Genomic DNA, 72,089 nt, shown 5'->3' on the forward strand with positions numbered 1-72,089 from the left:
ACCCCCCATATAGAACTTTGCCGAGTTCTGAATCCCCCTCCCCAATAACACCAACTTCAAACATCTGCAAGAAAGAATCAGATTCACCATCACCCCCACAAATAACACCAACTTCAACCATATGCAAGAATGAACAAGAATCACCTGCATCTGACTCCTTTGTGAAAAAGGAATCGAGTTCTCCAACCTCACCACGAGTAAGGAAATATGGAAAAATGAAATCTCCAAGGAAAGGCAAGTGTAAATCTTGCCTTGCTAAGGAGGCTGACAATGTGAAACTGAAGTTCCTCCGTCGCAATGTGTCCACGAAATCTGAGAACCTTCGCTGTGCTGCACTTGATTGTAGAACAGTTGTATTCAAGATTCGCCAGCTCCTAGATCAGCTAAGTATTATTCTTAATGGAATACAGACTGTTGCTGGAGACATCTTTGTGCATGCATGCTGCCCATGCCAAAGAACCCAGCGAAGTGATAACTATTGACTGAGGCATGGGATATAGACACAACCCTTTAGATGCCTAAGATAAATAAAAAGGGCTGTACTACTTAAAAACTATTGGTTTTCTATCAAGTTATTATATGAAGGGTGTAATATTAAGGTAGAAGTGGACAGTTTTGTGTATTGACATTGGCAATGCAAGTTGGGTTTAGATAATATAATCAGTATTTGAAGCGGTGGGGGTTGGACTATGAACACCACTTCATGAGAATGTACTTAAACTGAATAGAATTGTGCTGCTATGAGTCCACTTTCGGATAGCTTAATATAAAAAATTTTCTTCATCATTAATTTTGTCTTTCTCAATTAGAATGACAATTTACTTGACTTAATAATTTAATAACAATGTCATACAAAATACTTAACTAATAGTTGAATGCAATAACCTCTTACTAAGATTATTCAGATCAAATAATTTATTGACTTCTACTGTAAAAGTTAAACTTTAAACTTTTGGATAAATACACTTAACACCACAGTTGAGATATATGGGTATAAACAAATCTACACAAGTAAATGGGCCAAATCTACCTATATATGCACAGTATAACTAAAGCCCATGGAAGGACAACCCACTCATTACTCTATAAGAAGGAGGGGTGGGTGGAGACATAATATATTCTCACAATTACTCTGAAAGAAACTACAGTTCCAAAACAATGCCTTCCACTAGTATTCTCAATACAATTTTATTTCACTCAGATGACAGTTCGTTAAGCTTGTTGCATTCAATATAGAGCCACAACAAACATAAAAGAACCAGATTCATTTCATTTTGGGGCAACTAACCAATTACAGAATAGAGTCATTCACCAGTTAGAGACTACATACCTTCCTCCTCTCAGGTAAGAAGATTATGTGTTCAATTTAACCTTCCAATATTTACTACAACAGTACTCATGAATTTAGCCTTATTTACTTTTTTTTTTCTGTGATATATAGCACATTTGAGAGATAAAATTTTGTTTCTAACACTTAGAAACAAATGATGAAAAAATAATACAATTTTCATTTTTGTATAAGTCAAGAACCCATGCAGAAAACCCTCAATTTTTTTCATTTTATTTTATTTATTAGAGGAGTCTATAGAAAGCAGGTAAATCTTTCAATGTATTTTTATGGGACACTTAATAAGTCTTTAATATTTTATTTAATTTCAAAAGAGAGTTGTTAATATTTTGTTTTCAGATTTACCCATAGTAGAGTATTTAAAATGTATTCTTCAAATTCACATTCTTAAAGTGAAGGTGTGAAATCTATTCAAAAAAAAAAAGTGAAGGTGTGAAATACATATAGTTCTCTTTAAATAAAAATGGGGATATGGATAGTCAGATGTAGTATTGTAGCCGGATTCAATTAATTTTCTCATGGGTTACATTAAAAGAAGGCTACATATGAAGTTTTCTCAACTTTATGAGAAAACTTGGACACTTTCTATCATTCTTTTCCATATAATCATAATATAGATTTCTCATAGTTGTCAGACAGTAAAATATATCAAAGTGCAAAAGACCAATGAATAGTTAAACAATCCACAGTTGCAAAGGACTTGTGGAAGTTAACCAATCCACAGTTGCACATATTAAAAAACAGTTTTATGTGCGATAAGTGAACTAGATGAATATGCACTACTAAATTTTATTTAGTCATTCTGAACTAGGTGAATATCATAGTGCACCATTGGCTACAACAAGGTAAGTAAAATGAGATTCACAGGGTGACTTTTATTTATTTATTTTTTTTTTATGCGTGTATTGTAGTTAAGATAAACCATTACCTACAATATATTCTATTCATGTCTTCAACTCTTCGAAGCACCCTCAGAAAGTTTTAATATCTTAGTGAATTATAATATAGATATATTTAAAACAGAATCTGGAAAACGTTCAATCTTGCATGTAAAAATAGAATGGATTTCATAGTTTTGCAAAGAAGATAAACTATGTTAAATTTTCATTTCCACTACAGGTCCTTACAACAGAATTTCATGGAGGACACTGCACCACCCCAAATAGATGATGAATCATTTAGTTGTTGGTTAAGCCTAATCAATCAACTCGAAATCAGCAAAGAACCCAGGGACCTGACAAAAGAAGATCTACTCAACAAATCGCTACCAACTAACAGCCTATGGGAAGCTTTTTACTATAGCTACTCAAGGTGGATTGGATTCAGTGTTAGAAAACATGACGTTAGAAAGGACACTGAAAACAATGAATGGCAGCGTGTTTGGGTTTGCTCAAGACAGGGAACACGAAAAAATAAGTGGATAAACTTGGAAAATCGAAAAAGAATAGCTAAACCAATAACAAGAGTGGGTTGCCCAGCACGTATACGAGTCAATTTGGACAGGTCAAACAATACATCGGTTGTGAGAGACTTTGAGCCACACCACAATCACAACTTAGTGTTGCCCATAGAAAACCAATTCCTAAGATCCAACAGGAAGGTAACCACAGAAATTGGTGAGCAAGTTATGTCTATGAGAAGATCCGGGATACGAACTTGTCACATACTAAATCATTTGGCACAAGAAAGAGGTGGTCAGGATTATGTCCCTTTCCAAAGTAGAGACCTTTATAATTGGATTGGTGATAAGGCAAAATCGACTGAAACAGAAACCGAGTCTGAGGGAGCATTAGGATATTTGGAATGTCTTGCAAGAAAGGATGACCAATTCTATGGAATCTACAGCATAGACGACCAGACAAGGCTAGCAAATCTTTTTTGGTGTGATGGAATTTCAAGGCGAGATTACCAAACTTTCGGAGATGTTTTGGCTTTTGACACGACTTACAAGACAAATGCTTACAAGAAGCCATTATTGATCCTTGTTGGTGTGAACCACCACTTTCGAACAACGGTCTTTGGACTTGCTTTACTATGTGACGAGAGTGCCTCAACATTTATATGGGTTCTACAGTGCTTCCTTGATGCGATGTATAACAAACCACCTTCAGTAGTTATCACGGATGGTGACAAGGCAATGCGAGAAGCCATTAATGTTGTAATGCCAAATGCGGTACACCGGTTGTGTGCTTGGCACATATCAACCAATGCCTCAAAAGCAGTCCCAAATCCCTCTTTCAAAACAGCCATGAATCACCTCTTGTATCATTACTATTTTCAGGAAGAAGAGTGGGAACAGGAGTGGAAATCAGTTATGGAGAAATTCGGTCTGCAAACAAATGGTTGGTGTCAGGCTCAGTATGAAACAAAGAGAAATTGGGCAGAAACTTTTCTTCGCGGTCATTTTATGGCTGGATCAAGGACAACTCAAAGATCAGAGTCAACTAATTCATATTTGAACCAATTCTTGTCAAGTAAACTCAAGCTAAGAGACTTTATTGGTCAAATTGATAATGCATTACAAAAGATACGCACAATGAGCTTGAAGATGACTTCAAAAGCAACCACTCATCACCCCATATTCCACGGGACGTGTTGAGTGTGTACCATGAACAATTTGCAACGTACTACACAAGGAATATGTACGATAAGGTGGCGGAGCAAATAAAAGACAGTCTATTTTACAAAGCAAAGGAAATTGATAGAACCACTGACTCTCGAGAATTTTATTTGGAAAGATTTCCTACTGGTTTGGTACGTCACTCGGTGACCTTGAATGAAATAAACAACCACATGAAGTGCACTTGTTTGCTTTTCGAGACAGATGGGATAGCGTGTAGGCACTTGTTCGCTGTCATGAAAAATGAAAATATTCAACTAATTCCTCCGTCACTAATAAAGGACCGTTGGAGAAAGGATGCAAAGACAAGAATAAATCTAAATGTCACTCCCCATTTAAGGGTGCCCACAGATGTATTGCAAACCACAAGATGGGGAACTTTGACGTCCGCATTCAATTGTATGGCCCAATATGCAACAAAACACGAGGACACTTACGAGGATGCGAAAAAAGAAATAATAGCATTGACATCCAAATTCAAAAATTTGTGTCAACAACGTCAAATTATTATTAATGATGATGAAATTGTTGGGTTTAATGCCCTAAATAAAACTCATTTCAATATAATCAAATTTACTTATTAATATAGATCAGAAACAACATTTAATGTTGCATGGTTCACATGATTTATTTCTTGATTATATGTACATAATGTATAAATTCATCTGAAACCCTTTTCACATACTTGATCCTGTTTATTGTGCCGTCAACACATTGGAAAGTAAACATGACTATGTGAATAAAGTTTCCTAGATTTATCGTACACGGGGTTTTATCGATATGATAATCTACAACAGAGTTTACTTGTATTTGGAGAAATACTATGTTCTTTCCAGAACATTGGTTAAAGTAAAGCTCAGGTTGGATGCATGGAGTATGCATCGGAAGGGACCGATATTGAACTTTGACTTAGATTTATTAAACTTACCGTAATATCTATTCAAGTCAATATCGCCTAGTTGATCCTAGATCAAATGATCTTAATCCTGATATGTTTAGGCTCAATCTCGAGAGGCTATTCGTGTTCTTTGATTTGTTAGTTAAGCCTACTTTTAGGTCAGGGTGATACGTACATTTTGGGAACACGGTAGTGCAATTGAGTGGGAGCGCTAGCATAAACATGGAATCTATAGCTTCTATCTGGCGAATAGTAAGCAAAGGATGATCTCCTTCGAGCTTGACCAAACGAACATAAATGGTGGAGTACTCATTTCACATTAGCTGAAATATCATTTATACGGGGTCAAGTGTTTTAAGGAATAAATACATTGTAGGGTGTAACGGTAATTTAATCCCTTTACAGTGTAGATCATTCATATAGAGGATCATTGATCACATTAGGATTATAACAATGGATAACTAATGATGTGTCTATATGGTGGAACATATAGAGCATTCTATATACTGAGAGTGCAATTCTGAGTTCTATGCGTGGATTCAACGAAGAATTAATAAGTTAGTGAATTTTAGTGCTAAATTCTTGATCTACTTATTGGAAGCTCGGTTATATAGACCCATGGTCCCCCCACTAGTTGAGATAATATTGCTTGTAAGACTCATGTAATTGGTTTTGATTAATCAATTATAATTCTCAAATAGGACTATGTCTATTTGTGAATTTTTCACTAAGTAAGGGCGAAATTGTAAAGAAAGAGTTTATAGGGGCATATTTGTTAATTATGATACTTTGTATGGTTCAATTAATAAATATGATAAATGACAATATTATTTAATAATTATTTATAGTTATTAAATAGTTAGAATTGGCATTTAAATGATTGAATTAGGAAATTGGCATTTTTGAGAAAATCAGATACAAAAGTGGTAAAATTGCAAAATTGCAAAAATCAAGGCCCAGTCCACCTAGCATAGGGCCGGCCACTTGTGTTATCTTTTTTAAATGATTTTTTCATTATTTTAATGCCATATAATTCAAATCAAGCCCTAGAGGAATGCTATAAATAGATAGTGAAGGCTTCAGGAAAATTACACTTTCTGAATCAGAAAAACCTGAGCCTCCATTCTCTTCTCTAGCCGCCACTCTCTCTCTCTTTTCTTCCTCAATATTTCGAACCTCTCTTAGTGATTAGAGTAGTGCCCACACACATCAAGTGATACCTCAATCATAGTGAGGAAGATCGTGAAGAAAGATCATCAGCAAAGGAGATTCAGCATCAAAGATTCAGAGAAAGAGATCCAGGTTCAGATATTGATAATGCTCTGCTACAGAAAGGAATCAAGGGCTAGATATCTGAACGGAAGGAGTCATATTATTCCGCTGCACCCAATGTAAGGTTTCTTAAACTTTATATGTGTTTATTTTATCGTTTTAGAAAGTTCATATTTAAGATGTTAATAAACATACTTGTGAGTAGATCTAAGATCCTGGTAAAATAATTTCCAACAACTGGCCTCAGAGCCATGGTAATTGATTTACTTACATGTAATTTGGACTTTAAAACGATTGTTTGTATGTTCTTTGGATGGTATCATGTTGTATTGAGTGTTATTTGATGATTGATTGATGATTGTGAAATTTTCGTGAAAAATAATTGTTATTTCGGTTCTGGAATTATTTTTATTGGATAGTATGGAAAAAATTAAGCAAGTTAGCCTTTTACAGAACTCAATTTGGATTTTATTTGAATTAGTTATGATTTTTTGAAGATTTAACAAAATCGGAAATTTGTCTTGATAGTTTCCTGCGATCGCAGAACTGTCCGTACAGTTTCGGATTTTTTCCTTTTTCTTCAATTTTTCATACTTTTCATGGAATTAACTTCCAATTTTTTGTATGGTTTTGTATATATACTATTACTATTCCTAATTCAATTCTAATTATCATTTTGAATTAATTTAATTTTTTTTTTTTTTAAATTAATTCAAGATATTAGTGTAATTTGAATTCGAATAGAATTAGTATTTATCTTTTTGCTTAAAAATCTATCTTATTTTTAAATTTGATTATATTTTTTTTAAATTTAAGGTCAGATTTTTTAGATATTTATAATATCTTTTAAGATATTTATAATATCTTTTAAGATATTTAAGATATTTTAAAAATATCTTTTAAAATATTTATAAAATCTTTTAAGATATTTTAAAATATCTTATCTTTTAAGATATTTAAAAATATCTTATCTTTTAAGATTTTTTTTTAAATCTTTTTAAGATATTTTGACCTTATTTAAATTTAAAATAGATATTTATAATCATGTAATTTTAAATAGATATAAGATAAAAAAGTAGGTTTAATTTTAATTTTTTTTTTATTTTCGAAATTTAATTTTAAATTCCGAAATTAATTTTTTTTTAAAATTATTTTTCGAATATTAAATTTTTTTTAATTTAATTATTTATTTATTCGAAATTATTTATTTAAAATTAAATAAATCCTACTTCCAACTATCCAGCTAACCCTGTTGCAGGAGTATGTGTTTTAGCTTGTTTGTAAGTTTTCAAAACCTATTATTACTTGATTGCAAATAGCCATGGTTACTTTTTGCCAGATCTAATGATCTGATGGCTCCCTTGGTCAAGATAATAATTTGTAACAGGTATATTTACAATCTTCTTTCATCTGTGTATGACCTAGCAACATGATAGGACCCATCCAAAGTGTGCCTGTGTGAGCCTATGTGTTTAATTTGATTATAGATACATATAGGTTGTTGTTGCTAAAATAAATTATCATAGTTCTTGATAGAATTTATTTAGGCCCATTTAGTTTTGGGCTTATTCAATTAATAACAGTTGTTCTTATTAAGGTTAAATTCCTCTCTTTTGGGCCTTGTGTGAGAGTTGGGAGCCATAGAAGTGGGTACGACATACTGAACCCAGCACCCCCTCACACAAACCACCCCAATTGTGAAGGCCCATTTGCCTGATTTGAATGACTGTACTAGGTTAATTAAACTAGTTTAACCTAATAAAATTGATTAGCAACATAATTAATTTCATTTATTTTGAAATTAATTTAAGAAAAATATAGTTTAAAGAATTTTTTTTATTCTAAGCTAAACTATATGTATTTTCTTGTATTTAATTAAATATAGAATTATAACCATCTAGATTCTTTCTGGAACTTAATTTAAATTTTTCATTAAATATTCCTATTTAAGTTGATATTTAGTTATCTTCAACTAACCAACTTAAATCTGAATATCTTTTGAATTCAAAATTTCAAAATTAAGTTGAGGAATTTTAGGCATTGGTTATTAAGATTCTTTAGATATTTTTTTAAGTTAATATCTTTTCAAATATTAACTTAAAATGGAATATTTTCAAATTAAGTGGTTACAACTTAATTTTTGATATTTAATTAAATTTAAATTTGAAAATATTTAAGTTCTAGATTTTTCTAGTACAACTTAAATTAGATATTTTTTCAAATTTTGTGGAAAAGATACTTAGTCAAATAAGATATTTTCTAGATAGTTATTTCTAGACTACTTATTATTTCTAATATTAAATAGGAAAATATTATAAATTGTGAAATTAATTATTTATTAATTAATTTTGGTACAATTTATTTTAAATATATTTTTTCCTAGTATTAAACTAGAGATTAATAATTAAGCCTTCTCTACACTTAATTATTTATTTCTTGAATTTAATACATTTAATTAATTTGAAAATTAAATATCTAAGTTGATTTTTATCATCATACTTAAATATTTCTTTTTCATGACATTTAATTAAATAGAAAATTATTTTTAGTTGAAATTTTTTTTTCAACTAAATTTAAATAATTTTCAAAATATATTTTTTCTTTATTTTATTAATCAATTTTCGAAATTGTATTTCTTAAATGCTAGAATTTCGAATTTTATCTTGAAAAATAGATTAAGTTGTAAATTAATTATTTTAATTAATTCTTGGATCAACTTAAATCAATGATTTTTTCATTTATTGATTAATTTAAAATAAATTGAATTAAAGTATATTATTAGAAATAGAATTAATTAGTCAAAGGAAAATCTAGATAGGTGATATTTTTGCTTGAAGTATTTTTCTAGTGTATTTAATTAAATAGAAAATTAATATTTAAGTTGATTTTCATCATCATACTTAAATATTTGTAATTTTTCTTATATATTTAATTAAATAGGAAAATTATATTTTTTGTTGTAAATTAATTTTATTAATTAATTTTGGGCCAACATTAAATTAGAATAATTTTTCCAGGATTTATTTTTTATTTTAATATGCATTTTTCGAAAATTGTATTCTTATATACTTTAATTTTTCGAAATGCAAAATATATTTATAGAAAATTAAATTTGAGTTGTAAATTAATTTAAATTAATTTTGTAACAACTTAAATATTTTTTCTAAATATTTATTGGAAATTATTACTAAGATGGAAATAATTCATGTTATTTTCATATCCATCTAAGTAAAATTTATAAATATTAAATTAAAATTTATATTTAGAATTTTTCATTCTAAATTGGAAATTTTAATTAAATGAATATATATTTAAAATAAATAGAATAAATAAAGAGAATAAAAGAAAATACAACTCTTTTCAAATATTGAGCTTTATTATAGAGACATTCGATCTCCATTGTGGGTTTTACACCGCGTTTGTTTTAGTGAGTAATCCTCCCTAATGGAGGAACGTTCATTAGCAATTTCGCACCGTTTAACCTCGCATGATAAGTAGTTTGTAAGTGTTTTGTATGGTATGGATCACCCTAATGGTGGCGACCATACTTGACTTGCAAATTATGAAACAATGGTGGAAGCTCATAAGATAGAATTGCCTTGACTCTCGCCTAAACGGGACAACGCTGAATTCCAATCTTGATCGAATAAAAGGTTGCTAGAATGTTTAACATTTTAGACGAGCTGACAACTCTATTCAATGAATGGTAGCTTTGACTCTCGCCTAAACGGGACACTGATATCAGTTTGTTGAAAACCTTGGAAATTATTTAGGATTGTAAGTTTTAGTATTTTCACTTGTCATTCCTACTTGCTATATGCTTATAATTTCTGAATTGTGTATGAATTTATATTGAACCATGTTATTTTCTGTTATTAAGTTGTAGTTTAATTTCGAATCTTCATTGTTGGTCTAACTTGGCTTGTTTATCTAATGAGATAAATCCCTAGTGGATTTTCACCATTAGACATACATAATAGTGTTAGATCTCGAAAGATAAATATTGTATATGCGACATCTAGCTGTTCATCCATTGATGACACCTTAGACTAGTATTTTTATGATATGAAACAAGAAGATTATATAAATAAGATTACTTTGACTTTCGCTAATCGAAGCATCGTTGGATTCTTATTTTAAACGAAATTATCCTAATTCCTCTTAGCTTATTCATTTCGAATTAGCTTTCAAAACATATCATTGGATGAATGGTCTATAAATCATTTCATGTCATTTTATATGACGCATATGATTATAATCCCGAAATTCTATTCCCAATTGATATAAATCCTCAATCTTAGAAATCTCCTACTTGTATGGGCAAATCTGACTTAGAGTTTGTATTAGTAGTGCTGGTCCAAGATAGAATTACTCATAATATTTGGTATAAATTTAAGTCTTTGACTTTAATTTTAGATTCCAAATAGAAATTTTCTTATATTTCTAATTCCAGAATACAATACAGTTACACTTTTTCAAGTGTTTAATATCCATCTTTTATTAATGGATTAAAACTGTATGGAATGTGAGTTAAGTATTCTGTGACCAGGATCCACTTGAAGTATTCTAAGAACTCTTTGATGTAACTAAACCTATGTCATCATAGACACTACCACATTTTCTTAATCTATGGCATTTGTATCTTGTTCATAGTGGTTTTGACAAGATCAATCTCTGCAAAGAGTTAATATGCCTATATCCACTGAAAGTAGTTCATCTCATTCGAAGATGGATGTACATTCAGGGATGGATATGAGTTTTTCGTTGCATTCTTAAAACGATAACTCTAGATTATACCTTATGCAAAGAAATTTGAAATGTTTAAAAATTTCATTAATTTCTAGCAATGGTTAAAACCATTAAGGTAAGTGGTTAAAGATCTTGCGAACTGATAGGGGTGGAGAAATAGTTAGTAGATATGCAGTTCAAAGATCATTAAATTGATTTTTGAATTATATCCAAACTTACCTCCCCAGAAATTTCGAGTTGCATGTTGATGATTAGTTACTAGTCGTTGCCTAAATCCTTCTATGGTAATACAATTTCAGAATGATGTAATGGTTGTATACTTAATGTAAATCATTACTAGATTCATGGATGACCTAATCAAAATCTTAAGAAAAGCTAGAACTGTTAACCATGTTTTCTTAGCTATTCTAAGTGATTAGGGGTGGACCATCCCATTGTCAATAGATAAGAAAGTGTTTGTTCAAACAAATACTACTTTTCTAAGAAAATGACTAAGTCTGAAAAACAAGTAGCAAATAAAGGAGATATTTATTCTTGATTCCAAAAGTGTTCTATCATCTTATAACATATGATGATCCCACTGCCTCTGTTGTCTTGTCACAACCGAAGAGATCAATACCATTTAGTTTTCTTCGACATAATTCACGGTACCTTGTCGTAGTGGGAGAGTTTCTAGGAACTCACCTTCTTATGACTTGGGAGACACAAGTGATTAAAATCCATTGTGAGTTTAAACAAGTAATGGATTGTCAAGATAAGAAACTAAGAAGAAAGCCAATAGAACTATGGTTTAATCCATTCACATGGAATGACCTAAAGTTTTCTATTACAAGGACATAAAAGGAAATTTTCGTTAATAAGTCTATTCTATGGACTTAACAAAACTTCCTGTTCCTAGTATTATAGGTTTGAGTTTATCTAAACCTATGGCTTGTGGTATACCTGGTAATTACTTACTCTAATGCAAGCAACTTACTTTAGTAAGATGCTGAAGCATTTTCTTTCTAATGGCAATCTATAGAAGCTTCACAACTTCTTAGGTATAGATTTTATTTATCTAAGGAAAAGTCTTAACTATTCCAAAAAAAGATAAAGCCATGAAAGAATTTCTTACATCAACAGTGAGAGGTCTTAGATATGCTTTTGTATGCCTTAGACCAGACACCTGCTGTTGAGTGGGAGTAATGAGTAGGTATCGATTAATCCGGGGAGAAGAACATTGGAAGACAATCAAGTAAATCCTAAGATAAAGAAGAGGAACTATATGTTAGTCAATAAGGGTGTGTTTAAAACTCTTAGACTACACCATATCAGATTTCGAAATTTGCCTATGTGCTAGTAAATCTTTACGATAAGATGGTGATTACTCGGGGGTGGAATAGTGATTTCGGAGAAGTGTAAAAACCTATCGAAGTCTCTAGGTCTACCGCAGAGAGACCGAATGTTAAAGTCAGCAGGAAAGGTACTTATTCAGTCTAAGGAAAGTTCTATACATCTTTGGCACCATTCCAAATTGCCTTAAACTACTAGTGTTAATTTCCTGATTAACCAAAAGTAGTTGCCAAAGGTATAGAATCCAGTATCCCAAGAGAGTAGACATATAGAGAGGAATTTCACATTATCAATGGTTTTGTGATTAAGGAAGAGTAATGGTGGAGAAAAGGTTGTGTTTAATTCAACCTTTCAGATCCTATTACGAGGAGTTTACTACTACTACACTTGATTTGTATATCAAGGTGTTGAGATTATTTGAAACGCACTTTTTGTTTTATATTAGTGCAAGTGGGAGTTTGTTGGGTTTAATGCCCTAAATAAAACTCATTTCAATATAATCAAATTTACTTATTAATATAGATCAGAAACAACATTTAATGTTGCATGGTTCACATGATTTATTTCTTGATTATATGTACATAATGTATAAATTCATCTGAAACCCTTTTCACATACTTGATCCTGTTTATTGTGCCGTCAACACATTGGAAAGTAAACATGACTATGTGAATAAAGTTTCCTAGATTTATCAGACACAGGGTTTTACCGATATGATAATCTACAACGAGTTTACTTGTATTTGGAGAAATACTATGTTCTTTCCAGAACATTGGTTAAAGTAAAGCTCAGGTTGGATGCATGGAGTATGCATCGGAAGGGACCGATATTGAACTTTGACTTAGATTTATTAAACTTACCGTAATATCTATTCAAGTCAATATCGCCTAGTTGATCCTAGATCAAATGATCTTAATCCTGATATGTTTAGGCTCAATCTCGAGAGGCTATTCGTGTTCTTTGATTTGTTAGTTAAGCCTACTTTTAGGTCAGGGTGATACGTACATTTTGGGAACACGGTAGTGCAATTGAGTGGGAGCGCTAGCATAAACATGGAATCTATAGCTTCTATCTGGCGAATAGTAAGCAAAGGATGATCTCCTTCGAGCTTGACCAAACGAACATAAATGGTGGAGTACTCATTTCACATTAGCTGAAATATCATTTATACGGGGTCAAGTGTTTTAAGGAATAAATACATTGTAGGGTGTAACGGTAATTTAATCCCTTTACAGTGTAGATCATTCATATAGAGGATCATTGATCACATTAGGATTATAACAATGGATAACTAATGATGTGTCTATATGGTGGAACATATAGAGCATTCTATATACTGAGAGTGCAATTCTGAGTTCTATGCGTGGATTCAACGAAGAATTAATAAGTTAGTGAATTTTAGTGCTAAATTCTTGATCTACTTATTGGAAGCTCGGTTATATAGACCCATGGTCCCCCCACTAGTTGAGATAATATTGCTTGTAAGACTCATGTAATTGGTTTTGATTAATCAATTATAATTCTCAAATTAGACTATGTCTATTTGTGAATTTTTCACTAAGTAAGGGCGAAATTGTAAAGAAAGAGTTTATAGGGGCATATTTGTTAATTATGATACTTTGTATGGTTCAATTAATAAATATGATAAATGACAATATTATTTAATAATTATTTATAGTTATTAAATAGTTAGAATTGGCATTTAAATGATTGAATTAGGAAATTGGCATTTTTGAGAAAATCAGATACAAAAGTGGTAAAATTGCAAAATTGCAAAAATCAAGGCCCAGTCCACCTAGCATAGGGCCGGCCACTTGTGTTATCTTTTTTAAATGATTTTTTCATTATTTTAATGCCATATAATTCAAATCAAGCCCTAGAGGAATGCTATAAATAGATAGTGAAGGCTTCAGGAAAATTACACTTTCTGAATCAGAAAAACCTGAGCCTCCATTCTCTTCTCTAGCCGCCACTCTCTCTCTCTTTTCTTCCTCAATATTTCGAACCTCTCTTAGTGATTAGAGTAGTGCCCACACACATCAAGTGATACCTCAATCATAGTGAGGAAGATCGTGAAGAAAGATCATCAGCAAAGGAGATTCAGCATCAAAGATTCAGAGAAAGAGATCCAGGTTCAGATATTGATAATGCTCTGCTACAGAAAGGAATCAAGGGCTAGATATCTGAACGGAAGGAGTCATATTATTCCGCTGCACCCAATGTAAGGTTTCTTAAACTTTATATGTGTTTATTTTATCGTTTTAGAAAGTTCATATTTAAGATGTTAATAAACATACTTGTGAGTAGATCTAAGATCCTGGTAAAATAATTTCCAACAGAAATAACTACCACAAGAGGGGAATACATACAACGGAGAATTGTACAAGACCCAGTTATAGTTAAGACAAAAGGTCGTGAGGCAAAAAAAGGCAAAGCAAAAGAAAATGACAACACTATTGAAGAAGATTTTTCGAGGAAGCAAAAAAGGTGTCGCCTTTGCAATCAATTGGGCCACAACAGGTCAACTTGTTCATACAAAGAAGACCCTTTGAAAAACACAGAAGATACATCCCTTCATGTTTAGCGAGCCCCAACCAATCGACACTAACAACTTTTACAACAATAAGGTTGATCGAAACAATTAGGAGGCTCAATTCACACACAACAACGACTCAAGCACATTCCCAACCTACAACCATTTTATATGTGCTGTTATAATCAGAGTTTCATTATGTATGAACTAATTATCAAAAAAATCTTGTGCAAACTTATACTTTGGTTATTGAATCGTGGTTTTTTAGTTTTTAACCTATCTTCTTGGTTATTGATAATGCTGAATTTATGATTTATATTTTCATTATAACTTTAACTTCTCATCTATTATTTGATTATCAACAATCAAATTCATTTCATTAATGCAAATCAATGCAGATATATATATGTATATTCTATACACAGCCAACTTATTATAATGGACTCTATTATTAATTAATTAATAATTTTTTTGTCATTATTTTTGAAAAAGTGACAAATATCATATGTGTTGGACTAACCTCCAAATTTTATTAATGACCCTCACTTGTGGTGGAGGATAACTGTTTCACAAGCTAGGCTATATAATTTGAAGCACAAAAGCATAAAAATAAAGCTAAATAATACCTATACATTACAGCCATATGGGGGCTAATGTAATGAGCTATATCCATTTCTTCATGAGTTGATAATGTATGAGCTTCTCTTGTTGACCAATCATTGCTTTTAAGAGATTCTTCAATGCTGCCCATTGTATTTACTAATATGTTCATTGTTGGGGCACCTCCAGCCTAAGCAGATAAATACATATTAAGAACAAATCATTGAATCCAACTTTTTGTTAAAAAGAATACACAAATTTACAATCATTGAATCCAACATATGCTGAATGACAGTTTCTACTCTACTCTACTCTTTGAATAATCTTTTGAGCTGCAAACAATAAAGAGTCTTCCTGTAAATAAAACGATTACTCAATAATTAAACAAAAAATACCTTTTCAGTGATCTCAGCACCAATTTGCTTGTCAAAATTATCAAATGTAATTTTAAAGGAAGGAATCAGTTCTGAAAGATGTACATATCTGGCGCCACCACCAGGCACTACTCCTTCATCCATAGCAGCAAATGTGGCATTTTTTGCATCTTCAATTCTGAGTTTTCGATCTTCAAGTTCTATTTCAGTGTGTGCTCCTACCTAAACCAAATACACATCGCATGCTTGAGTAAACACACATATACATATTTGATGCAAAACATATTCATAGAATAATATTGAAATGTTAAACATCAAAACAAACTGAATCCTCCATGATAAACCTGTAAACCCATTGCTGAAAAAAGTACCATTTCTATTTCTGTTCAAACAACATTTTCTCATTAGGTATTTATTTTTCTTTTTAAACTTGCATTTCTTTGATCCAAGTAGCACTTTGCTTAAAACTTTGCAAACGATGAAAAGTATCAACAAAAGTATAATCACAAATGATAGACTCCCTGGTACCAACAGAAGCAATAGGCAGAATATAGAGAGATGTCCGTGAGTTACCTCCTTCCATATTTATTAAAAGTACACACTAATGGCAGAGGAAACCGTAGCTCTATCCCTAGATTTTAATATGAACTGAAAATAAAGATGTAAAATTGTACCACATGACTAACTTAGAAATAGATCTTCATGTTACCACATGACACTTTTCAACAGACTTTAGTTTTTTAATGTGAGCCACCCAATACATTTTAACCATATCCCATAACAACTAAAACATCCTGTCTAAAGCTTCAAAACTATATAATTCTACCCCTTATACATTGCGAACCAATAGCAACTTCAAACAAAGCCTTCCACTGATTGGGCCAGACTCAAAGTCAGAGACAATTAGAAACCCTGAGTAAAGCCCCTAATGTATTGATACAAATACAAATATACTTCTAGTCTTTTTTTTTTTTTTTGGAAAAGAGAAAGAGATCAGTTGTCTTACACTACCTCCACCCCAGTACATACTTCTTGTCTCTAAGTTGTGGATAATCACCCTCGCCGCCCGATGCAGCGCACCCGTACCGAGACCCGGCGCACCACTATTCCAAACATCGTCATGATCCTTATCAATTGGCTGCTGATGATCACTCGGGGCGGAGACGAGCATTTCAGAGAGGATAGGGATAACTTGTGGGAGAGAGAGAAGAGACAACACACCTTCAAATCAAATACAATATAGCTTAAAGAAAATACAACTCAACAATAAAAGAAATTTCCATAAATACCCCTAACTATATACATAATTTCGAAAAACTAAAAAAAACTAAATTTTTATATTTTTTAACCCTACAAAACGGTGTAGTTTAAGGATTGGAATAAGTTATATGCAAGTATGTAACCTAAAGAACCGGTACTTTTTTCTTTGTCTTACATGAGGTATGCCAAACCTCAAACCTCAAGTGAGGTTTAATATAAAAGCCCTATTATTATTATTATTATTATTATTATTATTATTATTATTATTATTATTATTATTCACTACTATAAAGTTGGGGTTTAGTGGCATTCTTTAGTGACCCGTTCAAAAGTGCGGGTCACTAAAGGGTTAAGGGTGAGTTTTAGTGACCCACACAAAAAGATTTTAAAAATTTAGTGTTAGTATCCTACAATTCGGGTCACTAAAAATATGAACAGTCACTAAAAATAACTCTCATAATTTTTATTATTTTTTTTAACAAAAAATATTTACCTATAGTGACGCGTCAGGCGTGACTAGGTAAGTGTGTCCTTACCCACTTGACACGTCACTATATCATAATCCTAAATTGACAAATAAACTCCATAAATAATATACTTTTGTTTTTTATTTTTATAAATATATAAATGCTAGCTGTAAGAATTCAAAATAAATTAAAAAAAATAATAAAGAAAGAAAATTGTGCATTTACTGAGCTCACATTTAATACTCTTTATAACTTATTTATTTATTTTTTATTTTTGTAACTAATACACTTTACAACTCAAAAACCAAGAAATCCTAGCCCATCCTTATTTTTGTTTTTTATTTTTTATTTTTTATTTTTTATTCTTAGCTTCCTCCCCCTCTCTTTTTCTTCCTCTCTCGGTCTAGGCAGAAGGAAGGTGGACGACCAAGCAGACGACTAGGCAGATGGCCGAATTCGGCTAGGTGATCGAATATGAGTTCTACACCCTTTGAAACATCCATATCTGTCCAAAAAATTTGTTTTCTCTCCATAAAATCGATATCTCACTCTGTAAAGAAATCCTAGATCTCGACGGTGGAGAGGAACGACAATGGTGGTGCTAATAAAGACGAAAGATGGATGGTGTGCTAGTGGAGACGAACTCCCTCTTTGTCTCTTTTCGATATAGCTCGATGGGGAAGAAGCCTTTGTTGAGACTTTCGTTTGGTTTGATTTTCTTGTTGAAATATTCTTCTCCATTGTAAAGCTTCTCACAGATTGAAACTATTCTTAATCTATCTTGACTTTGTAGATAGATGCTTGTTAGTGGTAGTTCGCAGACGTGTGGTTGGCAGTTTGTGGCAATTTGTAGTCCCCGACAGTTGGTGGTTCATGAATGGAGTGGCTTAGTAATATTTGGAATGGGATTTGACTATATTATTTCTTGTTTTTATTTATATACAGTTATGGAACTTTATCTATAATCTGGGTTTGTACTCACAATTCTTATATTGTTATGACTTTTGTAATCTGAGTTAATTTATAATTTTTAGTTCAAAATGTGTATTATTTGTTGAATATCATGTATTAGATATTGAGCATTTTATACCTATTTTGATTACATTGATTCATAAATTCTACTAGAATTTAAGTTTTTTTTTAAAGTATAAAAAATATAATTGTAGTAATTATATTAATTTTAGGCAAACTATTAAAAAAAAATTATAATTATCCCATTTAAATTATATAAATAGAATATTAAAAGAATATATAGAATATAATTTTAAAAGTAGATATAATGACACTTTGAAAGGGTGGCTATAATTTTTAGAGTCTGACAACGTGAGATTTTAAAAGTCTATAGCGACGCTCAGTAAGAATCTCTAAAGAGTTTTAGTGATCCACACTAAAGGGTCACTAAATATTAATTTCCCAATCATCTATATTAGCTAGTGACCCGCACTAAAAACTATGTTTACTTTGCCCCTTCAGATAAACTAGCATATATATATATATATATATGTATGCAATTTTAGTGTAATATGATATATATGGGGTGATAAGGTGGTAAAGATTTTAAGAGATGCTTTAATGCTTAGAAAATGTCACAAATAGAAAGTGATAAATATTGAGGTATGTTTATTGTTATTCAATACTCTAAATAAAATTATTAATAGTGGGATGTTTATGAACATTAATTGCGTTTATTATGATTGATAATAGAATGTTTATTGTATTTAAATTTAACACTATATATATATATATTTATAGAAGGAGCTTTCACTTACAAGTGTGAACACATATTTTAGTACGACTGTGAATAAGTACTTTAATTTAAATGGAATATTAGGAGGAATAAATTGAAAGTTTTCAGCTATAACATGAAAATTAATTTTATTAAAAGACTTCAATAGATTGTTATTCCTACTTGTTTAAATTAATTACCACTTTAATTTTAGTTAGTCTTTTAGAATTCATAACAAATTAATTATAACTATTTCTATATAACAACTCCCGCACCCACTATTATTATATTATTATAATATCATTCAAATTCAGATGGCATTCGCATGTATATGTATTCGTATATATACTCATCGCGTTTTTGGTTTGAAAAAAAAAAACATGCACAAGTTTTTTATGCATTTAATTATTTGATATTATAAGTAATAATAGACATGAACAACTATCTATATTATCATATGAAAAAGCATCTTAATATTAAAAATAGAATTGTTTTTGTCGTGGAAATTTAAAGTATAGGAATATGTTCCTATTTGATTATAATATTTATTACTTTACTCATTTGAAGTGTGTATAAATACATGTTCGAATTTGGAAGACAACGAACAGCTTAATTGGAATATATATTTCTTTTCTTCACTATACTGTTATATCGTCCTTAATTACTCATTGCCATTAATAGTATTATATTGTTATTACTATTTATGGCTCGTCCTTCTAATTTGCCAACAATCTTGTTACCTATTACTATGAACAGGTACTAATTAAGTGCGTTTTCGTTTAGGTGTATATATACATATTTACTCTTATGTACTTATTTTTTTATTTACATGCATATGTATGTACGTAGGAATAATAATAATGGTGAAGAGGAATATGCGAAGGTGAATTGGGATGAGCTTGGTTTTAGTTTAACTCCAACAGATTTCATGTACGTGATGAAGTGCTCCTCCAAGGAAGGGGATGAGTTTGTGGATGGACAACTTACGCCCTATGGAAATATTCACTTGAGCCCTGCAGCAGGAGTCTTGAACTACGGACAGGTAATATCTATTTCTATTCTATATAAAGTGTGCCATGAGAAATTCATGGATGTGACTTTTTATTTATATTTAATAAAATAATAAAATAGTATTTATATATAATAAAATAAAAATAAAACAAATCACATTTAAACTGATATTTGATATTTGAATTGATATTATTTATATATATACAATATTATATATTGTTCTCATGTGATATTATTTAAACCATACATTTACTATCCTATTTTGAATTTAATTAAAACCAACAAAATATATATACCTAATCTTGTACGTATATCTCTCATTTTTTTTTTAATTTTTTTTATTAAAGTTAATTATTTTAAATAAATAAAAATTCATAATAAAAATTCATAATAAAAATCTAATTTCTAAATTTTCTCTATTACTATACTATTTTGAATTTAATTAACAACAATAAAATATAGGGTAAATACTTATTTGGTACCCTGTGTTTTGTTAAAATACATACTTAGTACCTTATGTTTTGAGTAATGATGAATTAGTACCCTCTATTTATAAAAACTACTCATTTTAGTACCCCAATGCATTTAAGATTTTAGTATTCCTAAACTACCCTCATTTTAATATTAATCTGATTATTATATCTATTTAATAGAAAAGTAATTTATTAATTATCATATATTAATTCCAGAATATAAAATAATTTCAATAAATAAATTCTATAAGACTATTTTCCTTTTTTTTCTTCCATTCTTTCTCGATTATTCCTCTTCTCAAGCCCAAGGCATCGCCGTCGACAATGTCAGATCTTGGTTTGAGTGATTGTCATCCTTGTGATGGCAAGTTGAAGGTAGCATTAGCTTGCGAGGTTGGTGTTCCCGACTTTTGGGTTAACAACATCGCTGACGAAGGTGGACAGAGAAGCCGAGTTTTGGATTGTCGACGACGGGAACGGGGATATGCTTGTGTACCTGGATGATAGATTCAAGATTTAAGTTTTCAAGGGAGACGATTTTAGTTTTTTTTTTTTTTGGTTCACTCACCACATTGGATTTAGATTTATGTTTTTATTGAAGTGTTTGCTCTTGGCTTCAAATCTGTAACAATTTGTGAGTTTGTTGTTAGATTGATTTGAGAATATGGATTTTGGAATAGTTTTAGAATTGTTGAATTTATTGAGTTTGATTTTGGCATTTGGATTTGATTTGGGTTCTGGACTATAGTTTGTTTTGATGTAAGGGTTCTCAAATGGTTAAACTTAAGTTGATGAAAATTATGAATGCATGAATTATTTGACTTTATTTTATTATTGGCTTTTGATTCAATGCTTCGACTTGGATTTGGGTATGATTTGAATATATGTTCTAATTACTTTTGATTATAACATGCTAGAATTGGCAATATTATTGAAGTTGGAATTATCTGGATTAATGAGAAGTAGAGCAGATGAATGCAATATAATATTAGTGGATTGCCTTTATTTTAAATTTATTTATTTAATTATATTAAATTATTTTTGTAATTTAGAATTACATTTTACTAAATTTATTTTTAAATAAATATTTTAATTATTTTTTATGCTAAAGTCAATTAATAATTTTTTATCCATGTATAAAAATCAGTATGATGGTTTATAATTTATTTATTTTTATTAAATGAATATAATAAACAGATTAATATTAAAAAGAGGGTAGTTTGGGAATACTATATTTTTTCATTTTTTTAATATAAATTTACTATAAACATATATATTTATACAAAAAAAATAGAGATAAAAAATAGTAGTGAAAAGATCCAAAAAAATTTCACATAAGCTTCAAACACACTCTAAAAAAAAGTATCATTTATAATTCTATGTGTAACTAATTTATTTGTTTATTTGGATGATTTTAGTCTATATATCTCAAATTATACTTTTTAATTTTTATAATTCGGTTATAGCAAGTAAGAATATTTGGGTTGATGTAATCATAACAGTATATATATATATAGCTTTAGTTGAGCATGAATTGTCCATTTGATTTTGTTTTAAGTTTAAATTTTACAATTGTATTTGAATACTTAGCTATATATATATGTGGATCTTGAGTTTATCGGGTTAATTAATTTGTTGAAAATATATGTTTACTGATTTGCCCAAAACAAATATACATAAACACATACATTTTGTTGAATCCAAATATACATAGACACATATATTTTTTTGAATCTATCATGGAGTGCTATGAGATTGATGAGAGACTTCAAGAGAAGAATGATATTAAGATAAATTTGGAGAGCATTGCTTTGTTATAATATTATTTGGAAGCTATCATATTTCTTGTTTTTTATATTCTTTCTTTCATATGTCCAGTTATATGCCTGCTACCCCTATTCTTTATAATTTTATTACCAGTTCGAGTTAAGTGTCCATAGTAAGTGTGTAGCATTATTATTTTTTAAATATATTTAAAGCTAATCTCCATTCTCCTCTTCTCTTTCTGTAAATTTTAAATTTGACTTTTCACTATTGATTTTCAAATAACCCCACACACTAATTAAAATTAGTTTTTAAACTATTTTAAATTATATGATTATTTATTGAATCTTTCTCAATTAAATTATAGAGCACCTAACATAAAATTAACTATACGTGCCTTGCACGTAACTTTCTTCTAGTATATAAATATATACATATTCATTTAAAGGTTAATAATAATCTTCAGAAGGTAAGTTTTTAGTTAGTTTTAAAGAAATTTGTATTAAATTATTAAATGTTTTGTTAATAAATATTCAAATAAAAAAAATAGCGACAATAATACACAAAATAATATTTTTTGTAAAGTGTTAGTACTCATTATGATAAGTATTTTAGTTGCTTACAAGACATGTGCGTTTACTAATAGAAAGAGGATAATGAGAAAAATAAATCGGTTTAAAATAAAAAAAAAAATTAATCTAATATTTTATTATGCTCTTTACTAAACTGTTTGGAAAAAAAACAAAAATTATATTATTTTGTTTATATAATTAAGAAAGTTAATCAGGATGCTTTAATTTCACAAAATTGTCATTATTAGAATTTAAATATGTAATTATTTTTGTTTATAGATTTTTAAAGGGCATATTTGTATTTTAATTAATGAAATAAAATAATTTAGCAAAGCAAAAAATATTCCCTATAAAAATGGGAGAGAACCTTTTTATTTTTTTCTTTTACTAATTTGTGTGGGCCCTATATTTTCTCTCTTTCCAAAATTTAGTATATAACTATATGAGAATCAATACTATACCATTCGTTCTAATTCATGCATAATGAATTTTAAAAACTAATTTTACTAGCTTCTTCTAATGTGTTCATACAAATGTAATTTTTAGTTTTTTTTTATTATTTTTGGTAATATATAGTTTGATTATTTGTATTTTAAAATGCAAATTGTTATTTTTGGATTTTTTTTTTCTTTTTGAAAAATTGTTATTTTAAAGTTTGATAATGTAAATTTTATTGTTTGGATCTCAAAATTGGCTCAGACTAATTCGTGGCCATGTCTGAAAGTTTTTTTTTTTGGTGTTGCTTCTAAACTAAGACACATAGTGTAAAAATGAATTGCACACCCGTAAATATTAGTTTAAAACTCTAATACCCAAAAGTTTCGGTTTAAAATTGACACTAATATTAAGAATATAACTTTTTGTTATTATGGAATAGGTGTCGTTCTATGAACTCACAAAACCGATACTAAAAATACATTTTGTAATATTGTTAGGTGATAACAAAAATGTTTATTTAAGAGATTTAAGTATTATTGACTTTATTTTTTAAATTTAGGTACTTATTAGAAACAAATTGAATATAATTTGTGTAGTTATGATACAAATTCCACTTATTTTTATTTCATAATTATTAATTATTAATTTTTTTGACATGTATCATAATATAATTCTTAAAACAAATAAATAAATTGAAAAATTCCGGGCGATTTAGTTAATGATAATTAATTAAGTAGTAGTTGGGCGGTGTGTAGGGATTATTCGAAGGTTTGAAGGCATACAGAAGAGAAGATGGTGGTATTCAGGTATTTAGGGCAGAGCAGAATGCGTTGCGCATGAAGTTGGGCGCAGAAAGACTCTGCATGCCTTCTCCATCCATTCACCAATTCCTTCACGCACTCAAACTCACTGTCCTCGCCAACAACCGTTGGGTACATTACATATATACATACTAATAACATTTTTACTTCCCTATTTTATTTATTTATTTTTGCTAGAACATGAGTTCAAAAATGGATCAAACAAATTTTGATGATATTATTGTGGTATTTTGGTTTTAACAAAGTCTAGTGTGTATATATATATATATATATATATATATATGGGACCTATATATATCTTGATCTTATATGTAACTCTCTAATTTCTTTATTTATTATTCACTATTAGTGATAGGGGTATGATGGACACCAATAGAGGGTAGAATGTGAGAAAGTAAATTAATTATGATGCACATGCTTTTGTTTTAATTCTATTTAGTTAGTTAATTAACTTTAGAGTACTATTAGAGCTACTCTTACATTGTTAATATGTCTAGAAATAAATTGTCATATATAAGATAAATTAGCTACTCCTCTCACTGTTAATTGGTTTTAAAATAGAACCTCATGCACCTTATTTCAAATTCTAACAAGTATGGATTAAAGTTTTTTAATTTTTAATTACTTTAACTAAAATATTAGTTTTTTAAAATTTATTGTTTTAATATATATTATTTAAAATTGAACTCAAAATATACATATTTTGATCCATTTTAAAAATTTAAGTAGAATTATCTCCATGGCAAATTAATTTTTTCATATACATCAAATTAACCAGCACCAAAATATTACTCGTTCAATTTTAAAATACATGGTTTGATGCATAACTATTGTGCGCACGTATATATTATTTCATGTATACTTTTGTTTAGTAAATACCAAAAAAAACTATAGAATACCCAAAAAAAAAAAACTATTATTATAATAAATAAATGAGTTATTAATTATGCAATAAGTTAATGTGTAAATGATATTAGATTATAAATGAATGGTTTAATTAAACAAGTATAGTAGTAAATATAAAGAATTTATAATTTAATTATTTATTTTTTTAATTTTTATAAATAGGTTCCACCTCCAGGGAAAGGAGCACTCTATCTAAGGCCTATGCTAATGGGAAGTGGAGCTGTACTAGGCCTAGCACCAGCACCCGAATATACTTTCTTAATATATGCTTCTCCTGTTGGGAATTATCACAAGGTGGGTCACTCTACCTCAATTCCCATTTAAATATCAAATCAAGTAATGCTATATATCTATATATAAACTAAACTGTGACTCAATAGCCAGTACGGTTTTAATAAAACATTTATGGTGAAATTTTTATGTTGGGGCCGGTATTATATTTTATATTTTCGGTACCTAAAAAGTTATAATTTTTTTTTTATATATATTATGTTGTATATATATATTAGTTCTAAGATATATATATGATAAAGTTTGTATAATTCATGAAGTAGAAAATAATTAATTACACTGATTATATAACAAAACAACAAAAAACAAACAAATAAAGAAACTTATGTATGTTTTGTATCCTACATTGTTCTAAGTAATTTGACCAACCTTTGTATGATTATATGACTCCACTCCACCTAAATTTTTTCCAATAATATATTAAATAATAAATTAATTAATAGGTTGTTATTATAAGTGTTTTAATGAATTATATATTGTATAGGGTAGAACAGCCATGAACATATATGTGGAGGACAAGCTTCATCGAGCCATTCCTGGAGGAACAGGAGGTGTTAAGTCCATCACCAACTACTCCCCTGTAAACACACTTTCCTTCATATATTATAAACATATTAATATATATTTACTACTCTATGACTCTATGTCACACGAAATTTGATATTTTTTCATAAATATTGAAGACAGTGATAAAGCAGATTGAGTAAGGATTTATTCGATATCATCATCAGTTATTGATTATATATAGTTGTGTGAATATAAATATATAAATATATACATATAAATACATTTGTTTATTAGGTTTTCCGAGCACAAAAGGAAGCAAAGGCTAAAGGATTTACAGACGTACTATTCCTGGATTCTGTGCATGGAAAATATGTAGAGGAGGTTGCTGCTTGCAATATCTTCATTGTCAAGGTAATCAATTTTAGTGTTAGTTAATTATATTAAATTATGTTATTAAAAGACAACAACAATTTATATACCTACGTACGAAGCTATAGCTGGAAGAATATATATGTATATATATCTATATAATATGACGATTTTAATAATCAGTAAAGTGTGAATTAATTAATAACATGTATGCTTATATAATTATGTACAATATACTATATCCCCGATTTTAAGTCAAAGCATTTATTCTACAAATTTGAATACATTTAAGAGGATCAAATAGAATCAGAGACAGAAACCATTTCACATATATGCACTAGATAACGATTCACAAGTATTTTGTTAAATGTATATTCTCTTGTGAGTATATATAATTAAGTTATTAACTTCTCAATTCATTCTTAGAACAACTAATTAAGATTCGAACTCGTGAAGCATTGTTAACAATGATCATGATGAATAAGTAAAAGAAATTGTTCTCTGGCTTAATTCGACGCACTTCCTGTTGGGTAGAACTTAAATCCATTACTTTTCAATGATAAGAGAAGAGAGACACAAACTTGTTTATCACATTATCTTACCCATATTCTTATTGGTTATTTTAAGATTATAGCTACTGTGCGTATTGTTGACTAAAGTGTCAAATAACAATACTTTTATATTAAAAATGTCTAGAATGGAGGGCATTATAAAAAAAACCTACCTAAGGGGCATTTAATTTCAGAGCATCTCTAATAGTGTAATTCTTCAAAAGTATTAAAAATCTCCACATCACTTAAAAATAAAATATTTATTTTATTTCTCTTTTCAATTTTTTTATGACCCTATTTTGTTTTAAAAGGTTCTAATAATAAGCACTTTTAAAAATTATTAAAATAATATTATGTTATTATTTAATATATTAAATAATTAAATTTTAATACTTTATGATAAAATAATAAAAAAAACAGAGAAGCTGTATATAAGAGCGAGACACTTCTTAATGGGTATTACTCATTGATGGTTACTAAACAATTTAATTATAAATATTAATTTTAAAAATATTAAACTATTAGATTTTGATCCAACAACGAATAATAAAAAGAGAAATTTGAATTTCTATGATTAATTTAACTACTTAATTAAAAAAATATCAAAAAATATTACTTTTTACAATTATATTAAAAATATGTTTATATACAAAATACTTAAGTCAAATTCAACTTTTTTTTTTTTATCGAAAAACTTTTTTTCTTAATTTTTTTTTTCAGCTGATGGAACAACCTCAACTCATATAATGTAAAAATGAGAGTTTTTTTTTATAATTAGATAGAAAAATAAGCATAAAAACTCAAATTTTCATAATACTACCCATGAATGGGTAATACCCATTAAGAGTGCACCCATATAAGATTATCTCTATATAAAAAAAATTACATTAAATAAAATATATTAAATTTATATATTCACATCTCTATTAGAAGATATAAATTTATATTACTATTATTATTTTTTATATATATAAAGTACAAAAATATAATTATTTAATATATATTAAATAATAATATAATATATTATTTTAATAATTTTTAGAGATGCTTATCTAACGGAATTTAATTTTTTGTTTAAAGAGAATATTTTAAAAATATACGAATATTCTGATAAATTTAACTGTGTTAGTAGAGTTAGTTTTTTTAAATATATATATATATAAACATTAATATTATTTATTTTAAATTAATTTTAATATATATAAATATTAATATATTATTTATAACATTATTATTTTTATTGTTATTTTTAATATTGGGAGTATGTTTAATTTTAATATTTTTGAACTTTATATTTTTTTTTTTATTTTTAATTTTATTATTGAGATATGTTCAATTTTAATATTCTTAAACTTTATATTTATTTTTTTTATTATTATTTTTAATATTGGGAGTATGTTCTATTTTAATATTCTTAAACTTTATATTATTTTCCTCAAATTTTTAAAACTTTAAATATTATTTTTTTAAAAAAATTAAAAAATTAATAAATGATTTCATTTAATTTATAAAATTTTAAAAATACACATAATAAAAATAAAAACTAAAAATATAACTAAATATATGTGCTATACACTTAATAGTAACCTAGTTAATTAGAACAATAAAAGTTGAAAAAATAAAATAAAATATTAATATTTTTAAGTGATGTGGAAATTTTTAACACCCTTAAACAATATCACTATTAGAGATGTTCTAAAAGATGTCATTGTTGGTCATTCTTTTTCACTCTAAAAGATGTCACAAATAACTTCATGTTATTCACGATAAAGATATGCTCTTAGTAATGGAGTGCACAATAGCATCATGGGCTCAGTTGCATTTTATAGAATTTGGTAGTAAATAATGTAATCACTGTGGTATACATGGGTATAAAAGTAGTCCCATTTTATTTTTTTTATGCCTTTAAAATTTACTTTCTCCAATGTTGCTTTGTGCCTTCGGTGTAACACTATTTTTTTAACAAGTAATCTTGATTCTAAACGAACTAAACACGATTTAAGAACTTCAGATTTTCAAAGGTGTTGTGATAAAAATTCTATGAAAATTTCTTTATATCTAAATATTGAACGCGATGGATAGCTACCTCTATCGCGCGTCTTAAGAGACTCTCATCCTAGAGAACTTATTCTTTATTTTTTCAATACCTTCTCTGCTCTAAATTATAATACCTTAAATTAAAACATGTTTAATTGAGGAAGATTTACCAAATCTGAACTCTTTTATTCATATGTTTTAGGATAATGTAGTTTCAACCCCAGCAATCATAGATGGAACGATTCTGCCTGGTGTTACACGTAAGAGCATCATTGAGCTTGCCACTAATTTTGGCTACCAGGTAACCAGATATATATATGATTCACATTGTAATAACAAAGTTATTTCTTAAATGTTTTTATTAATTTAATTTTTAAATAATATGGATATACCACAACTTTATCACAAAATATTATTATTATCTGATTTTGCCTTTCGAATATTTACATTGTCTTAATTTCTCTTAATCTATTACCATTGTCATCAAAAAGTATTCTTCTATCATAGCATTCTGAGAAATAGACACATAACTAATTTACTATCATTTTTGTAGAGTTGTGTCCTTTGAATAAACTAGTTGTGTCCCGATCGAAACTATTACCACTACCAAATCATTCTCCCAAAAATTTAGAAAATATAATTTAGTAACTGTAAGAGTAAATAATTAAAGAGCACGATTACATAGTGGCTAGCTATATTAATGCAGTAAAGTAAAAAGTTGATGTGTGATCTAGAAGAAGATATTTATATGACTATATAAACCTTATATATCCAAGCAAGATTTGTCAATATTAACTGTCCTCTTAAAAATAATATATATAATGATAATAATTAAGGTGGAGGAACGTCTAGTACCAGTAGAGGACTTGCTTAATGCGGATGAAGCATTTTGCACAGGAACTGCTGTAACTGTCAACCCTATCGGTACTCTAACATATCAGGGTCAAAGGTATATATATATACTCATTTATATACGTACATATATATATATATATCTTACCTAATATATAAAATGTCTATCTAACAGTTTTTGTTGTGCACCTAACAGAATATACCAAAAAATTTAACAGAATATACCACAAAAAAGTTAACTTTAACAGACACCTATTCAAATAGTTGTATCCCTTCATCGTATAAAAATAAAACTCTGAAAAATTACATCCAATACCTTTGTTTTGATTAGGTATATCTCATTAATTTCACTATAAATTGAGAGAGGGGCGAAAACAAAATAAATGCAAAGAAATCAATATAACAGTTTGTTTCCTCCTTCGAGCACACCACCATCACCATTAACGGCACACCACCATCACTATTAACGACACCACCGACCATTAATGGAACTACCATCGACCACCACAACAGTTACCACAATTTATTTTAATCAATCTCAAAGTCATATTCAAACACAAACTAAAAAATGAAACTGAAAAATATTATCAAATACAAAACTAAGACGAAAAACAAACCCCCAATCCAAAATCTGAAACAAGAACAAGAAAAGAAAAAAATCACTAAACCTAAATCTGAACCGCTCTACTCTCTCCCGCCTCCATCAACCTGTACGATGACCTTCATCACAAATCTCTATTATTGTCGGCGACAAAATGGAGGCCACCAATGGCCGAGAACCTGTCTCACACAATTTCTCTCACGCAATCATATTTCAAGATGACCGGAGTATCATTGATCGGCCGTCTTCCGACTCCGTCGTCTTGTGCCTATGACTTGGTAAGCAGTCAATTGTGCGAGAAGAGGAAGGAGATAAGAAGAAAGAGAGAAAGTATCGAGACAAACACTGATTTTTAATTTAAGGTTTTATTTTTTATCTTTTTAATAATTTTATAATATGTTTTTAAAATCATATAAGGATAATATTTTACAAAAAAAAAAAAAGTTACAGAAAAATAAAATTAAACGATTTCTTAAAGTAGTTTTCTAATTATTTCATAATATTACATTTTTTTAAAAACAATTAAAATATTACATTTAATATATTTAAATTATACTATTTTAAAGTTTTTCTATTTATAACAATATACTACACTATATTTAAATTTAAATATATAAATCTCGTTAGTTTTAAAGATGATAATTTCTTTCATTTAATGTATTAATTTTATGTTAAGTCTTAACTTTGTCAACGATAAAAATAACTAATTTTATAATCAATTTTTAACGACAATAAGCAACAACAATGAGAAAATGATAAATTAAAAAGAAAAAATATAATTGTAAAATGTTGTACACATCCATCAGCATCTTCATCATTAGTTAGAGTTAGAAAATTGTAAAAATTTGGAATATTCAATATTTAATGACAACATTACAACTAACAAAGATAAATATTTGTATTTTAAATTTTTTTCAAATCCATAAATTTAATTTTATTACTTTACATAAAAATTATTTCTAACTATTATATATAATTTAATTTAAGTTGTAAAATTCTGAATACAAAGAAAGATTGTTATGACAAATTTATCACAATCATTTTATTATATGTCATGCTTTGGATGTAACAAAGGAGCTAAAAAAAAATACAACGAAAGATTTCATCAAAATTATAACAAAAATTATACCAAATAGAAGATACAACGTGCAAGGCACGTAGTTACCGCCTAGTATATATATACGTATACATATATCTATAATATTAATGCATCTTCCCATTTTTATTTTATTTTTTAGTAGTCATTAAAATTAAAAACTATACCAGTTTTAATTATATTATTATGTCATGATCAGGGTTGAATACAGAACAGGAAAGGGAGCATTATGTCATAAACTGTATGAAAGGCTTGCAGGAATTCAAACTGGTTTTGTTGAAGACAATATGGGATGGACCCTCAAGCTCAACTGAAATAATAAAAGAATATTGGAGATAATGTGCTAGATATTTCAATTTTAGTTTAAGCTTAAATAAAAATAAATAAATGAATCATTGTGCTATATATATATATCGAACTAATAATTAGTAAGTTTCGATAGCTTGTAACAGTGAAAGAATAAGCAAAGGGTATTACCTACGCTAATACCTAACTAAATTATTACGTTTATGAGTCTCTCTATCTCTATTTTTTTTGTTGTGAGGAACATTTTTCTATTTTAATTAAAGAAGAAGATCCAAAATGTGGAATTTTAATAATTACTTATTATATATTATTGTGGAAGATTTTAAACATTTGGTTAGTTAGTTTAACTAACTTACCTGTCACATACGATCTACCAGTTAGAAATATTGGTCATTCGATTTGACAGTTAATTAGTTTAGTCATTTAGCTCGGTTCTTAATTCCCACTCTTTTGGAGACCTCACTATGTCTGTATAAGGTCTCGTTGCACACTCTTTTAGAGGACAATCTATAGAGAAAATTAGATAAAAAATACTGAGTGACGAGAGGGTTGTTCAAGATTTTGGCATGTGTGTTTAATTGCCTACGGTTGTCCCTGATTTTGCCCAATGTACGTGGACCAACCAGACAAGGACACGTGGACACAAACATTTTAGCACTTAAATTAATGGCTAAGTCTTTGTAAAGAAAGGCATTATCTTGAATATGCCTCCCGGAGAAGGCATGCAAGGTGTTGTATGCTCCCGAAGATCAAGATGGCATCAAAGCATCTCCGGGAGGTGTCAGGCTTCCTCTGAGCAGTCATCTCGCATTTAATGCCGCATGGGAGGAGGCGTGTTGGAACTGCCACACGTAATAAAGTCTGACGACACAACCCCCGATCTGCACCTACGAGACTATGACCACTGGAGTCTAATGACGGCTACTTTGTGAAGAATCACATCGGTCAAAAGGGAATAAGGACAACCCTCATAAAATCCCTACAGCACCTAGGGATTTGACCATGCATTACCCATGGTATATTCATTGGGAATACCCAACTTTATTGATAGTTACAGAAATACATGTACTATAATTTTGGGGATCACCCCACAAAAACACTATAAATACCCCCTCAAAGCTCATTAATGGGGGTCGAGAATTCTGGGTTGCATAAGTGCAAGAAGAGTAAATACTCACCAAGAACATTCTCTGTATTAAATACGTGGACTAAGGCTCATTAACGCCCCAACCACGTAAAAATCTCTCTTCTAATTTCTTACAGCTCTATAAACTCTTATTATTTTATAAATTGTCGAAAACCTCGGTCAACATTTTGGTGCTTTCATTGAGAGCTGAAGAAAGCTTCTGTAAACACACAATACATTACAACAATGGTGGAGACTCGAAGCACTCGTCAACCTCGCCCTCTTGAAGATGCTCAAGACCCTAATGAGGAGGACGTGGCCTCAAAGGCAACTGAGGGTTCCGAGGAAGAAGGAGGAATCCCTGATGATGATTACGAGGGAAACCTCGATGAGTACGCCTACGATGAAGGTAACTACTCGAAATTGGTGCTCTTAAGACAAAAGGCTGTTTATCATGAAGCTGAGATCGCAGCCCAAAAAGCGCAAAATCAAAAGATGCAAGAGGTAATGTTGGCTATGCAAAAAGCCATGGAGGCAGCTGGAATACACGTGCATCCCAAAGCCATGTCTGCTGTGTTGGAAATTATTATACCAGGATCTTAGATCTACTCACAAGTATGTTGATTAACACCCTAAATATGAACTTTCTAAAACGATGAAATAAACACATATAAAGTTTAGTAAACCTTACATTGGGTGCAGCGGAATATAATGACTCCTTCCGTTCATATATCTAGCCCTTGATTCCTTTCTGTAGCAGAGCATTATCAATATCTGAACCTGGATCTCTTTCTCTGATTCTTTAGTGCTGAAACTCCTTCTTGCTGAAAGTCTTTCTTCACGATCTTCCTCACTATGGTTGAGGTATCACTTGCTGTGTGTGGGCACTACTCTAACACTAAGAATTTCAAAATTTCAATGAAGAAGAGAGAGAGGGAGTGGCCAGCCAAAGATAGGGAGAGAGAGAGAGGCTCAGTTTTTCTGAATGAAAAAGTAGAAAATTTAGTCTGTAATTTTCCTGAAGCCTTCACTATCTATTTATAGCATTCCACTAAGCTTAGGTTTGAATTATTTGGCATTAAAATAATGAAAATATCAGAGGGAAAACCCTACAAAAGTGGCCGGCCATACAAAGTGGATTTGGGCCTTACTTTTTGCAATTTTGCAGTTTTAGCTTTTCTGCATCTGATTTTCTCAAAAACGCCAATTTTCAAATTCAACCATTTAAATGCCAATTCTAACTATTTAATAACTATAAATAATTATTAAATAATATTGTCATTTATCATATTTATTAATTGAACCATACAAAGTATCATAATTAACAAATATGCCCCTAAAACTCTTTGTTTACAATTTCGCCCTTACTTAGTGAAAAATTCACAAATAGACATAGTCTAATTTGAGAATTATAATTGATTAATCAAAACCAATTATATGAGTCTTACAAGCAATATTATCTCAACTAGTGCGGGGACCATGGGTCTATATAACCGAGCTTCCAATAAGTAGATCAAGAATTTATTAATAAAATTCACAAACTTATTAATTCTTCGCTGAATCCACGCATAGAACTTAGAATTGCACTCTCAGTATATAGAATGCTCTATATGTTCCACCATATAGACACATCATTAGTTATCCATTGTTATAATCCTAATTTGATCAATGATCCTCTATATGAATGATCTACACTGTAAAGGGATTAGATTACCGTTACACCCTACAATGTATTTAATCCTTAAAACACTTAACCCCGTATAAATGATATTTCAGCTTATGTGAAATGAGATCTCCACCATTTATTTTCGTTTGGTCAAGCTCGAAGGAGATCATCCTTTACTTACTCAACTCCCGGCTCAAAGGCCCCGGCTGATGGATCAACCCATCACATTTACGGAAGAAGACGCTAAGACGGTGCGTTTTCCCCACCATGACTCGTTGGTCATACAGAACCCCATCACCAATAAAGTGGTGGCCAAAGTCCTGATCGACAACGGGAGTTCCGTGAATTTGCTTTTCAAAGAGGCCTTTACTGCAATAGGCCTGACGGACCGAGACCTCTCACTGAGTGGTTCTCAACTCACGGGGTTTAACGGAACAATACTTGTCCCAATGGGGAAGGTGAGACTTCCGGTTACCTTGTGCCCGGACATCCCCCAGAGCACGTTCAAGTACTGTACTTCCGTGGTGGTGGACTGTCTGACAGCATACAATGCAATCCTCGGCCGACTGAACTTGGTAGACTTTGGCGCAGTCACATCAATACGGCACTTGTGCCTGAAGTTCCCAACCCAGGAAGCTGGGATAGGGACGGTGAGAGGAAATCAAGGGGAAGCGAGGCAATGCTACAACGTTGCCACCCACCTACCCGTGCTGATGGTCCGGGAAACTATTGAGCCAGAAATGGCTGAAGAAGACGAGTTGGATCCCCGCGTGGGGTCCGAAAAAATCGTAGAACCAATGGAGGACGTCGAGGAGATATCAGTGTGTGACCTCGACTCCACCAAAGTACTTCGGCTAGGAAAGAGCCTAGACCCAGAGGAGAAGGAAAAAATAATAAAGACACTGAAGGGTGCCATTGACGTCTTTGCGTGGTGCCAAGAGGACATGACTGGCATAAGTCCCCACGTCATCACCCATGTCCTCAACGTCAACCTGGACATGGCACCGGTCCAACAAAAGCGACGTCCCCTCGACTCAGTGAAGGCCGAAGCCTTAGAGAAGGAGGTGGATAAGCTCTTAACAAACGACATGATCCGCGAAGTTTACTACCCGGAATGGCTGGCCAATCAGGTCCTGGTGCCGAAGCCTAACGGAACCTGGCGAGTTTGTATAGACTTCACTGATCTAAACAAGGCTTGTCCAAAGGATTGTTTCCCTCTGCCCAGGATCGACCAGATGGTAGACGCCACCTCCGGATTCAAGCTACTGTCCTTCATGGACGCGTACATCGGTTACAACAAAATAAAGATGCACACGGCAGATCAAGAGTGCACTAGCTTCAGGACCGATAAGGGGGTATACTGCTACCTAGTCATGCCTTTCGGATTGAAGAACGCTGGTGCAACCTATCAAAGAATGGTCAACCGGATGTTCAAAGGCCTCCTGGGGCGAAACATGGAGGTGTACGTAGACGACATGTTAGTCAAGTCTAAAGCGTGCAATAGCCACGCAGACGACTTAGAAGAATGTTTCGAGGTAGTTCGGAGATACGGAATGAAGCTCGACCCAAAGAAATGTACCTTTGGGGTCAAATCAGGAAAGTTCCTGGGCTTCATCGTCAGCCAGAGAGGGATTGAGGCAAACCCAGAGAAAATTCAAGCTCTCCTGAGCATGCCATCCCCCAAAAAGCACAAAGACGTGCAGAGCCTAACCGGAAAGGTTGCTGCCCTGAGCCGTTTTATCTCCCGGTCTACAGACAAGTGCATTCCCTTCTTTAACCTTCTGAAGAAGTGCCAAAAGTTTGAATGGTCTGACGAGTGCGAGGAGGCATTCAAAAAATTGAAAGAGCACATGGCCAAGCCTCCAATCCTGTCAAAACCCGTTCTCGGAGAGGACTTGTTCCTGTACTTGGCCGTCTCCAAACACGTTGTCAGCGCGACCTTAGTCCGGGAAGAAGAGAAAACTCAACATCCCGTGTACTACGTCAGCAAGCGCATGATAGGGGCGGAGACGCGGTACCCCGTCATCGAAAAACTAGTTTTTTGCCTCCTAATGGCCTCAAGAAAGTTGAGGCCTTATTTCCAAGCTCACCCAATCAAGGTGTTGACCAATCACCCACTCCGGCAAGTCCTGCAAAAGCCAGAAGCATCTAGAAGGCTCCTCAAATGGGCGATGGAGTTAAGTCAATTCGACTTACACTACATACCCCGAATCTCCATAAAGGGACAGGCGTTGGCAGACCTCATCACCGAATGTAATGAAGCCGAGGCAACCGCGAACGCGCCGGTACCGTCGGTCCCAACATGGAAAGTATTTGTGGATGGAGCCTCCAACAAAAATGCATCCGGAGCAGGGGTTGCAATGATATCCCCGAGCGGACTTCGACTCCAGGCAGCCCTATGCTTCGACTTCTCAGCTTCAAACAAGAAAGTCGAGTATGAAGCCTTGATAACGGGGCTGAGACTAGCAAAGGCTGTGGGAGCCAAAAGAGTAGAGGTCTACAGCGACTCCCAACTGGTCGTGAACCAGATATCAGGAGAATATCATACGCGCGGCGAAAGAATGGCCGCATATGTAACGATAGTCTGGGAACTGAGTCCACGAGTTCACGGATTATAAAGTAGAAAGAATCCTCTGGGAAAAGAACGCTCACGCGGACTGCCTGGCTAAGTTAGCTTCAGACAGTGAAATTGAAGGACTGAGGATAGTACCCGTGGAACGCTTGGCAGAGCAAAGCATCAAAATAAAAGAGGCCATAGCAATGGTTGGGCAAGAACCTAACTGGATGGTCCACATCATAGAATACATAACAAAAGGTGAGTTGCCCCAAGAAAGGGCACTGTCCAGAAAGATTCAGTATCAGGCTCACCGTTATGTAATGATGGATAAAATTCTCTACCGAAGAGGACTCAGCATGCCTTATTTAAGGTGTGTATCGGACCCTGAAGCTAGGCAAATTATGCTAGAGGTCCATGAAGGGTTCTGTGGAGATCATACAGGAGGACCAAGTCTCTCAAAGAAAATATTGAGACAGGGATACTTCTGGCCAACAATGAAAAAAGATTGCATAGACTACGTCCAAAAATGTGATTCGTGCCAAAGGTTCGCGAACATACCGAGAGCTCCTCCTAATGAGATTACCCTGATGACTAGCCCTTGGCCTTTCGCGGTCTGGGGGATAGATCTTATTGGGTCCCTGCCAACAGGAAAGGGAGGAGTAAAGTATGCAATAGTAGCAGTAGACTACTTCACCAAATGGACGGAGGTTGAGCCAATGAAGACTATAACTACTAAAAAAGCACTAGACTTTGTTATTAAAAACATAGTGTGTCTGTTGGGTTTTATGCCCTAAATAAAACTCTATTTCAATGTAATCTATTTTATTTAACATCAATAAAGAAACAGAAGTATTTTTCATTCATTTGTGTATGTTTTGCTTCACTTTATCAATTGCTTGTCTATTTGATTTATAAATTCATCTTAAACCCTTTTCACATACTTGATCCTGTTTATTGTGTTGTCATCACATTGGAAAGTAAACATGACTATGTGAATAAAGTTTCCTAGATTTATCAGACACAGGGTTTTACTGATATGATAATCTACAACAAGAGTTTACTTGCATTTGGAGAAATGCTATGTTCTTTCCAGAACATTGGTTAAAGTAAAGCTCAGGTTGGATGCATGGAGTATGCATCGGAAGGGACCGATATTGAACTTTGACTTAGATTTGTTAAACTTACCGTAAAATCTATTCAAGTCAATATCGCCTAGTTGATCCTAGATCAAATGTTCTTAATCCTGTTATGATTAGGCTCAATCTTGAGAGGCTATTCATGTTCTTTGATTTGTTAGTTAAGCCTACTTTTAGGTCAGGGTGATACGTACATTTTGGGAACACGATAGTGCAATTGAGTGGGAGCGCTAACATAAACATGGAATCTATAGCTTATATCTGGCGAATAGTAAGCAAAGGATGATCTCCTTCGAGCTTGACCAAACGAACATAAATGGTGGAGTAATCATTTCACATAAGCTGAAATATCATTTATACGGGGTCAAGTGTTTTAAGGATAAAATACATAGTAGGGTATTACGGTAATCTAATCCCTTTACAGTGTAGATCATTCATATAGAGGATCATTGATCAAATTAGGATTATAACAATGGATAACTAATGATGTGTCTATATGGTGGAACATATAGAGCATTCTATATACTGAGAGTGCAATTCTAAGTTCTATGCGTGGATTCAACGAAGAATTAATAAGTTAGTGAATTTTAGTGATAAATTCTTAATCTACTTATTGGAAGCTCGGTTCTATAGACCCATGGTCCCCGCACTAGTTGAGATAATATTGTTTGTAAGACTCATGTAATTGGTTTTGATTAATCAATTATAATTCTCAAATTAGACTATGTCTATTTGTGAAATTTTCACTAGTAAGGGCGAAATTGTAAAGAAATAGTTTATAGGGGCATATTTGTTAATTATGATACTTTGTATGGTTCAATTAATAAATATGATAAATGACAATATTATTTAATAATTATTTATAGTTATTAAATAGTTAGAATTGGCATTTAAATGGTTGAATTAGAAAATTGGCGTTTTTGAGAAAATCAGATACAAAAGTGATAAAACTGCAAAATTGCAAAAAGTGAGGCCCAAATCCAATAAGCCATGGCCGGCCACTTTTATAGGAGTTTTACCTCTGATATTTTCATTATTTTAATATCAAATAATTCAAACCTAACCCTAGTGGAATGCTATAAATAGGTAGTGAAGGCTTCAGGAAAATTACACTTTCATTCAGAAAAACCTGAGCCTCTCTCTCTACCTTTGGCCGCCACTCTCTCTCTCTCTCTCTTCTTCCTTCATATTTCGAAATCCCCTTAGTGATTAGAGTAGTGCCCACACACAGCAATCAATACCTCAATCATAGTGAGGAAGATCGTGAAGAAAGATCATCAGCAAAAGGAGTTTTAGCATCAAAGATTCAGAGAAAGAGATCCAGGTTCAGATCTTGATAATACTCTGCGACAGAAAGGATACAAGGGTTAGAGATCTGAACGGAAGGAGTCATTTAATTTCGTTGCACCCAATGTAAGGTTTCTTAAACTTTATATGTGTTTATTTCATCGTTTTAGAAAGTTCATATTTAGGGTGTTAATCAACATACTTGTGAGTAGATCTAAGATCCTGGTAAAATAATTTCCAACAGTGTCGATATGGCTTGCCTCATAAAATAGTCTGTGACAATGGAAAGCAATTTGATTGCGAAGAATTCACTGACTTCTGCAACCAACATGGAGTCGTAAAAAGCTTCTCTGCGGTGGCAAGACCGCAAACAAATGGACAAGCAGAAGCAATCAACAAAATTCTAAAGGTCACCCTGAAGAAAAAGCTGCTGGCCTGCAAAAAAAATTGGCTCGAAGAGTTGCCAAGAGTGTTATGGGCCTACCGGACGACCCCCAGAACGACGACCAGCCACTCGCCTTTCTCAATAGCGTACGGTTGTGAAGCAATGGTCCCGGTAGAAACGTTATTCCCGTCCCACAGGAGAACGACTTATGATCCAGCTACAAACCAAGCTTTATTACAGGAAGCGCTGGATCAAGTTGAAGAACTCTGGGACGAGTCACAAATACGAATGGCAGCTTATCAAAAGAAGGTGACCAAATATTTTAACTCCAAAGTTAAAAACAGAAAATTCACTATTGCGAAAATGATCTTAAGAAGAGTCTTCCCAGCCACCCAAGAACCCGGAGTGGGGGTACTTGGGCCAAATTGGGAGGGGCCATATGAAATCAAGGACGAAATCGGCTCTGGAACTTATAAGCTAAAAAGGATGGATGAAACCATTATGCCAAGGGCCTCGAACGCCGATCACCTCCGAAAATATTGCCAATAGTCCAAAAATGTTAACTTATGCTTTGTTTAAAGGATTTGTATCGTCTAAGTGTATGCAACCTCTGAATTTTAAATAAAACTGAGTGCCTTAAAAACAAATTTTTCATGCCACTGACGGGGGTACTAAAGCATACCACACGGACATATGAAAAATAAGCCGAAAGTAAAATATCCTGACCCAAAGGGAAAGTCCGAAAGAAAGAATACGCATCGAAAAAAAAGATCATGCATGTAAGAACCATTATTTTCTGTAGTGACAAATTATGTCCAGTTGCATTCCAGTTCCGTCTGGGACTCGTAGTGTTTTGTCTGGAGTTCGTACTGTTAGTGTTAGTCCATGTCAACAAAGATATTTTAGGTTTTAATTGTTCAGATGGTAACAACTATCTATTTCAGGTTTCTTGGTTTAGCTGGGTATAAATACGATTTCTGGGTATTTTGTTGACAAACTTTTTTATCGGAGATTAGGGATTACGTTTCTTTCTTCTTGTTTCTTCTTTATGTTCCATGGCAGGTGATCTTTGAGCTTGGAGGTATTACTCCATAGTTGCAGATCAAAGCTTGAAGATGTTGAGTTCAGACTGAAGGGATTTCAGTATCATCTTCATCACCAGATCTGAAGGGAGTTCAGATTGAAGAAGTGTTGAAGAGAGCTCATCATTCACACAAGGGGATCTTGTGTCTCCAATCAAGGGTATTGGTTGGTATGGGTATAGATTCACTGTATTTTGTAAAAGAGTGTATTGTTTACAATATTGTTGGTTTTTGTAAGATACATCTTTGAATATAGTGAAAGGTATTACCCTGGTTCGGGGAACCCAAGCACTAACCGCCTAGAATGAGTTTCTAGGGCAGGTGAAGCTTGTAAAATTCTAGTGTTGAATCTTTGATTTTGTTCTTTTTATATTCAAGCTTAAATCAAGATAAAACCAATCTAAATATGAAAAAGATAGGTTAGACAAGAACTTGGGGCTTAAAATTGGTATCAGAGCCAGCTATTTCTGTTAGAAATATTGATCCTTAGAGTTCTTTCAAGATTCGTTGTACTGAAATTCATTGTTGTTGCAATTCTTGATTTTTCTGCATTTTTTCCTTTCTGCAACACCCAGTTGGAACTAACCCCCTCTCCAGACACGACTCTGAGAGTATACTGCTCTCTATCTTTGTTTTGTTTTTCCATGATTCGTATAGGAATGGAGATGTTCAGAGAATGAGGGTCCACATCACGACCCCCAATGCTGAAAGGTGCCAATTACCCATACTGGAAAACCAAAATGCGAGCATTCTTGAGGGCGGTGAATGAAAGAGGTTGGATGAACTTAGAAGATGGTTGGACATGCCCAACGGTGATGGATAATGGTGTCACCAAACCAAAACCTGTGAGCTTGTGGACTCCAGATGAGATGGAGAGGGCCAATTTTAATTCGAAGGCCATGCATGCTCTATTCAATACAGTGTCCACAAATCAATTGAAGGTCATTGCAAACTGTGAAATGGCCAAAGAGGCTTGGGAAAAACTACGAATTAAAAGTGAAGGAACGGATGCTGTAACGAAATCCCGTCTTCGTGCTTTGGCAAAAGCGTTTGAAGATTTATCAATGGAGGAAGAAGAAACGGTGGCTGAGTTCCATGCTAAATTGTGTGACATATCAAATGAATCTTATGCTTTGGGAAAGACTTATTCAAATGCAAAGCTGGTTCATAAAGTCCTTGGAGTTCTACCTAGGAGATTTATGTCTAAAGTAACCTCCATTGAAGAAATGAGAAACGTGGAGGAACTGGATCTTGATGAACTGATTGGATCCTTACAGAATTATGAAATGTCATTAACAAGGTGGAAGAAAGAAAAAAAGAAGAAGGATGTAAACAAAGAAAAAGGGGACAACAATATTGCGTTCATTCACAAAGAAGAAAAGAAGTATATCCCAGATTTGTCTGCTGGTTTCTCAGATGAAGCTGTAGATTTGCTGACCAAGAACTATGCAAAATTCTTGAAAAAGAAGTACAAGAAACTGTGTTTTGAGGATAAGGAAAATGCTTCCAAAAGAAATCCTCTTGGGAACTTCTGGCATGGTCAGCAACCCAGTGACAATAAGAGCATGGGCATTCAGTGTAGAGAATGTGATGGGTTCGGACACATTCAGGCCGAGTGTGCCAACACTCTCAAAAAGAAGAAAGCCCTTGTTGCCACCTGGAGCGATAGTGACGAAGAAAAAGAGTCTATTGCAAGCAAAAGTTCTAATGAGGATAAACAGGTAGTGGCTTTCATGGCTCAAAGTCATCAGTCTGTTAAATCTGAGGATGATGGAGTCTCCACTGTGTCTGAAGTCGACAGTAATGGAAGACAAAATGCATATGAAGAGATGTTTGCTCAGTGGGAATATATGACCAAGCAGATTAGAGGTCTGAATAGTGCCAAGGAGCAGATAGAGTCTGAAAAAGTCAAGTTGGAGGACACTGTTAAGAATCTCAACAAACTTCTTGATGAGAAGGACAATGAGATCTACAAGCTTTCAGCTGAACTCATAAGAGCTCAACAGGCTTTAGAGTTTATCCATCCAGGAACGGCTGCCATCAATCAAACTCTTCAACTTCAAAAACCTTATGGTGATCGAACCTCTATTGGATACAAGATGTTGTATAAGCAAGGAGATAACTTGGGGAAGAAGAGTTCACTACACCAGTGATCAACCTGGACAAAAAGGCTGACAAGCAATCATCACTTCCCTCGACACCTGAATCCTCAGACCCCACTAGAAAATTCCATGTTCCATCTGGACCTACCAAGGTGAAGTTAGAAGGAAGAAGAATTGCCACGGAGAATATATCTCAGATGGAGAGATTCATTCCAGTGTGTCACTTCTGTAACAGGAGGGGTCATATTCGACCCAGATGCTATAAGCTGCAGAACTACTTGAAAGCTATGATCAATCGACCTAAGAGTTTTCAAAAACCCAATAAAACTCGAAAGGAAGGATATCAAAGTGAGTGGAGATTGAGGGGTGATCGTGAATCGAATGTTGGGTTGGTGGCTCAAGTTTCGCTGTCTGCATTTCTGGAAGGACAGTGGTACTTGGATAGTGGTTGCTCTCGACACATGACTGGCAACAAGAAATTGTTAGTCAATTACAAAGAAGCAAAGGAGGGAGCTGTCACTTTTGGTGATGGAAATAAGGGCCAGATTATTGGGAAAGGAGACTTGGTGATGAGTAGAGCTGCACCTCTTACTGAAGTACTGTATGTGAAATGGCTCAAGGCAAATCTGATAAGCATCAGTCAACTTTTTGATGCAAATTACACTGTAAGTTTTTCTAAAACTCATTGTTTAGTTTCATCTGATGGGTGCTCAGTCTAAACAGGGAAGAGATCTAGTGATGGTAGTTATTTGTTGGACAATGTTGTCCTATGTAATAGTGCATCATTGTATAAATCAGATATTGGAGACTTTACTGCTATTCCAAAAGTTTTAACCAAAAGAAATAAGAGTGTTAAATCATCACCTCATATTTCAAGAGCTCATTCACTATTATTAGTGCTATGGTATGGTCTTCTAAACCTTATATTGTTGAATCTTTGGTTTAAACAAAGAAAGGATGATGTTTTTGTCCTAATGTATGCTGGTTTTGATCATGTTGTACATCGTACTCCCTTGCTTCAAAAGAAATATGATACACACATGATATGTTGTCTAGTGTTCCTCACTGCTTGTTTATGTTTCATCATGTGTGATAATGAAAGTTCCACAAACATTCCTCAAAATGCATGTTGACTCAAAATATATAGATAACGGATATCATTTTTTAGAATTGGTTGAGTAAAAATACATTGGATAATCACATATTATTCTTGATGCTCTCTTGGATTTTTGTTTAATAAAGCCTTGAATTCTCGTATTAATGTGTGCAACTTGGGAAGTTTTTTTTTATGTGTTCTATCTGATTAATTCGTTGTGGTAAGCTAAGCCTTGATTGCTATCATTTTTTTTCTATGAGGCACTTCATGTCCCATCTACAGGTTCTCCAGTTCTATCGAGGAAGCTCTAAATAGGTGAATTTTTCAGGATCTTTTGAACCTTTATTTTTCCCAGCTAAAAAGGCTACCTCTTTTAGATGCAATGGGAAGAGCTCTCTTTAGTCCATTTACTAATAAGTAGTATGCTCCTTCTATATTAGTATTTCTGATTAAAAGAGGACGGCTACATCTCTGAGGGAGAGTGAAAGCCGTAGCTGGTTGCAAAAGAAAGAGCCGGAGTGTCTAAAGATAGAAAAGGCAGAAAAAATGGGCAGCTTAATAAAAAATTGTGAGAGTGAGCCAATGTTCTCACTTGAGGTCACTAGCACACACCGAAGAAAAATCTTGGTTCAAAATCCTGTAAAAAAAATTCCTTGTTTATTGTCTTTCTCAAGTGTGTGTGAATATGTGGATTGGTAGAAGTTGTCTCATCTTTTTATTAAGTATGGCTCATTGTGAAGTTGAATGAATTTGTTCTTTGCTCAAATGATCATTGCTCACTTGTTAATTGATTAGGCCACTCATTGTGTTTCCTCTTTACAAGTTGAACATGTTAATTCTTGAGATATATCATTTGGCATGTTTTTGATTGAAATAAAAATAAATCTCATTTGTAGCATCATTCGTAATATTGTGGTGATCTGATTGTTTTGCTTAGTCAATCTCTCATTTTTTTTTATATCTAATAGCCATATGTTTTAGGTCATGTTGTGAGATGGTTTGACTTTCTTCTTCTTTAATGTTGTAATAGATACTTTGGAATTTCTTTGCAATGAGGAGTTTATGTTGCATTTTCTGTCGCCATTCAGGGGGAGCTCTTTGTTAAACTTCTTATTTTCTTAGGGGGAGAATTTGGTTTAGGACAATATTATTGACATGGATTATGCTCAATGAAGGGGGAGAAATACTTGCATTTGCTGTTTGCTTTTCTGTTTGTTTAGACTCTGTTATATTTTGATGGTTGCTTTGTTTTGCACTGGTATTGTTGTCATTGACCATAATTTGTCAAGGGGGAGATTGTAAGAACCATTATTTTCTGTAGTGACAAATTATGTCCAGTTGCATTCCAGTTGCGTCTGGGACTCGTAGTGTTTTGTCTGGAGTTCGTACTGTTAGTGTTAGTCCACGTCAGCAAAGATATTTTAGGTTTTAATTGTTCAGATGGTAACAGCTGTCTATTTCGGGTTTCTTGGTTTAGCTGGGTATAAATACGATTTCTGGGTATTTTGTTGACAAACTTTTTGATCGGAGATTAGGGATTACGTTTCTTTCTTCTTGTTTCTTCTTTATGTTCCATGGCAGGTAATCTTTGAGCTTGGAGGTATTACTCCATAGTTGCAGATCAAAGCTTGAAGATGTTGAGTTCAGACTGAAGGGCTTTCAGTATCATCTTCATCACCAGATCTGAAGGGAGTTCAGATTGAAGAAGTGTTGAAGAGAGCTCATCATTCACACAAGGGGATCTTGTGTCTCCAATCAAGGGTCTTGGTTGGTATGGGTATAGATTCACTGTATTTTGTAAAAGAGTGTATTGTTTACAATATTGTTGGTTTTTGTAAGATACATCTTTGAATATAGTGAAAGGTATTACCCTGGTTCAGGGAACCCAAGCACTAACCGCCTAGAATGAGTTTCTAGGGCAGGTGAAGCTTGTAAAATTCTGGTGTTGAATCTTTGATTTTGTTCTTTTTATATTCAAGCTTAAATCAAGATAAAATCAATCTAAATATGAAAAAGATAGGTTAGACAAGAACTTGGGGCTTACAATGCATATAAAAATCCTACCCCCAAGGACAGATCAAAAGAAAATATATACAAAGGGCCCGGGGACAGGCCTTAATCGTTGTCTCCCCTTAGAAAATAAGGCAGCTATTAAGATAAAGATTGTCTTAAATAAAAGAAAAATAGCTGTAAATAAAAAAAAAAAAAGAGAAGATAAGGAAAAGCTTGGTGAAGTGGGCTGGATTCAAACGGCCTAATCAATGCGAGGAGGAAGGCGAGGACCAATGCGCGCCTCAAGCATGGCGTCAAGTTTCTCCTTCTTCTCCCAAAATTTGGCAATCATCTCCTCATTTTTGGGGTAGAAGTCAAGCTTGATGCTTTGGCCATTTACCGACCAGGCCATGTAGACGCCATCATCAAAGCGCTTGATACAACGCTTGCAGGAAATAGGGGAGAGGAGCTCATCTCTCTTAGCCTTCTTTAAGACTTGATCTCTAAAGTCCTTGAGCTCCTTCATCTCCACGGCTAAGTTAGCCCTGGACTCCAAGTCCGCCTGGTGCAATTCCTCTAAGGACCTCACCTCGGCGGCCATCTCTTCTAGGGCCTCCCTGGCCTCCCGAAGCTCGCATTTTGCCTTGGCGGTAGCCTCGCCCTCCGCCCTCAGCGCCTCCCGGTGCCTCGCCTCCAGCCTATCCCTCCGAAGGACCTCCTCTCGGAGCATTGCCTCCGCCTGGGCTTCCTTCTGTTTAGCCTCCTCCTCGAGCTTCGCCTTACCAAGAGCCTCCTTTCGCTCAGCCTCCTCTTGGAACGCCCGCCTTTCAGCAGACAGGTCCTGTAGCATCTTCACGACCTCGTCTATGCCCCCAAATTCGGACGAGATGAAGCCATGATTAACTATGGTCTTAGAAAGGCGGCTGGTCTCCGCAATAATCTGGAAAGGGAAGTAAGAGTGAGAATGAAAGCCTTAAGTAAAATATTGAGGAAAGAAATAAATCACAAAGTACTCACCGCAGCCAAGGCATGGCTGATGTCCTGAACCTGGTAGACGGAGTTTAAGGATGCACAAACAGCGTACCGTTTAGGCAGGAATTGAGTTAGATGGGAGACGTACTCACTTGTAACGTCCCCGCTTCAAGCCTCCATTGGGCCCTTACACCCACGGAATGAATGGCTCTTATACACGAGTACGCCACTCTGGCTGCTTCCTGGATTGATGACTGACCCTACAGACCAACACAAGTGTTTCCAGCATGCTTTGTCCTCACTCGCACGCTTCCTGGGAAAACTTCCCAGGAGGTCACCCATCCTTAAATTACCCCAAGCCAAGCACGCTTAACTTTGGAGTTCTTTCGAGATGGGCTACCGAAAAACAAGATGCACCTTGTTGATATAGGTAGTACCAATCAATCCATTTAAGCCCTCTTCAACTGTGTAGTCCCATACCTACACAGTCTCAGAATCATCCCACTTGACCTTCCCCAGGCGATGTGGGATTGCACAGCTTACCCGGTATTTCCCCTTACGGATCACGGGACTACTGACTGTCACATCACTGGTCATCTCGAAGGCAAAAGGGGCCAAGGTGGGCCCGAGGAAACGGTTGAACCAGTCCGTTAGGGGGTCCATGTTCAGATCCCACGGATTCCGGAAGTTCTCCTCGTTAAGAGAGTTTTGTAACTCCTCTCGTAAGACCCTCCTCAAGGCCTCCACCTCAGCGTGCCCCCCGGTGTACTCGTCAAGGGCATAATTATATTTGGCTATCCGAAGCTCCTGCCTCTCCTCATCTCTGGGGACCAGAGTCAGCACAATGCCATGAGGCAGTGTATACTCCTCCGCCTCGGGGGGGGATCCCGGAGTCATGACTCGGGGCCAGAGTGTCCACCCTCCGCGGGCGTTTAAAAGACTCCTCAGCTACCATCTTGCCTTTACGCTTGCGCACAAGAGCAACCTCTTGCTCTTCTTCACCTTCTTCAACTTCCTCAGGAAGAACCCCTTGCTCTTCTTCACCTTTTTTAGCTTCCTCAAGAAGTACTTCCTCCTCGTCCACTAAGTCAATAATGTTCGGAGGGGCGCTGGAAGAAGCTTTCCCGGGGGTGACCAACTGGGAAGAAGTAGGGGGAGGGGAAACATCAGGACTGTGGGCTCCAGCAAGGGTGGCCAAGATCGCATCCATGGGATCGGTTGCTGCAACAAGAGAAAAGAGTCAAGTGTTAGAATATTTGCGAAAGCAGTGTACACTTAAAAAGCAATCAAGCTAGCCCTACCCTGACTCTCTAATTCGGCCCTAGCAAAATCCCGAATCTTAGCACTGGCTGCATCATCCCCGAGATAGCTGTCCGAGGGACGGAACCAGCTAGAAGATAGATAGGCTGAAGGATCCAAGGGAACGGGCACCGGAGGTCCAGAACCCATCCGGGACCGGCCTAAATAATCGCCTAAGTTAGAGAAGTAATACTCCTTTGCATGATCCCCCCACCGAGTAGAGGGCATCCTAAACCTATGGAGACGTTCATCGAACCCTATAGGCCTAAGGCTAGCGTATTCACGAATAGGAGGGACGTAATGTATCGTTAAAGGGGACTTACCAAAACCAGAAGTGCTGGCATCGGGAGCCCCCGTATTCAGAGCCTGGACTGCAGGCCTTGGTCTGGAGGTCCTTCTCTCCATCGGGCTCCCGATACGAAGGGGCCTTCCGGCGGCCGCCTGGGCCTTAGTGTAATCCTGCTCCTGGGCCTTTTGGAAGAGGTACTTCTGGTACTTATATTCCGCCGTGGCAATGATGCCCTCTCGGAGTACCTTCTCCGCGGCCGGAACCCTTACGTTCGGGCAGATGACCTTAGAAAGGTTGGAGTCATCCACCGACTGATGCCCCTGGATCAGCTTGACCTTCCGACAGTTCTCCGTCATGACCAACCCCCCGACGTCAAGGTCCTTCTTGTCATATGTGGCGAAGGTCTTGGCCCGTTGAAGGAAAAGCTGAGTAGGTTCAGTCCGCGCATAAGGAGGGATCCTAACCCACTCCGTGAGAAGCTCCGGATGTTCCACAGCCTGGAACCCGGAGGAGAAGAAGAAGCGGTGACGATATTCCTTGACGTTTTTTTGCTGGTTGAAAGGGACCGGGCCGTCATTCAAAGGATGGGCCCGGAAACCGTAAAAGCCATCCTTAAGTTTGTCCCCCTTCTTAGGGACGGAAACAAGTTCATAAAAATACAAAATCTCTGCCGGACTGGGAGAGCCCCAGCCCCGGGCAGAGTAAAAAATAAATAAGCCTTAAAGCAGGCGGTAAGCTTGAGGAATGAGTTGGCATGGTGCAAGGCCGACAAATACATGAAAATTAATAAAGTAATCCTGAAGGGGAAGCATGGCCCCGGTCATCAAGTGTGTTTGGCTCCAAGCTCCGAAGCCTCCGTAATTGTGATTAGGCGTCTCCGCGTCCCGGGGCGGCCGGTGGTAAGTCCCGGAAGTCGCGGGCTTAATGCCTGCCACCACCAAAATGTGCTCCAACTGGTGGGGGCAAGTAAGGGTAGAGTGAAGATCGGCCGCTTCCCACCCCGTGGCACGAGGCTTCTACCCTTCCTGGGCCACGAGACCCTTCATCACCTCCTCCAGAGTGGCCAGGCGTTTTCCTCCTTTCTATGAAGACTTGGAACCGAATGCAGACATTTTGGTTCTAAAAAAGATTTAAAATTCCAGCAGTCAGGCCCCAAACCAAACCCTAAGTCAAAAAAGGGAATGGGGGTCCCCTAACCGCTGGAAAGAGGCCCCCTTCAGACGGTTGTCAACCAGAAAGCCTTAGAAGGTTTTCCTTGAAAAAAGTCGGGTGCAAGAATCCCACAGATGGTGACATTACGAATAAGCAAAGAAAAGGAAAAAAGGGTAAAAATCGAGAAAGACAAAGTCTTCTCTGAACCCTTGAAGGCCATTACGTAAAGAAAAGATGTGTCTTTTTTTAAAAAATAATACGTAGAATAAAAGCAATTCGAACACCAGAAAAGAGGAATCTAACGTATTGCACAGAAACTCAAGACGAAAATTCCCAGAAAATTCAAACATCAAACCCAGAAAAAGCATATGAACAGTAAAGCATGCAACAAGTACAAACAACAAAGTATGAGATGCGAATAACTTACATAAAGCTTGAGAACTGGGCATTGTTGTTGATCGACGTTAAAAAGTTGACTGACAATGGCAAAGGAGGGTCAGCAAGAAATCTATGGTGTTTGAGGGTTTTCTAGTTTGAGGGTTTCTTTCTCTCTGGAAAACTTGGAAAAATTTGGTGAAAGTCTGAAAGTAACCAAATGAAGTGAGAATGGTGGCTTTTATAGGCCAAAGTGCATGTGGAACAGGCGCGATCATCTACCAATCGTACGGTTGGGAAGGCACACGATTCGGATTCCCAAGATCCAACGGCTGAATTGGTTTGTCATCGAGGCGGTGGAAACGCTTGAGTGTCTGTCTGACACCCATTAATGCGCCGTATCAATTAATGGACAAGAAACGAATCGATGCCTGTAAAAAGTGAATCGCTGCAGTAATGGTGATCATTGATTACACCTTCACGCGCCCGAGGCACGTGCCAAGAAACCGAGGAGCCAACCGGAGGCATCTGAGCAAGCATTGTTCATTTCACAATTAAACAAGACTTGGGGGGTAAATGTTGCCCCTGATTTTTCCCAATGTACGTGGACCAACCAGGCAAGGACACGTGGACACAAAGGTTTTAGCACTTATATTAATGGCTAAGTCTTTGTAAAGAAAGGCATTATCTTGGATATGCCTCCCGGAGAAGGCATGCAAGGTGTTGTATGCTCCCGGAGATCAAGATGGCATCAAAGCATCTCCGGGAGGTATCAGGCTTCCTCTGAGCAGTCATCTCGCATTTAATACCGCATGGGAGGAGGCGTGTTGGAACTGCCACACGCAATAAAGTCCGACGACACAACCCCCGATCTGCACCTACGAGACTATGACCACTGGAGTCTAATGACTGCTACTTTGTGAAGAATCACATCGGTCAAAAGGGAATAAGGACAACCCTCATAAAATCCCTACAGCACCTAGGGATTTGACCATGCATTACCCATGGTATATTCATTGGGAATACCCAACTTTATTGATAGTTACAGAAATACATGTACTATAATTTTGGGGATCACCCCACAAAAACACTATAAATACCCCCTCAAAGCTCATTAATGGGGGTCGAGAATTCTGGGTTGCATAAGTGCAAGAAGAGTAAATACTCACCAATAATATTCTCTATATTAAATACAATCATAAATATACAGACTCGTGGACTAAGGCTCATTAACGCCCCAACCACGTAAAAATCTCTCTTCTAATTTTTTACAGCTCTATAAACTCTTATTATTGTATTGGTTGCCGAAAACCTCGGTCAACACCTACTATTAACTAACTGTTGTCTTTAGTTACTGTGCTTTACTGGTTTTCAGTTAGTTAGTTTTGATAATTAGTTTCTTTAACTAACTCTCTTGTATCTTGCTTTGAGTGATATAAATAAAGGGTCTTAGCTCATTTTGAAAGCTAAGCTATTCAGCTAAATTCCTCTGTTTCTTTTCTTTCTCTAAGACTTACTTTCTTTCTGTTCTTGGTTTCTACCATTGCTCGATCTTTGTGCTCAACTGAGCTACTCCGTTGGTAAATAAAGATTAGTCATAAGATAGTTGGATCCTCCCGAGAATATTAGATCTTCAATCACCTTGACTTGTGATTGAACCTTATTACATCTTTGTCTATTTGTTACAGTTTGCTTTAGCATTTGTCATGTTATTTTTTTCTGTTTATATTGTTTGTCATGTTATCTTGGTACTACTAATTAGTGTCTTCAAATTTATGTTCTTGATCGATAGGTATTATTTGTCAATATATAAAAAGCAAATTAGTTATATTTAATAAAATCTTACCCGAAAGTATCGAATGTATGTATATAATTTCAAAGTATAGGATATTTTTATATGAGTTTTATAGATGATTGCACATTTATACACTCACTTTTGGTCATTATTAGATGAATTATTGTTCATTTCTTATGTTTTGGATAGATTTGATGTGTTTTCTGTAGTGTACAATGTTGAGTTTAAAGTGATGAAATTATAGCAAATTTGGCATAAACTATACATATTTGAGCTAGCATATTGCTGAAACTGGAATGCAAACAAATCGAGAAACACAAAAGATGAGAAAAAAGTACATATAGCGTTGTAACACTGTGATTGAGGCGTTGTAGCACAGTGATTGATGCGCTATAGCGCCGAATATAAAAATATTAGATTTTCGCATGAAGTCAAAACCTCAAGAAAATCACACATGTCGTCGTGTCTTTGGCGCCATAGCGCCAGCCGTGCAGAATTCAAATTTAATCTAATTTTCAAACGTCATCCTTTTAGTTCTATAAATAGAACATTATATTTCAGCTCCTCACGACTAGAGAGACAGAAAAAAAAACAATTTTAAAGGAGAGAAACAATTTTAAGAGATCAATGTTGCAATCTAAAGCTACATTCAAGAGTTTTCATTCGTTCGTCTTCGTTTCTTCTTAATTTCTCAGTTATTATTTAGATTTTAAATAATAATTAGAGATGATAAACCATACTATGTAGGGCTAGTTTTCTTAGATGTTAAGGTTTAGATGGACATCTAATTATGATTTTAATTTTTTTGAGTTAGTGCAAAGTTTAGTTTCATCTAATATGTTTCATGTGATTCTACCTTGTTTAATTGGTTCCATAATTATGTGTTACATATTGTTCTATTTTATATGATTATCTAGACTGTGAAATTTATTCCATGAGAGGAGAACTTTTGAACAATCAAGCATTAGATAGATCAACATAGGTAGCGTGAAATTGAGAGATAAGCATTTACTTATGTGTAACTGAAATAATTCTAATTGTGAAATTAAGAGGTGGAATTTTTAGAGTTGTTTCTAGAGCAAGACTTAATGAAAGTAGGGTTTAATGGTGGTATAAAGATATAGACTTTTATTTACTTTCACATTCTTTACGCGACACTTGAGAGAGGGTATCGAGATACAATATTGCTCTAGATTTTTTAAAATATTGAAATAAGCTAGACACATTAATAGTTAAATTCATAGTTATATTAGGGTTAAATCGAAACCTTTACAATTGTAATTTTATCTTATTATATTCTCAACTTTATTTTGTTATTCTCATTGTTGCTATACTTTTTAATTTTCCAGTATCATTCCAAATCGGTTGCATATATAGATAGAATTTGATTTTATTGTTCACTATAATTAATTATTTTAATTGATTTTAATATCTATGGGACGATATCGGTCACTTGACGATTTTATTATTTGTTTGATTTGTGTACTTGCAAGCATATTGTATAAATTTTGCAACAAGTTTTTAGCGTCATTACCATGAATTAAAAAATTATTTTAATTTTAAATTAATATAATAAAGAAAATATCATATTTTAATTTAAGGTTTATTTATTTTTATTGTTTACTAGTTGTTGTTGTGAAGGTGCATGTGCAAAACTTGTAGTACAACTCTCTTACCTTTTAATCCTGAAATTGAAAGAATAATATTAAAGTCAATCAGAAGAGAACTACGAGCTAAATCAAGAAAGTGTTGGTAATTATTGACCAGGATCTAGATATTTACTACCATGTATGTTATTTAACATCATAAATATGAATTTCTAAAACAATGTAATTTAAACACATATAAAGTTTAACAAACCTTGCATTGGTTGCAGCAGAATTAAATGACTCCTTCTGCTCATATTTCTAACCCTTGTATCCTTTTTGTAGCAGAGTATCACCAAGATCTGAGCCCGATTCTCCTTCAGTTGATTTGAATTCTTCACAGTCTTACACACTATGATTGAGTACCAACTTTCTATGTGTGGGCATGTACTCTATCACTATAAGGTTCAAAACTGAACAGAGAGAGAGAGAGAGAGAGAGAGAGAGAGAGAGAGAGAGAGAGAGAGAGAGAGAGAAAGATTCGAATATGAGAGAGAAGAGTGAAGGCTCAAATTTTGACTGAAAGGTTTGAGTGCATCATCTTTCAATTTGAGACCATCACTATTTATTTATAGGAATGCATCTAGGTTTAGGTTTGAATTATTTGGTATTAAAAAATTGATAAAAAAAATGGTACAATCATGCTTAAGTGGCCAGCCAGAGCATGTGGGCCCACCACTTGTAATTTTGCTATTTTTTAACTATTTATCTTATTTTTCTTAAAAATGCCATATTTTTCAATTCAACCACTTAAATGCTAAAACTATTTATTTAATAATTAAAATTAATCATCAAATAAAATTTTCATTTAACATATAATTAGACTTAATAAAATCTCTTAATTAACAAATAAACCCCAGAATCTCTTTTCTTCACAATTAAGGCCTAACTTAGTGAAAATTCATAAACTAGACATAGTCTAATTTTAGAATTATAATTGATAAATTAAAATCAATTAACTGACTCTTACAAGCAGTATTGTCTCAACTAGTGTGGGGGACCATGGGCCTATATAATTGAGCTTCCAATAAGTAGATCTAGAATTTACCAAGTGAATTCCTTAACTTATTAATTTCTCATTGCACCACTATATAACTTGGAATTGCACTCTCAGTTATATAGAACGTGTTGGAAATATTTTACCAGAATCTAGATTTACTACCATGTATGTTTCATTAACATCCTAATATGAATTCTAAAACAATAAAATAAACACATAAGGGTTTAAGGAAACCTTACATTGGGTGCAGCGAAATATAATGACTCCTTCCGTTCAGATCTCTAGCCCTTGATACCTTTCTGTAGCAGAGCATCACCCAGATCTGAACCTAGATCTCTTTCTCTCCTTCCTTTGATGTTGATTCTCCTTCTTGTTGTTTGGAATCTCCTATAGTCTTACACACTATGATTGAGATACCACTTGATGTGTGTGGGCACTCACTCATTCACTCAAGGTTGGAAAAAATGAAGAGGAAAAGAGAAGAAGAAGTGGCGGCTAGGGTAAATAGAAAGAGGCTCAGTTTTCATCTGACAAAGTTAAGTGTGAATGAGAGCCATCACTATCTATTTATAGGTAACCACTTAGGTTTAGGTTAGAATTATTTGGCATTAAAATAATCGAAAAATAAATAGTAAAATCACACTAAGTGACCGGCCCTAGAATGGATAATGGGCCCACTTTGCAATTTTACCATTTTGTCATTTTTCCATCCCATTTTCTCAAAAACGCCAATTTTCTAATTTAACCATTTAAATGCCAATTCTAATTATTTAATAACTAAAAAATTAATTATTAAATAATATTTTCATTTAATATATTTATTAATTAGACATATAAAGTCTCTTAATTAATAAATAAACCTAGAATCTCTTTTCTTTACGATTTCCCCCTTGCTTAGTGAAAATTCATAAACTAGACATAGTCTAACTTTAGAATTATAATTGATTAATCAAAATCAATTAACTGAGTCTTACAAGCAGTATGGTCTCAACTAGTATGGGGACCATGGGTCTATATATCCGAGCTTCCAATAAGCAGATCAAGAATTTATATCTTAAACTCACTGACTTATTAATTCTTCGTTGAATCCACGCATAGAACTTAGAATTGCACTCTCAGTATATAGAACGCTCTATATGTTCCACCATATAGACACGTCATTAGTTATCCATTGTTATAATCCTAATTTGATCAATGATCCTCTATATAGATGATCTACACTGTAAAGGGATTAGATTACCGTAACACCCTACAATGTATTTTATCCTTAAAACACTTAACCCCGTATAAATGATATTTCAGCTAAGTGAAATGAGTACTCCATCATTTATTTTCGTTTGGTCAAGCTCGAAGGAAATCATCCTTTACTTTCTATTTGTCAGATAGAAGCTATAGATTCCATATTTATGTTAGCGCTCCCACTCAATTGCACTATCATGTTCCCAAAATGTACATATCACCCTGATCCAAAAGTAGACTTAACTAACAAATCAAAGAACATGTATAATATTCTTGAGATCGAACCTAAACATATCAGGATTAAGATCATTTGATCTAGGATCAACAGGTGATATTGAATTGAATAGATGTTACGGTAAAATTAATATATCTAATCAAAGTTCAATATCGGCCCCTTCCGATGTATACTCCATACATCCGATGCTGGTAAACTTTGCCAATGCCCTGGAAAGGACATAACACTTATCCAAGGTGTAAGAATACCTATCGCTGATTATCATGTCAGTCTAAATCCAGTGAACTGACAAATCAGGGAATAAACTTTCGAACATATAATTAAGATTATATTCCACTGTGTTGACAACACTATAATCATTAATAAATTCATATGTTCTGGACTTACATAGAATTCATACATTATATATATATAATCATGAAATAAATCATGTGAACCATGCAACATAAAATGTTATTTCTGATCTTTATTAATAAGTAAATCTGATTATATTGAAATGAGTTTTATTTAGGGCATAAAACCCAACAGAACGCTCTATATGTTCCACGATGTAGATACATATGATGATCTTGGGCATATGGTACAATGATAATAAAAAACAACTCTTCTGTTGTGTACCTAATTTAGTACCATAAAACTAACAGTAAGGTAATAAACAAGTTAAAGAACTCAAATAGCACAATTAGCTTAAAGCTTAATCGTGTCAGTATTCATATCAAATTAAACGATGATCAACAAAGTGATATTGACTTAGAATATATTATTGGATTTTGTGCCCTAAATAAAACTCATTTCAATATAATCAGATTTACTAATTAATAAAGATCAAAAATCGCTTTTATGTTGCATGGTTCACATGATTTATTTCATAATTATGTTTAATGTATAAATTCTATTAAGTCCAGAACATATGTATTTGTTCATGATTATAGTGTCGTCAACACAGTGGAATATAATCATGATTATATGTTTAAAAGTTTAATTCCCTTATTTGTCAGTTCACTGGATTTAGACTAACATGATAATCAGCGATAGGTATACTTACACCTTGGATAAGTGTTATGTCCTTTCCAGGGTATTGGAAAAGTTTACCAATATCAGATGTATGGAGTATACATTGGAAGGGATCGATATTGATTTTAGATAAGATATCATAAACTTACCGTTATGTCTTTCTAAGTCAATATCAATGGTTGATCTTAGGTCTATGGATCTTAATCCTGACATGGTTAGGTTCGATATCAAGAGTGTTATTTGTGTTCTTTTAAGCCTACCTTTTGGTCTGGGTGATACGTACATTTTGGGAACATGATAGTACAATTGAGTGGGAGCGTTAATCATAGATATGGAATCTATAGCTTTTATCTGGACATAAAAGTGAAACGATGATTTCCTTCAAGCTTGGCTGAATAGAGATAAATGATTGAGATCTCATTTCAGTAATTATATTAGTTTACTGAAATATCATTTATAGGTTTCTAAGTGTTTTAAGGATAAAATACATTGAAGGGTAGAACGGTAAATTTGTCCCTATTCAATGTAGATCATCTATAGAGGATCCTTGACTATTAGGATTGTAACAATGGATAGTCATAATGTATCTATATCGTGGTACATATAGAGCGTTCTATATAACTGAGAGTGTATTCAATTCCAAATCTATAGTGGAGCAAGGCGCAATTAATAAGTTGAGAATTTACTTAGTGAATTCTAGATCTACTTATTGAAAGCTCGGTTATATAGGCCCATGGTCCCCTCCCTAGTTGAGATAATACTGCTTGCAGACTCAGTTAATTGATTTAATTAATCAATTATAATTCTAAAATTAGACTTTGTCTTATTTATGAATTTTCACTAAGCAAGGGCTTAATTGTGAAGAAAAGATGTTTTGGGGTCAATTTGTTAATTAAGAGACTTTGTATGGTATAATTAATAAATTGCATAAATGATAATTTTATTTAGTAATTAATTATAATTATTAAATAAATAATTTTGGCATTTATAGGTTTGAATTGGAAAATATGGTATTATTGAAAAGAAGAATAAGTGGTTGAAATAAAGTTGCCAAAATCTAACTAGAAATTGGTCCCTTAATATGCATGGCCAAGAAGTAAATTTTGCCCAATATTTTATTCTTTTTTAATCCATATAATTCAAGCCTAAGCCCTAGTTGAAACACTATAAAAGGAACATGATACTCTCACTCATCCAACTTTTGTCAACTTGACTATTTAACCAAACCTAGATGAGAGAGTTCCTTCCTTAGTGATTCAAACCTCCTTCATTGTTCTTCACTTATTCGAACCCTTAGTGATGAGTGCCATGCCCACACATAGCAAGTCAAGTACTCAATCATAGTGAGTAAGATGGTGATAACCAAACCCAAGGGAGAGAAAGAGATCTAGGTTCAGATCTTGATAATGCTCTGCTACAGAAAGGAATCAAGGGCTAGAGATCTTGAACGAAAGGAGTCATTATATTCTGCTGCAATCAATGTAAGGTTTTCTTAAACCCTTATGTGTTTATTTCATTATTTTTAAGAATTTATATTTAAGATGTTAATCAACATACTTATTAGGAAATCTAGATCCTGGTAAAATATTCCCAACAACTGGCCTCAGAGCCATGGTAATGATTTACTTTCATGAAATATGGATTTAAAACGATGAATATTGTTTGTGTTGGAATTATTTTACCAGGATCTTAGATCTACTCATAAGTATGTTGTTTAACATCCTAAATATGAACTTCTAAAACGATTATAAATAAAGACATATAAAGTATAAGAAACCTTACATTGGGTGCAGCGGAATAATATTCAGATCTCTAACCCTTGTATCCTTTCTGTCGCAGAGTATCACCAAGATCTGAGTCCGAATGTCCTTCTGTTGATCTGGATTCTTCACGTTCTTCCACACTATGATTGAGGTACCACTTGTTGTGTGTGGGCACTACTCTATCAATCAAGGGGTTCGAATCAATGATGAAGAAGAAGGAAAGAGAGGTGGTGGCTAGGTTAGGTAGAAGGCACTCAGGTTTTTCTCTAAAAGGAATAAGATGCATCATCTTTTTCTGAACCCATCACTACCTATTTATAGTATGCCACATAGGGTTAGGTTTGAATTATTTGGCATTAAAATAATGAAAATATTAAATGATAAACCCTACATAAGTGGCCGGCCAAGGCTTATGGATATGGGCCCCACTTTTGCAATTCGCTGTTTTGTCATTTCTACATCTCATTTTCTCAAAAACGCCAATTTTTAAATTAAACCATTTAAATGTCAATTTCAACTATATAATAACTAAAATTAATTATTAAATAATATTGTCATTTAATATATTTATTAATTAGAATAGTCAAAGTCTCTTAATTAACAAATATACCCTAGAAACTCTTTCTTTACAGTTTTGCCCTTGCTTAGTGATAAATTTACAAATTAGACATAGTCTAACTATAGAATTATAATTGATTAATCAAAACCAATTAAATGAGTCTTACAAGTAGTATTGCCTCAACTAGTGTGGGGACCATGGGCCTATATATCTGAGCTTCCAATAAGCAGATCAAGAATTTACTAAGTAAATTCACTGACTTATTAATTCTTCGTTGAATCCACGCATAGAACTTAGAATTGCACTCTTAGCTATATAGAACGCTCTATATGTTCTACCATATAGACACGCTATTAATTATCCATTTTTATTATCCTAATTTGATCAATGATGCTCTATATAGATGATCTACACTGTATAGGTATTAAATTACTGTAACACCCTACAATGTATTTTATCCTTAAAACACTTAGCCCCGTATAAATGATATTTCAGCGAAGTGAAATGAGTACTCAACCATTTATCTCTGTTTAGTCAAGCTCGAAGGAAATCATCATTTACTTTCTATTCGCCAGATAGAAGTTATAGATTCCATATATATGTTTAGCGCTCCCACTCAATTGCACTACCGTGTTCCCAAAATGTACGTATCACCCTAACCCAAAAGTAGGCTTAACTAACAAATCAAAGAACAAGAATAACACTCTTGAGATTGAGCCTAATCATATCAGGATTAAGATCATTTGATCTAGGATCAACTCGGTGATATTGAATTGAATAGATATTACGGTAAGTTTAATAAATCTAAATCAAAGTTCAATATCGGTCCTTTCCGATGCATACTCCATGCATCCAACCCAAGCTTTACTTTAACCAATGCTCTGGAAAGAACATAGCATTTATCCAAGATGCAAGTAAACTCTGTTGTAGATTGTCATATCAGTAAAACCCAGTGTTCTGATAAATCTAGGAATGTCTTTAATCACATAGTCTTGATTACTTTTTACTGTGTTGACGACACAGTAAACAAGAACATAAATGTTAAAAGGGTTTGGATGAATTTATAAATCAAATAGACAAGTAATTGACAATATGAACCAAAAAACACACAAATGAATACAAAATACTTATGGTTCTTTATTGATTTTGAATAATAGAGATTACATTGAAATGGAGTTTTATTTAGGGCATAAAACCCAACAAACTTCCACTTGCACTAATATAAAAGTAATCAGTACATCTCAATTAATCCTAAATTCTGACGGTGCTTTTCGAATGCAGTTCCTGCCAAGACTTTGGTGAATGGATCAGCTAAGTTGTCCTTTGTGTCCACTTTTTCCACCAGTACATCCCCTCTTGCCACATATTCTCTGATGATGTGATATTTCCTTTCTATATGCTTGCTTCTCTTATGGCTTCGAGGCTCCTTACTGTTGGCTATGGCTCCAGTGTTATCACAAAGCAAAACTAGAGGTTTTTCCATTCCAGGCACGACTCCGAGACCTGTGAAGAACTTTCTCAGCCAGACAAGTTCTTTGGCAACCTCTGCAGCAGCTACGTATTCTGCCTCCATGGTAGAGTCTGAAATTGCGGTTTGTTTAGCACTTCTCCAAAACACTGCTCCACCCCCAAGAGTAAACACCATCCCAGATGTAGATTTCCTGTCATCAAGACATGCCTGGAAATCTGAGTCGGTATAGCCTATGGGATTTAAAGCACCACCCTTGTAGACTAACACATAATGTCTTGTACTCTTCAAGTATTTTAGAATATACTTAACAGTATTCCAATGTTCCTGACCTGGATTTGTCTGATACCAGCTCACAATTCCTACTGCATAACAGATGTCAGGTCTAGTGCATAACATTGCATACATTAGACTTCCAACTGCAGAAGCATAAGGAATTTTTCCCATGTCCTCTATCTCTTGAGGATCAGTAGGACACTGTTCCTTAGATAGACGGATACAATATCTAGAAGGCATAGTCACCCATTTGGTGTTTGTCATGGAGAATCTCTCTAAAACTTTATCAATGTAAGTTGTTTGAGAGAGAGCAAGGGATCTGTTCTTCCGGAGTCTGATAATTTGAATACCGAGAACATAGGCAGCCTCACCCAAATCTTTCATTTCCAATTGAGTGTCTAACCATTGCTTGATGTCAGTCATTTTCTTGACATTGTCACCAATGATCAAAATGTCATCAACATAAAGGACCATGAATACTACTACTTGGTCTTCCTTGAGTTGGTAAACACAAGGTTCATCTTCATTCTAAAGAAAGTCGTAGGTCTTGATGATTTCATCAAACCTTTTGTTCCATGAGCGAGAAGCTTGCTTAAGTCCATAAATAGACCTATTTAACTTGCAAACTTTCTTTTCCTGCCCTGGAAGAACATACCCTTCTGGTTGCTCCATATAGATGGTTTCTTCAAGAACTCCATTAAGGAAGGCTATCTTGACATCCATTTGCCAGATTTCATAGTCGAAAGCGGCTGCGATGGAGAGAAGAATTCGGATGGATTTGAGCATGGCGACTGGACTAAAAGTTTCCTCATAGTCCACGCCTTCTCTTTGGGTATAACCCTTGGCGACCAGTCTAGCTTTAAAAGTTTCAACTTCGCCTCCAGCGCCTCTTTTCTTCTTGTAGACCCACTTACATCCGATTGGACGATAGTCATCGGGTGCGTCTGCATATTCCCAGACTTTGTTCTTTTTCATGGAATCCATTTCTGAATCCATGTCAGCTGACCATCGTCTCCGTTCTGGACTAGCCATTGCCTGTTTATAGGTTAATGGGTCGTCTTCAATACCGTCACTAACGATCATATTGATTTCACCATTCAAGCCATAACGAGACGGTTTCGTAGAAACCCTCCCACTACGACAAGGAGCGGTGATCTTCTGAACAGGAACTTTAGTGGTAGTTCTCTCAGTTGTTACTGTTGGAAATTATTTTACCAGGATCTTAGATCTACTCACAAGTATGTTGATTAACACCTTAAATATGAACTTCTAAAATGATTATAAAATTAAACACATATAAAGTATGAGAAACCTTACATGTAACACCCTAACTATCATAGGCGTATTAAGTGATTTTTAAACATGCTGTGCAGCTCGTTGCTAATCAACGAGGTTTATGGAAAACGTGATTAATTAAAAATTTTGCTTTTTAATTAAACTTGTAAAATATTTATACAAAAGACTCGGGATCCCGATTACAAAATCATTTACAAAAGTTTACTGTTTATACAAAATACTTGTCGCCTAGCGACTAATTACAAAAATAGCCTCGCTGTCCCGATGATCGTACGCTCCAGGCCTAACCGCCCCGACATGTACAATCTTCATAGGCTCGTTCACGGTCCATCAGCTCTAGCCTTGCCTTTACCTACACATAAACATAGCACTGTGAGTCGACAGACTCAGTAAGAAAAGCATAATAATACTCATACATAAATCCCGGTCATGATCAGACGCCCATACCCCTGATCATAACCCTATCTGTCATGTCCAACACAATACTGAGTCCCCCTAATTGTCGTGTCCAACACGGTACTGAATTCTGAACGTTCATAGGGACGGTACTATTGACAAGTAACAGCCTGATCGGTCGAACTGATCATACTCCGGCTGCTGGTCATACTCCAGCCTGTACCGACGTGTTACAGTATCAGCCTGATCGGTCGAACCGGTCATACTCCGGCTGTTGGTCATACTCCAGCCTGTACCGACGTGATACGTCAAATAGTACGGAACCACCAACCTAAGTATCAGCCTAATCGGTCGAACCGGTCATACTCCGAGTGCTGGTCATACTCCAGCCTGTACCGACGTGATACGGTTGTCGGCCTAATCGGTCGAACCTGGTCATACTCCGGCTGCCGGTCATACTCCAAATTGTACCGACGTGACACAGTTGGATGGTTCGAAGCCAACATACGTATCTAATGTAATCTAACAGGCTTCCTACATGCACGCTAAACATGTAATCTACATATGCATACTGTTATACTAATCTTACCTGGATTCTGAATTCAGGTGTGCCGGTCAACCTGACTGGAACTATCTACGCGGCGGATTACAGGCTCCTAAACCATAAAAATCACAACACTATAAGTGACACGCTAAATCACTTCCCGGGGACTTAAACTAGGAACTAAAAGTTTACCTATCGATAAAAAGCATGGCAATACCCCAAATAACATAAAAACGAGGAAATTCAACCGGAATTCCGGTTCTGGGAATTTTCGAAACCCATCCGGAATTCCGGATGCACAACCGAAATTCCGGTTCCTCGCAGGCAGAAATTCAAAATTTCATAACTCATTCAAATCAACTCCAAATCACACAAAACCTTCCAGACCTGTTCTATATATCCCCTAGAACATTTCTAAAGCATCAAACTCACCCATAATGCACATAAACAAAAAGTGCCATTAAAGCCCAAGCTTTGAGTTCCAAAACTCAAACTTGGTTAAAATCAACTAACATGCATCCAAATCAGATCAAACCTACTTATACATGCATATAAAAGCTTCTGAAAACACAAGAATTCGACCTCAACAAACACAGCAACAAAACTCACAATTTCACTTTGAAAACTCAAGCTTTGACATAGAAAATTAAAACTTTAAACCACCTAACTATCAAGCACAACAAGTATCTTAATTAACCTCAAATAAACATGCTTAAATCTCAGAAATTAACAACAAAATCACAGCATCAACAACATCAATTTATCATGCATGCATTACACTATATTCATCCAAATTCAACAAACTTTAAGAAGAAAAGATGAGGAGCTAACCTAGCTTGGATTAAACACAAATAAATCTTGATTCCACAAAGAAAGAGGAGCAAAACCAAGCTACTCCTAGGGCCAAAAATAGAGAGAGAACTTTGAGAGAGAAAGAGTTTTCCAATTTTTCTAACTTTGTAATTTTTTGGTAAAATGAAATAAAAAGCTACTCATCATATAACAACTTCATTTCAGCCAATAATAACATAAATAAACATATAAAACTCATTTACTAAGTCCACTAAAGGACAAAATATCATTGGGGCAAAAAGACCATTTTACCCCTCCACACTAAAATAACATAAATAACACTTAAGGGGTAATTTTGGGAAATTCTAAATTCCCGGCCATTCCCGACATTCCCAATGTCTAACAAACCGCCCCAATCTACTAACATACTAAGTTGTGATTTTACTGAGCCAAACACCGAATTCCAAAATACCGGGCACCGGAAATGCAAAATTATGAAAACTACTAAATGACATAAAAATGCATCTCTGAATTCAATAATAACAGTATAATAATTATTTAAATAGCTATAAATAATTTTCATAATTAAATGTGATTAACTGCTAATTTCCAAATTAAAGTAAGCGGTCTTTACATTACATTGGGTGCAGCGGAATAATATGTCTCCTTCCACTCAGATCTCTAACCCTTGTATCCTTTCTGTCGCAGAGTATTATCAAGATCTGAGCCCGAATGTCCTTCTTGTTGAATGTCTTTCTTCACGATCTTCCTCACTATGATTGAGGTACTACTTGTTGTATGTAGGCACTACTCTATCACTAAGAGGTTCGAAATATTCAAGGAAGAAGAAGGAGGTGAAGGTGGCGGCTAGGTATAGAGAGAGAAGGCTCAGGTTTTTCTCTGAAGGAAACAAGATGTGAAAGTCTATTTTTCCTGAAGCCATCACTATCTATTTATAGCATGCCACATAAGGTTAGGTTTGAATTATTTGGCATTAAAATAATGAAAATATCAGATGATAAACCCTACAAAGGTGGCCGGCCATGGCTTATTGGATTTAGGCCTCACTTTTGCAATTTTGCTGTTTTATCATTTCTACATCTCATTTTCTCAAAAAACACTAATTTTCAAATTTAACCATTTAAATGTCAATTCTAACTATTTAATAACTATAAATAATTATTAAATAATATCGTCATTTATCATATTTATTAATTGGACCATACAAAGTATCTTAATTAACAAATATGCCCTAAAACCTCTTTCTTTACAATTTCGCCCTTACTTAGTGAAAAATTCACAAATAGACATAGTCTAATTTGAGAATTATAATTGATTAAACAAAACCAATTAAATGAGTCTTACATGTAATATTGTCTCAACTAGTGGGGGGACCATGGGTCTATATATCCGAGCTTCCAATAAGTAGATCAAGAATTTATAACCTAAATTCACTGACTTATTAATTTTTCGTTGAATCCACGCATAATACTTAGAATTGCACTCTCAGTATATAGAACGCTCTATATGTTCCACCATATAGACACGTCATTAGTTATCCATTGTTATAGTCCTAATTTGATCAATGATCCTCTATATAGATGATCTACACTGTAAAGGGATTAAATTACCGTGACACCCTACAATGTATTTTATCCTTAAAACACTTAACCCCGTATAAATGATATTTCAGCTATGTGAAATGAGTACTGCACCATTTATTTTTTGTTTGGTCAAGCTTGAAGGAAACCATCTGTTACTTTCTATTCGCCAGATAGAAGCTATAGGTTCCATATTTATGTTAGCGCTCCCACTCAATTGCACTACTGTGTTCCCAAAATGTACGTATCACCCTGACCCAAAAGTAGGCTTAACTAACAAATCAAAGTACACAAATAACACTCTTGAGATTGAACCTAATCATATAAGGATTGAGATCATTTGATCTAGAACCAACTAGGCGATATTGACTTGAATAGATATAACGGTAAGTTTAATAAATTTATGTCAAAGTTCAATATCGGTCCCTTCCGATGCATACTCCATGCACCCAACCCAAGCTTTACTTTAACCAATGCTCTGGAAAGAACATAGCATTTTACCAAATGCAAGTAAACTCAGTTGTAGATTATCATATCACTAAAACCCTGTGTTCTGATAAATCTAGGACTCTTTATTCACATAGTCATGTTTACTTTCCACTGTGTTGACAACACAATAAACAGGATCAAGTATGTGAAAAGGGTTTAGATGAATTTATAAATCAAATAGACAAGCAATTGATAACATGAACCAAAACATACAAATGAATGAAAAATACTTCTGTTTCTTTATTGATATTGAATAAAATGGATTACATTGAAATGGAGTTTTATTTAGGGAATAAAACCCAAAAAACTCCCTCTTGCACTAATATAAAACTAATCAGTACATATCAATTAATACTAAATTATGACGGTGCTTTTCAAATGCAGTTATTGCCAAGACTTTGGTGAATGGATCAGCTAAGTTGTCTTCTGTGTCCACTTTCTCAACCAGTACATCCCCTATTGCCACATATTCTCTTATGATGTGATATTTCCTTTCTATGTGTTTGCTTCTCTTATGGCTTCGAGGTTCTTTACTGTTGGCTATTGCTCCATTGTTATCACAAAGTAGGACAAGAGGCTTTTCCATTCCAGGTACGACACCGATACTCGTGAAGAACTTTCTCAGCCAGACAAGCTCTTTAGCAGCTTCTGCTGCAGCTATGTATTCTGCTTCCATCGTAGAGTCTGATATCGCGATTTGTTTAGAACTTCTCCAAACCACTGCTCCACCCCCAAGAGTAAACACCATCCCAGATGTAGATTTCCTGTCTTCAAGACATGCCTAGAAATCTGAGTCGGTATAGCCTATGGGATTTAAAGCACCACCCTTGTAGACTAACACAAGATTTCTTGTACTCTTTAAGTATTTCAGAATATACTTAACTGCATTCCAATGTTCCTGACCTGGATTTGATTGATACCTGCTCACGATTCCAACTTCATAGCAGATGTCAGGTCTAGTGCATAACATTGCATACATTAGACTTCCAACTGCAGAAGCATAAGGAATTTTCGCCATGCCCTCTATGTTGGGTTTTATGCCCTAAATAAAACTCATTTCAATATAATCAGATTTACTTATTAATATAGATCAGAAATAACATTTAATGTTGCATGGTTCACATGATTTATTTCATGATTATATGTACATAATGTATAAATTCATCTGAAACCCTTTTCACATACTTGATCCTGTTTATTGTGTCGTCAACACATTGGAAAGTAAACATGACTATGTGAATAAAGTTTCCTAGATTTATCAGACATAGGGTTTTACTGATATGATAATCTACAACAAGAGTTTACTTGTATTTGGAGAAATACTATGTTCTTTCCAGAGCATTGGTTAAAGTAAAGCTCAGGTTGGATGCATGGAGTATGCATCGGAAGGGACCGATATTGAACTTTGACTTAGATTTATTAAACTTACCGTAATATCTATTCAAGTCAATATCGCCTAAGTTGATCCTAGATCAAATGATCTTAATCCTGTTATGATTAGGCTCAATCTTGAAAGGCTATTCGTGTTCTTTGATTTGTTAGTTAAGCCTACTTTTAGGTCAGGGTGATACGTACATTTTGGGAACACGGTAGTGCAATTGAGTGGGAGCGCTATCATAAACATGGAATCTATAGCTTCTATCTGGCGAATAGTAAGCAAAGGATGATCTCCTTCGAGCTTGACCAAACGAACATAAATGGTGGAGTACTCATTTCACATTAGCTGAAATATCATTTATACGGGGTCAAGTGTTTTAAGGAATAAATACATTGTAGGGTGTAACGGTAATTTAATCCCTTTACAGTGTAGATCATTCATATAGAGGATCATTGATCACATTAGGATTATAACAATGGATAACTAATGATGTGTCTATATGGTGGAACATATAGAGCATTCTATATACTGAGAGTGCAATTCTAAGTTCTATGCGTGGATTCAACGAAGAATTAATAAGTTAGTGAATTTTAGTGCTAAATTCTTGATCTACTTATTGGAAGCTCGGTTATATAGACCCATGGTCCCCCCACTAGTTGAGATAATATTGCTTGTAAGACTCATGTAATTGGTTTTGATTAATCAATTATAATTCACAAGTTAGACTATGTCTATTTGTGAAATTTTCACTAAGTAAGGGCGAAATTGTAAAGAAAGAGTTTATAGGGGCATATTTGTTAATTATGATACTTTGTATGGTTCAATTAATAAATATGATAAATGACAATATTATTTAATAATTATTTATAGTTATTAAATAGTTAGAATTGGCATTTAAATGATTGAATTAGGAAATTGGCATTTTTGAGAAAATCAGATACAAAAGGTGTTAAAATTGCAAAATTGCAAAGCCCAAGGCCCAATCCATTAAGTGTATGGTCGGCCACCTTTGTAGCTTTTTTAAATGATTTTTTCATTATTTTAATGCCATATAATTCAAATCAAACCCTAGAGGAATGCTATAAATAGATAGTGAAGGCTTCAGGAAAATAACACACTTTCTGAATCAGAAAAACCTGAGCCTCCACTCTCTTCTCTAGCCGCCACTCTCTCTCTCTTTTCTTCCTCAATATTTCGAACCTCTCTTAGTGATTAGAGTAGTGCCCACACACATCAAGTGATACCTCAATCATAGTGAGGAAGATCGTGAAGAAAGATCATCAGCAAAGGAGTTTCAGCATCAAAGATTCAGAGAAAGAGATCCAGGTTCATATATTGATAATGCTCTGCTACAGAAAGGAATCAAGGGCTAGATATCTGAACGGAAGGAGTCATATTATTCCGCTGCACCCAATGTAAGGTTTCTTAAACTTTATATGTGTTTAATTTATCGTTTTAGAAAGTTCTTATTTAGGATGTTAATAAACATACTTGTGAGTAGATCTAAGATCCTGGTAAAATAATTTCCAACAACTGGTATCAGAGCCATGGTAATTGATTTACTTGCAAGAAATTTGGACTTTAAAACGATTGTTTGTATGTTCTTTGGATGGTATCATGTTGTATTGAGTGTTATTTGATGATTGATTGATGTTTGTGAAATTTTCGTGAAAAATAATTGTGATTTCGATTCTGGAATTATTTTTATTGGATAGTATGGAAAAAATTAAGCAAGTTAGCCTTTTACAGAACTCAATTTGGATTTTATTTGAATTAGTTATGATTTTTTGAAGATTTGACAAAATCGGGAAGGCTTGATAGTTCCTCATGATCGTTAACTGTCCGTACAGTTTCGGATTTTTTCCTTTTTCTTCAATTTTTCATACTTTTTCATGGAATTAACTTCCAATTTTTTGTATGGTTTTGTATATATACTATTACTATTCCTAATTCAATTCTAATTATCATTTTGAATTAATTTAATTTTTTTTTTAAATTAATTCAAGATATTAGTGTAATTTGAATTCGAATAGAATTAGTATTTATCTTTTTGCTTAAAAATCTATCTTATTTTAAAATTTGATTATATCTTATCTTATTTTAAATTTAAAAATAAGATATTTATAATTATGTAATTTTTAAATGATATAAGATATTTTGCTAATTTTTTAAATTTTGTTATTTTATTTATTTAAATTAAATTTAAAATTTGAAAAAGATATTTATTTATCTTTTCTAATTTTTTATTTAATTTTTATTTATAAAATAACATTTAAAATTTAAAAGTAGTTAGCAAATTTTTTTGAAATGATATTTAGGTTGGTTGAAACCTAATTTTTCAAAAATTGTAGGTTTAATTTTAAATTTTAATTTTAAAAAAAAAAAAAAAAAAAAAAAAAAATTTCGAATTTTTCAAATTTTTTTTAAATTTTTCGAAAAATTATTTTTTTTTATTTATTTAATTAATTATTTTCGAAATTAAATATTTAATTTAAAATTAAATAAATCCTACATCCAACTATCCAACTAACCTTGTTGCAGGAGTATGTGTTTTAGCTTATGTGTAAGTTTTTAAAACCTATTATTACTTGATTGCAAATAGCCATGGTTACTTTTTGCCAGATCTAATGATCTGATGGCTCCCTTGGTCAAGATAATAATTTGTAACAGGTATATTTACAATCTTCTTTCATCCGTGTATGACCTAGCAACATGATAGGACCCATCCAAAGTGTGCCTGTGTGAGCCTATGTGTTTAATTTTATTATAGATGCATATAGGTTAATGTTGCTAAATAAAATGTCATAGTCATTGATAGATTTTATTTAGGCCCATTTAGTTTTGGGCTTATTCAATTAATAACAGTTGTTCTTATTAAGGTTAAATTCCTCTCTTTTGGGCCTTGTGTGAGAGTTGGGAGCCATAGAAGTGGGTACGACATACTGAACCCAAGACTCCCCTCACACAAACCACCCCAATTGTGAAGGCCCATTTGCTCGATTTGAATGATCGTACTAGGTTAATTAAACTAGTTTAACCTAATAAAATTGATTAGCAACATAATTAATTTCATTTATTTTGAAATTAATTTAAGAAAAATATAGTTTAAGGAATTTTATATTCTAAGCTAAACTATATGTATTTTCTTGTATTTAATTAAATATAGAATTATAACCATCTAGATTCTTTCTGGAACTTAATTTAAATTTTTCATTAAATATTCCTATTTAAGTTGATATTTAGTTATCTTCAACTAACCAACTTAAATCAATATCTTTTGAATTCAAAATTTCAAAATTAAGTTGAGGAATTTTAGGCATTGGTTATTAAGATTCTTTAGATATTTTTTTTAAGTTAATATCTTTTCAAATATTAACTTAAAATGGAATATTTTCAAATTAAGTGGTTACAACTTAATTTTTGATATTTAATTAAATTTAAATTTGAAAATATTTAAGTTCTAGATTTTTCTAGTACAACTTAAATTAGATATTTTTTCAAATTTTGTGGAAAAGATACTTAGTCAAATAAGATATTTTCTAGATAGTTATTTATAGACTACTTATTATTTCTAATATTAAATAGGAAAATATTATAAATTGTGAAATTAATTATTTATTAATTAATTTTGGTACAATTTATTTTAAATATATTTTTTCCTAGTATTAAACTAGAGATTAATAATTAAGCCTTCTCTACACTTAATTATTTATTTCTTGAATTTAATACATTTAATTAATTTGAAAATTAAATATCTAAGTTGATTTTTATCATCATACTTAAATATTTCTTTTTCATGACATTTAATTAAATAGAAAATTATTTTTAGTTGAAATTTATTTTTTTCAACTAAATTTAAATAATTTTCAAAATATATTTTTTCTTTATTTTATTAATCAATTTTCGAAATTGTATTTCTTAAATGCTAGAATTTCGAATTTTATCTTGAAAAATAGATTAAGTTGTAAATTAATTATTTTAATTAATTCTTGGATCAACTTAAATCAATGATTTTTTCATTTATTGATTAATTTAAAATAAATTGAATTAAAGTATATTATTAGAAATAGAATTAATTAGTCAAAGGAAAATCTAGATAGGTGATATTTTTGCTTGAAGTATTTTTCTAGTGTATTTAATTAAATAGAAAATTAATATTTAAGTTGATTTTCATCATCATACTTAAATATTTGTAATTTTTCTTATATATTTAATTAAATAGGAAAATTATATTTTTTGTTGTAAATTAATTTTATTAATTAATTTTGGGCCAACATTAAATTAGAATAATTTTTCCCGGATTTATTT

General features: G+C 33.4%; 3 protein-coding genes across 3 annotated transcripts; 2 read left to right on the forward strand and 1 right to left on the reverse strand.

Moving 5' to 3' along the window:
* Positions 1 to 2,486: 2,486 nt before the first annotated feature.
* On the forward strand, positions 2,487 to 3,947 carry LOC133038404 (protein FAR1-RELATED SEQUENCE 5-like). The gene has a single exon (XM_061116545.1). It carries the CDS (start codon positions 2,487 to 2,489, stop codon positions 3,945 to 3,947), a length of 1,461 nt encoding a protein of 486 aa, XP_060972528.1.
* An 11,260-nt stretch (positions 3,948 to 15,207) lies between these two features.
* On the reverse strand, positions 15,208 to 17,203 carry LOC133037952 (chaperonin 60 subunit alpha 1, chloroplastic-like). The gene is made up of 2 exons (XM_061115775.1): positions 16,733 to 17,203; positions 15,208 to 15,948 (listed from the first exon to the last, which is right to left on the reverse strand). The coding sequence occupies exons 1-2, from the start codon at positions 16,895 to 16,897 to the stop codon at positions 15,733 to 15,735; spliced, it is 381 nt and encodes a 126-aa protein (XP_060971758.1). The 5' UTR covers positions 16,898 to 17,203; the 3' UTR covers positions 15,208 to 15,732.
* A 2,483-nt stretch (positions 17,204 to 19,686) lies between these two features.
* On the forward strand, positions 19,687 to 31,989 carry LOC115716886 (branched-chain amino acid aminotransferase 2, chloroplastic). Its single transcript, XM_061115776.1, has 9 exons — positions 19,687 to 19,935; positions 20,029 to 20,221; positions 24,193 to 24,369; positions 25,327 to 25,458; positions 25,940 to 26,035; positions 26,257 to 26,373; positions 29,122 to 29,220; positions 29,756 to 29,868; positions 31,668 to 31,989. The coding sequence occupies exons 1-9, from the start codon at positions 19,883 to 19,885 to the stop codon at positions 31,780 to 31,782; spliced, it is 1,095 nt and encodes a 364-aa protein (XP_060971759.1). The 5' UTR covers positions 19,687 to 19,882; the 3' UTR covers positions 31,783 to 31,989.
* The last annotated feature ends 40,100 nt before the right edge of the window (positions 31,990 to 72,089 follow it).

Source organism: Cannabis sativa, chromosome 5, assembly GCF_029168945.1.
Source record: "Cannabis sativa cultivar Pink pepper isolate KNU-18-1 chromosome 5, ASM2916894v1, whole genome shotgun sequence".
Taxonomy (NCBI): domain Eukaryota; kingdom Viridiplantae; phylum Streptophyta; class Magnoliopsida; order Rosales; family Cannabaceae; genus Cannabis; species Cannabis sativa.

What these genes read in the sequence shown, in the direction of transcription:
- LOC133038404 (XM_061116545.1), top strand. Translation starts at nt 2,487, where the DNA reads ATGGAGGACACTGCACCACCCCAAATAGATGATGAATCATTTAGTTGT.
- LOC133037952 (XM_061115775.1), bottom strand. Translation starts at nt 16,897, where the DNA reads ATGCTCGTCTCCGCCCCGAGTGATCATCAGCAGCCAATTGATAAGGAT. An exon ending in TGTACTGGGGTGGAGGTAGT is followed by an intron (nt 15,949 to 16,732) that starts GTAAGACAACTG and finishes TATTTGGTTTAG; the next exon opens with GTAGGAGCACACACTGAAAT.
- LOC115716886 (XM_061115776.1), top strand. Translation starts at nt 19,883, where the DNA reads ATGGCTCGTCCTTCTAATTTGCCAACAATCTTGTTACCTATTACTATG. An exon ending in GCAATATCTTCATTGTCAAG is followed by an intron (nt 26,374 to 29,121) that starts GTAATCAATTTT and finishes CATATGTTTTAG; the next exon opens with GATAATGTAGTTTCAACCCC. An exon ending in CCACTAATTTTGGCTACCAG is followed by an intron (nt 29,221 to 29,755) that starts GTAACCAGATAT and finishes ATAATAATTAAG; the next exon opens with GTGGAGGAACGTCTAGTACC.